The sequence below is a fragment of the Carassius auratus genome, unplaced genomic scaffold (assembly GCF_003368295.1).
Source record: "Carassius auratus strain Wakin unplaced genomic scaffold, ASM336829v1 scaf_tig00214790, whole genome shotgun sequence".
Lineage (NCBI taxonomy): Eukaryota > Metazoa > Chordata > Actinopteri > Cypriniformes > Cyprinidae > Carassius > Carassius auratus.
The window spans coordinates 565063-637151 of record NW_020527805.1 but is presented as its reverse complement, the minus strand read 5'-3'; the positions used below and the strand labels follow the sequence as shown (position 1 = coordinate 637151).

The window sequence follows — 72089 nt, the reverse complement described above, 5'->3', positions numbered from 1 at the left end:
TCAAAAATACATCAAATAACAACATTGCATGCTCGTTGAGCATAAGAGACTTCTTTCAAAAACATTTTTTTAAATCCTACTGAAAAATCTGTGCATATATAAAATAGTATTTAATAGATTATAAATAGATTTTAAATATTAATCTTTCACAATTTTTCTGTTGTTACTGTATTTTGAAATAAGTAAATGTATTGATAAATAAATATGGTGTGCAAAAAAAAAAACAAAAAAAAAAAAAACATGGTAAAGATACATTTTTTGACATTTACATTTTTGACATTTTAGAAAAAACTACATTTGTTTATATGCTTGCCTATGTGTCTCTACCTTTCCCTAACAAGCATTCACATACAGATACATCCCCTGCTGTTATCTCTCTATGGACTGTTACCATCTGCCCACAATCAGGAAACACCAGCTTTGCACAAGTCAATGTGTCTAATTATCCCTGTGCAGCAGGCCAGGCCACAGCTCACAGTAATCCCCACAATGTGTTCAGCTTCCCATACCCACCTGTGCCTGGGACCTGGAGGGGGGCCCCGACTCAGGGGGGCCGCAGGGACACAGGGACCCGCTGAGGGAGCTTCTTCACCGGGTAGGATGGCAGCTGCCTCCCCCCGCTGGGATGTTCACCAGCTGACTGTGAGCAGGCCCCTGACAGGAGCTCTTTAGCGTTGTCAATGGGCCCATAAATAAGGAGCTAAGGGCCTTTGTGCTGCCGTTGGAGTGTCAGGGCCCTCTGCAGGCTGACCAGGCCGGTTAACGCATCGAGAAAAAAAACACAAAAAGAAGGGACTGTGTTACGGCTGCCCCCTGTGCCCTCTCTTTGTGCTCGAAGCGAGTGCTATTGTCTTCCTCCATTTAGTGTGAGAGGGAGAGGGAGGAAAGCAGAGGAGGAGAGGAGACACATCTCTTCATCTCCCCTCTGATCTTTCAGTTGTCGGCCCGGGATTCCTGTGAGGAGAAATGTGTATTTTTCACGCTTGATTTAGCTCTTGAGAAATACAGTCTCAAACTGTGTGCGTGTGTGTATAAAAGGATTTTGCACAAATGAAGATTTCAAGTACAAAACATCGGATTGCAGCATTTTGCATCCTGCGGACTGGCGCTAGTATGACAAAACTGCAGTCTTAATGGCTCTTTATTTCCATTGATGGTTGCTTGAAGAACGTTTAATGGAACATTTCCATTCTACAAAAGCTTTTTATTTATTTTTTTATAGTGTAAAAAAGGATTTCAGATGTTTAAAATGTTCTTCACACTAAGAAAACGTTTTTTTGGGGAACCAAAAGTGGTTCTATGGCATCACTGTGAAAACCAGCTTTATTTTTAAGAGTGTTGTACCTGTACGTGGTGTGTTAAAGCAAAGAAGCCACTCAAGGCTGTGTGATTTTACTATGCAAAGAGCCTATTTACACTCCAACAGTTTATAAGATAAAAAAGTTCATATTTAATAATTATTTCAATGGATATTTCTTTAAAGTGTCATGTGTTCCTGTCAGTAGATCTGTTGATATTTATGATAACTTTATGTATGATTGCAGAATTTATCATAACTGTTTTCTATTTGAATATACTTTAAAATATAATTTATTCCTGTGATGCAAAGCTGAATTTCCTGTATCACCCAGTCTTCAGTGTCACATGATCTTCAGAAATAATTCTAATATGTTAACTTTCAGCGAAAAAATAAATAAAAATAAAAATACTATTATCAGTGTTAAAATCAGTTGTGCTGCTCAATATTTTTAAATGTATATATATATATATATATATATATATATATATATATATATATATATATATATATATATATATATATATATATATATATATATATATATATGTATGTATGTATGTATGTATTTATTTATGTATGTATGTTTATATTTCAGGATTCTTTGATGAATAGAAAGTTAAAAAGAACAGCAATTATCTGAAATAGAAACCTTTGTAACATTGTAAACCGTCACTTTTGATCAATTTAATGCATTTATGTTATTTATTGAATAAAATTATTAGTTTCTTTAAAAACAAAAACAGTGAAATTGAAATAAATATCAAGTGCATTTTGTCATTTTTATTCTGACCCCTGGTTCATTTCTGATGCCTTTGTGCCTAATATTTTATATCTTCGATTTCAACTATTGGGCATTTTAGAAAGTCTAAAGTCAAAAGATCTTTCCAGCTAACAAATGATGGTGTGCGCAGCTGTCAAAGCCTCTCATGAAAACGACTCCCAGTGAGGACGGCTTGAATATGATCACAGCTTTATTGGACAGTGACAAATCTTCCTGCACAAACATGAAAAGAAGTGCTGGCCGTCCCCTGCGTGTGCTGCACAATGCTGACGCGCCAACCTGGCGACAGCTTGCGTCTCTCTCTCTCTGATTGATGGGTGAGAGTAGGCCCCGGGCTCCGAGCGGTCTGGCTGCTTTGCTTTTTCATACATTAACTAGTCTCGGTACAGATGGTTCAGTCCAAAGGCAGCATTTTATAGCGGGCAGAAATGATGCCTGTGTTTGTTAGCATATGCTAAAAACATAAACACAGTGTGGGCAATATCGCAATAATGGTGCTGGATGAAAGCATATGGACTCATTTTATATTCATATATATCATGAAACGAATTGACGGAACACTGACACATGATTTCAGAACAGATGGGTAGCTGCCATTTTTTATTTTTTTATTTTAAGCACCTCATTATTTTATACTTATATTAGCTTTATTTAAATTAATATGGGTTGTAAGATAAGGTTGTAAGATATTTTTAAGTATAAATTTTCCAAAATGGAGATACATCTAAAACTATTTGAAAATCTGGAATCTGAGAGTGCAAAAAAGAAAAAAAAAATATTGAGATAATTGCCTTTAAAGTTGTCCAAATGAATTCTTAGCAATGCATATTACTAATAATTTATTATATATATTTTTATTTATTTACAGTAGTAAATTTAACCTATATATATTCATGAAACATGATCTTTACTTAATATCCTAATGATTTTTGTCATTTTTCTGGCTTTTGCTAAAAATATACCCCAGTGACTTGAGACTGTTTTTGTGCTCCAGGGTCACATTTAATAATTGTTCTTGAATTATTTAATAGATGTCCAACAATTCCTTCAACTAAAAAAAGTTGTTTTCAATTTTACTTTTTTAGAAGAATAAATTAAGAATACATTTCCTGTTTGAAATGACACAATGGCAATGTAATTTTTTTTAAATAAATGTTTTAAAAATGTTTCACTTTGATACAAATTTGATAATAATAATTAAATTATTGCCGTTAATTTACATTACAGAACAATGTATATGAGATTTTGGGAGATGCTTAATCATCTTTTTCTAAATATATAATTTTCTTAAGATTATTAATTTAAACGTTTTGCATTTTATAATCTTCTATGCAATCTTTAAATATTCTTTATATATATTGTAAAATTGATTGCAATAAAAAAAAAATGCTTTATAATGATGAACTTAAGTAAATAGATCAGCAATTATTCCTAATATAAAGTGTGATGCTTGCAACACCAAGGTCATGGGTTTGAGCTTGAAGGCTCTTTTAAGTCTCTTTTGCTAAAAGTTTCTGTCAAATACTTAAACGTGAATTTTTTTCTTTAAATTATTAGGGGCACTTCTGAAAAATTGTTTAATTGATCAAATGAAGACACTGAAAAATAAGGATATTACAATAATAGATGTTTAATTTAAGAAACAAAACTATACATTTTCATTTGTCATTTTGCTACAAAGAAGCACATATGTTTATACAGTGACTATTCAAAAATGCTATAACAGTAAAAAAAAAAAAAAACATTCTTTGATAAAAAAATAGCAGCAGCTTGTTTGAAAAGAAATTCTGTACATGACATTTACAAAGTATACAACACATTTAGCAACACATCCAGATGTTTTCAGTTCTTTTCGAGTCTGTATTTTAAATTCGGCCTTCTCCAGCCTGGAGCCTGACCCTCGCCTGAATCACTTCCCCATGGAGAGGCTGTGCAGGCTGGCTGTGGAAGCAGGGAGAGGCTGGCAGAGGGAGCATGGGCATGGCATGCCGGGAAAATGCCTGTAGCCGCTGGAGAGATGCATAGGGTCTTTCAGAAGGCTGGGAAGAGGTGGAGCAGGGAAACCCAGATACCCAGCCGTGGGTGGAGAATGAGGGGCTTGGCCCACTGTCGGCATGGTGTTGTTGCCCACCAGAGAGTGCAGAGATGGAGCAAGTGAAAGCAGCTGTAACTGGGATGCCGGAGCAGCCGAAGTTGGTTGTAGAACCCGTCTAGCCGAGTGACTCTGACTCCTGGCTCCATAAACGTCACCTACTAGCTTCTTCATCTCCTCCAGAGAGCTGGACAGCATGAGGATGTAGTTTCTGGCTAGAAGCAGGGTGGAGATTTTGGAAAGCTTACGTACGGATGGGCCCTGTGCATAGGGCATCACCTCTCGAAGCCCGTCCATGGCCTGGTTGAGGTCGTGCATGCGTTTGCGCTCGCGGCTGTTCACTTTGAGTCGTAGATCTTGCAGGTCGTCTTTGGAGAGATCGGCCTGTGCGGGGCTCTTTCCACCAGATCCGGTGTTCTGTGATAGCTTTTCAGACCTGGACTGCCCTGTTTCTCTATCTGTGCAGTACGCCTGAAACACTTTGTTGGAGAAAAAGCTGGAGTCCACAGCCAGCTCGGGTGAAGAAGACCGACTGCATGTGGAACTTGCATCAGAATCCATCTTATAACTGTTTACGCGAAGTCTTGGATGAGAACGTGCAGTCTTCTCAAGAACAATCCACTTGCTCGAAGTTTAAAAAGTCAACCTAGAATGCAGCTTCTTTCTCTGAGGATTCAGTTTGTAGGTCTGCAGGAGGAATGAGTGTGTGTGGACACTGGCAGGGCTGTATTTATACTCCTCAGCATCACAAAGACACAATGAGATGCATAATGTGACATTAGGCCCAGGGCCAATGACAGAGAGGCCACACTTTCACCCCCACACACCCCTTCCAGGCCCCAATAGCATTGTATACACCCCGACCCCGCCTCCACAGAAGACACATATGCACACAGACACACAAACTGCAACAGCTAACATGAACATGTATGTGAAAAAAACACTTGGGCCTTGCATTTTCTAATGCTTGCTATGGTTCGCATAATTGAAGTAAAATATGGTTGTGCTTTATTCCTTCTAAAGAATGTGTTAGGAAGGTCTGTTGACAGCTTAAAGGCATCACAATTAATCTAAACATATGTACAAGCCATATTTTACTTCAAAAACCAGTGGGAGGAATTGTTTTTTAAATAAATAAACAAATACATTCATGCCAACAATAATAATATATTAAAAGAAGAAAAATAAAACTACTTATTCATCTAGAGAATGTTTGTTAACACTTTACAATAAGGTCCCATTATCTAACTTTAGTTAATCATTAACTAAAATGAACTACCAATTAAATACTCAATACTCATTAATATTTGTTAAACTTAGTTAATAAAAAACCCAACTGTTCATATTTAGTTCATGTTAGCTCAGGTGAATTAAATTATATTAACAGAGACACATTTTGATTTTAGTAATGTGTCAGTAGATGTTGAAATTAACATTAAGCTTAATAAATGCTGTAGATGTAGTCAACCAATGTTAACCAACTTTATTACCTGTAAAGTGTTTGTTATGTTGTCTTAAAATTATGAATATTTAGAATAAAGCTTTTTTCTATTACTTTAAAACTTTTTATATTTATAATTTTATAGTAAATTGCTTCTTGTATTCCTCATGTGTAAGTCACTTTGGATAAATGCATCTGCTAAATGATTAAATGTATATGTAATATAATGCTGTATTTTTGATAATTAATGAGGATCACCATGGATTAATAAGGATCACAATGAGCAGTTAAAAAACAACAACTCAAAAATATAATGTCCTGATGCATTACAGTAATGATACAATACCAAATAAAACTAAGAATGTAATGCAGGTTTCATTATATTTACACTTGACAATCTCCTTTTCTCTGTGTGGTTTGTAAACTTGAACAGGATGTTTTAAGGACAGTTTAGGTAGTCAAGATAGACTTTAACTTGGCTGTAAAGACACTGGCAGACTCAATTCCATTAGACACAACAGAGTGTGAAGATCCTGCGAAAAGCCCCTGTGGAGGGCTGAGGAGGAGCAGAAAAGAAAGAGAGAGTTATTACTATAACAGCACTGCTTGCTTTTACAGGAATCATTAACATTTCCATTACACTCTTTAAAACACACACACACACCCCGCATCTACACAAAACTACTTCACTCACATTATGATCCATGAGCTGCAAATAAGACCAGTGCAGTGTAGTCAAAGTTATTATAGTTAAAGTAAAAATAAAACTTGAAAAAAGTAATCTTACTTGTAATGCATTACCCCCAACACCGTGTGTGTGTGTGTGTGTGTGTGTGTATAGTTCAAGTCAAAGGAATGTAATTTTTAACTGCAAATAAATAAATAAATAATAGAACTAAACTGAATCTGAAAAACAAATGAAACATAAATAGTAATATTTTTAAAAGAACAAAAAAAAAAAAAAAAAAAAAGACAAAATGAAATGTTAGATACTGTAACTAAATTATAAAATAACCTTCAAATTCAATCTATATACCAATGGATTTAGGTTGAAAATAAAGGAACAAGAAATATATAACTATAACTATAAATATACACTATTAAAATGTATTAATATTTTATCAAAAAAATGTGTGTTCGATGTATGTTTATGCTTATTAGAGTATCATGTTAGCAACATGCCAATACACAAAGCTATTGTATATATGTTCTATTCATCAATGAATGTGTCATGGTTTCCATAAAAATATGAATTGTTTTCTACATTAATAATTAGATTGATTTCTGAAGGATAATGTGACACAGAAGACCGGAGAAATTATGCTGAAAAATCAGCTTTGCTTCACAGGAATATATTACATTTTACAATATATTCAAATAGAAAACAGTTGTTTTAAACTTTAATAATATATCACAATATTACTGTTTTTACTGTATTTTTTTATTAAATAAATGCAGCCTTGAAACTAATTTCAAAAGCAAACTACTATTAAACTTCAGCCCACAAGTCATATACTAGTTTTATGATTCATTTATGGTGTTTTTGTCCTTATTGGAGCTTGACAGAGGTGGTCATTATTTTCTCTAATTTTATGGAACAGATTCTTCTTAAATGTTCCATTGTTTTGTTGCAGCATGCAGATTTGGAAGGGCATTAGATGAGTAAACAATGAGTAAAGACGGAGAGAGAAAGCAGATTTAAACCAAAAAGATGTTAGGAAACCAGAAAATGAGAGCATCTTGCACCGGCGTCACAGCAGGTGCCTCTCTCTGGGCTGAAGCGTGTGTTGTGTTGTCATGAGTACAGAACATATGGGCTTTTGGCATGTTATAGGCTCAGAGCCAGAAGAACCACAGATCTTTGACTGGACTAACAGTGTTCCTCACTAATGAGAGAAGAGCATGAAAAAGACCCTCTCAGATATCAGACAGCAGGTATGCGAGGATTAATTAAGCATAATGCTGTAGTTGAAATATTAAGCATAGAAAAACCATTCACATGTTTGGGGTCAGTAAGATTTTATATAAATAAATACTCATTCAGCAAGGATTAAAAAAATATATCTAAGTTTCCACAAAAATATATATGACAGTTTCAATGATTGATAAGAAATGTTTCTTGAGCAGCAAATCAGCATATTATAATGTATGTATGGTCATGATCATGTGACACTGAATGCTGGAGTAATTATTACATCACAGAAATAAATTACATTTGTATACAGTATATAACAAGAAATTTTGAATTCTAATATTATTTTAAAATTTTACTGTAATTTTCAACCAATAAATGCATGTTTTGATCAAATATAAAGTAAAAATAGCATGCTGCGTGCAGAAATATTATTTCACTTTATTCAAATAAATGCAGCCTTGGTGAGCAGAAGAGACTTCTTTCAAAAACATTAAGAAATCTTGACAACCCCAAACTTTTGAACAGAACTGTATATTTAAACAGCTACAACATTTTCATTGTTTAAAAAAATATAATAAGAAATGTGTTTTTTTTTTCTTTGCTACAGTCAAATGCTACATTCAAAACTTTATCCAAAACAACTTAGTTTAACATAAAAAGTAGGCTACTGTATGTACTCACACTCATGTTGTTAAAACTTGTGGAACACGAAAGGATACATTTTAAACAATATTATTTACACAGCTCTATTCCAATCTATATATAAATAGTAACAACAATAATGTACAGTAATAAAACTAGATATAATAATATAGAGATAATGCCTGTTGAGCTCCAAAAAAAAAAAAAAAAGGATATAAAAAAAGACACCATAAATGTGTCCTGTATGAGTGTACTTCATTATATTATGCAAGCTAACTTTTAAATTGTTCACTGATAATCTTATCATGGTATTTGACATGCAATAGAACAGAAATATGGACTAGTTTTAAGAAGAGCATGGGTCGTATGTTGCCAATCACAGATTTTCAAGAGAATATGCATAAAAAACATCTCTATCATTCATCTCAAGTCATCAATGGATGATATGTTCAAATGTCCATCTGTGTGTTTGTGTGTGTGCTTATGAATACATGAGGGTGTTTAAGAGCTTCATTCTCATTCATGTGTTTACTTAATCCACAGGCCACACAGCAAGAGGATACAAGAGAGAAAGAGGCCGAATGCAAGCTCGTGAATGGATGAAAGAGTATCTCTTCAATCCTTTGCCTCTTTAATGCTTAATCTGTATGCCTTTAACTTGGAATGAAAGTGTTTGACTTTCCTAAGCTGCTGTTAAAGACCCGTGTGTGTGAGAGAGAGACGGTGTGTGTGAATTGTCAGTGTTCAGGTGAGCAGAAAATGAGAGTATTATCACAGCCTTATGTGTGTAGTCTCAACAGATCAGTGAGGATTAGAGCTGAGAGCCAGCTGAGCTCAAACACACACACACACACACACACACGTTTCAGAGATCTTAAGCTGCTGAGACAGGGAAATCCAGCCTCAATAGTGCTTAAAGACATTCACTGAACATTCAATCACATCTGATCACCAATAGAGTTACCAACCCGATCTCACGGCAATTCATACATATTTTAAAAAGGTGGCTTATTCGTACGAATTCGTACGACCACATTCGTACAATTTCATACGATTTTTGCCAAATTGGACGTATTTTACGAGTTGCACAATTCGTATGAATTTGTACGAATGACCTACACCTAACCCCTCCCCTAAACCTAACTGTTAGACAAATCGTATAAAATCATACGAGTGAGGTCGTACAAATTTGTACGAATAAGCCACCTCGTAAAATATGTACGAATTGGTCGTGAGAAAGTGTTAGAGTTACAGTTAAATAAACTGTTCTAACAGTTGCAAAGCAGATGAGCAAACCTTTGATTTGAATTACATTTTTTACATTTCAAAGCAAAAAATTGGAAACAATTTATAAATGTAATGCTGATTTGCAAATAGTTTTTAGACAGTTGTGGGCTTTGGATGAGAAACACCAAAAACATTTGCATTTAAAAAAAATTCTACCAGAGAAGTTTAGAAAAAATACGAAAGTGCAAAAATCTATGAATATTTACACTTTTTAAAGACCAATCTATACCTTACATAATAATGTCAGAATTATTGCTTAATAACATTTGATTATTAATTATAAAAAAGTCATTTAAAAGTTTAATTTGTAAAGTCTCTACAAAAGCTTTTTTATAATAATATAAAAAAGTAAAGTAATTTTAACAATATATATTTTTTTACTTCATAAGTTTTTATTTATTATACGATTGTTTTAATTGATATTTCAATTATTGGATTACAAGAATGAGTGACAGAGAGATAGATATAGAGATAGAGAGTGAGAGTATGTGTGTGTGTGTGTGTGTGTGTGTGTTTGTGCAGCACATTGAGGACTGAGGAGTTAGTGATTTATTAACTTCACCCTCTTGAAACAATGACATTAACTAAACTACATCATGACAAGCACAGTGTGAACGGCCCCGAGCTTTTTATGACCGTTACTAACAAGCGCAATAACTTTCCCTAACAGAGAGAGGGGAGCTAAAGTGTGTCAGCAGGCGTCTGTTATAAAAGCTTCATCTCATTTGTGCTGCTGCAACATCATAAATTACAGCCCAACTAGAACAGAGAAAGAGTGAAAAGAGGAGAAAAGAAGAGAAGAGAAGAGGGAATGATTTGCCAGAGGCAGAAAACAAGAGAGGGGGTGAAAGAAGGAAAAGTAGACCTGCTCTTTGATTGCTGCCTGATATCATGCAGCTTTTATTCTCAAGAAATGCAAAGAATCACTGCTGCAAACCTGGGAGAAAAGAAGAATCACAAATGAGTTGCTCTTCCATATTTCAGTTGTTACTCAGCAATCAGATGAAATGAAGCCTTCTGTCGAAATCTCCTAAAGGTTCTCCAGAGAAAAGGGCCGCAAAAGTCTCACCTATGTTTCAGAAAAGATCTTAACATCTCGAACTGTGCTCGGACTTGGCAAGATACAAAAGTCTGCCATAAAAAGTGAGAGATTAACATTTTAAACTCTTCAGAGACCAAATGATCTGAGCTGCTATTCAAATGATTAAACATCTGTTCTCTTACCATATGTCAGTATTATTTTTTTTTCTCCTATATAGAACCAAAGAGGGTTTTCCTGTCTTAGAACCTTTTATTTTATTTAATTTTTAGTTTGAAAGAAAAAAATTCTTAATTCAGCAAGGATTTCATTCAATTGATCAGAAGTGACAGTAAATACATGCATAATGTAACAAAGGATACAAACTTTCAAACTTTAAATTCGTTAAAAAAAGGATCAATGTTTCCACAAAAATACCAAACAGCACAACTGTTCAACTGCTGATAATTAGAAATGTTTCTTGATCAGCAAATCATCATATCAGAATGATTTCTGAAGGATCATGTGACACTGAAGACTGGAGGAATGATGCTGAAAATACAGCTTTGATCACTGGAATAAATTACATTTTTAAATATATTCAAAAATAAAATCTTTATTTTGAATATTTTGAATTGCAATGATATTTCACAATATTACTGTTTTTACTGTATTTCTGATCAAATAATAACAGTCACAGACTGCAAAAAATTACCAAACCCTAAACTTTTGAAGGATAGAGTATTCTGATGTAATTGTTGACTTTAGCTTTAGAATTGCTATTATATCAACAATCAAGATAATTGCAAAGTATCATTATTATTCTCAAACAAAATGTATAAAGGTACACATTTCTATGATTCGAACACACATGCACATTCTCAGAAGCGGCTTAACAACACATCTGTAACAAATTCTTCTCAGCTGATGTGTGTGTGTGTGTGTGTTAAAACATCACGAAGTGGCTTTGAATCCAAATGAAGAGATCAGTACACACACACAGCAGTGCTGGAAACACACAGATGGTCATACTTACAATGAGTGCAGACTGTGTTAACCTCCAACACACACACACACACTCGACAGAAGGAGACAGAAAGAAAGACGCACATAATCACCTCTCAAAACCACTGAATAAACACTCATGAGAAATAAGGTGGGGGGAGTGGAAAAAAATAAGAAAAAACAAAAGAAAAAAGTAATTCCTTAATTTATTTTTCTGCAATAAATCCAGTTAGTAATAAAAAATATTTTAAATATTACATTTACTTTTAGTCATTTATAAAGGATTATATATAATTTATACTTAGTCAATATAAAGGATCTAATATAAAATAATTTTTAATGTTACAAAAATGTGTGTATATATATATATATATACACACACATTTTTGTAACATTAAATATATATATATATATATATATATATATATATATATATATATATATATATATATATAAAGTTACATTAATTAATAAAGTTAATTATCTATATAAAAATTTAGTTACATAATTGTTTAAATTGTTTATTTATTTAGTTGGTTAAGTGCTCAGTTAGTCAGTTAATATACATATCTAATTCCAAGAATGTAAGCTGAAGAATTTGAGACCACGAGAAACAAATTCATAAAAGTGTCCAAACTTGTGACAGTGTATATCTTGCCATCTTTTTTTATTTATTTATCATTTATAATGTGTTTGAAGGAACCTGATTAACCCTTATACCTGATGAGTTCGCAATAGTTCTGAAACACAACCCTTAACTTTTTTTTTTTTTTTGTTGAGAATTTACAGAGTAAAGTGTATGGAGAGGAAAAGTTAAACTCTTTTGAGTTTTATATTTCAATTCATTCATTGTCTGAACAAGAGCTCAAGTGTCACTTCATTAAAGTCATTTAAGAAAATACGCTCAATTATGTGGCACTAATGAATCTGATTCCCTCAAAAAACAGACACACACTTCTCTCCGTGGTTAATCATCCTCAAATGAGACTTCTGTACAGTGGCCACCAACTCAGGCCTCTTTGTGTGCCGTGACCTCTGGGTCAATGACAAGTGACTGAAAGCAGGACTGTCACTGTCCACGGACAAAGACACTGCACACACGGACCACTGTAGCCCACAGCAACCACAGGAAGGACACATGGCACAAGACCCCTCACAGATGGGACCTGTGTGTGTGAGGAGGGGGCTGGCATGGTGAAGGAGCACAAGCAAAGGTAACCAGTTAAAAGACAACTGCTGACCACAGATGGAACTAAGACAGAATTGGGGTGAGACCTGTCAGGAACAAGCCTGGCTCATATTTCACCCATAACTCAAAAGAACAAAAGCAAGGAATTATATTTTGCGTTCATTTTTTATAGCTGTATATAATTCTATATTTGTGAAATTATTTTTTTTTCTTTTTTGTTTTGCTGTGCATGGGGGAAAGGCATTTTCATCTTTAGAGACACACACATTCAATTAAACCACACAAACACATTCTTTCTTTTTGTATTGCAATCAGACATAAATGTTTCAATTATTCTATTCATGTCTATTTTCATGTCAAAACCTGTTGTTATGTTAAAATAGAAATAGCTCATTTAAATTTAACCAAACCATCTTTTAAAGTATTTTACTTGGAGTAAATTTCATTTGTATTACAGTGATGAAAATCAAATTTAAAAAAGTTACACTTTCAGATACATTATGGTTGAATTGACATTTCTTTCCTATTTTTTTTATGCTGAACTTTCCTTTCTATGTAGAAAATCAAATGACACTTTGATTGATAGACATTTACTTACAAACACATGGACCAATGATGTCTGCATTGCTTATCATTTAAAGTGATTGTAAGACATTGCCCCATTCCTTTTCACTTTAAATATTACGACAGGGTGAAATAAAGTCTTAAATAAAAACCTGATTATGCCGGTTAAAGTGCTAATTATGAACTCATGAATGTCTCCATAGGTCACGCGGTTCACAATACAGCAGCCTCATCTGATCAAAGACATCAAAATGAAGCGTGACTGACGTTCACAGGGGAGAGAAAGTCAAGAGATGCTTCAGAAATACCAGTTTCCTCTCAGTTTCTGTCTGTTTTGCAATAAAACCAAAGAAATAACTGAAAGTGAATAAGGTCAACAACTCACACAAAGCCAGAGGAAATCGAATGCTCTTGCAAATGCTAATTTTATAGGGCACCAATTAAGGAGAGTTGTTTTATGGCACTTTTTCAAGAAAACAAAACCTGCGCCCCAGACCCTCCCTGGCAGACCGCGTGGTGTCCAGCCTCTAATTGGACAGCTCCTCCTGTGTCCGCTCACACACACACACACACACACACACACACACACACACACACACACACACACACAAAGTGGAAACGAGATGCTGTCTGTTTGTAGTCCCTTTCACTAACTTGACACGTTTATCACTGTCACAGGCTCACTGAGGGGGAGTGTGTGTGTGTGTGTGTGATTCAGTACAATCTGTTGTGTTTTTTTTTCTTTACATTGTGCTCTTGCACGTGTTGTCCTGGCTTTTCTACAGTCATAGATTTCAACATCTCATTCAGACCTGACAGCTGTGCGTGTGTGTGTGTGTGTGTGTGTGTGTGTGGGTTTAAGTGAAGTACAATGGTGATGCCAGGCTAAGATGTTAACTAGACAATGATGTGTAGGTTTCAGGACTTTTAATGTTTAACTAACATGTGGTCTGTGTGGAGTGTGTCTCTATAAAGAAATGGCACATTATGCATTAAATCATCTTTGACTGGTCTGGAAATGCTTTTGAAAGCCACACATGCCCTTGACTATAACCACAACACTTAATGTTCACATTTACTTAGTAATAGACACAAAAATGCCAAAACAAAATAAATACAATTATATATATATATATATATATATATATATATATATATATATATATATATATATATATATATATATATATATTTTTTATGTTTTTGAATGTTTTATTTAATTGTAAATACACTAATTATTTGAAATATTATTACAATTTAAAATATTTCCTGTGATGCAAAGCTAAAATAAAGGAATGGTTGCATTCAAAATTAAAATTTTCTGGAAATGTACCCACCCTCAGGCCATCCAAGACTTGATGAGTTTGTTTCTTCAGTGGAACAGATTTGGAGAAATGTAGCATTACATCACTTGCTCAGCAATGGATCCTCTGCAGTGAATGGGTGCCGTCAGAATGAGTCCAAACAGCTGATAAAAACATCACAATAATTTACAAGTAACCCACACCACTCCAGACCATCAGTAAATGTCTTGTGAAGTGAAAATGTGGATGTTAAGAAAGAAATCTATCATTAAGATGATAAAATATGAGTCCTAAAGCCATAATATTGCTTTCTCCATTGAAAAAGGCATCTCATCTGAATCAAGAGAGAAATCTGCACAGATCAAGCACCGTTCACAAGAGAAAACAGTTCAAAACAATTCTAGACAAATATGTCTTTGGATTTTGATGTGAGGACAACAGTAGATGGACTTTTACACAGGAGAAAGCGTTATTATAAATGATATAGTATTTTGTTCTCGTATTTTGGCCAGACCCAATGGTTCAAAGTAAAAAAAGAAAAACTTGATGGATTTGTTTCTTTTTTGGACTTGGACCGTATTTTCTTTGGACTGATTTCTTCAAATCTTCCCATCAAGAAACAAACCCATGTACATCTCAGGTGGCCCGCGGGTGAGTAAACTGTCAGAACATTTTTAGGTGAACCATCCATTTAAACAAACAAAAAGTTAAATCAAATCTGCGATCATCAGCTGAAAGGATTAAAGTACCAGAGCTGATGTGATAGAGAGGTCACAGCGAGAGGACTGAAGTCTTTCATATTCGCATACTTGAGGAAAGTGAGGAACAGGAGCGGGAGAGTGTAGGTGGACCGGCATTGTGATGCGTTCTGTCTCAGCTCCGCCCCCCCCACAGATCTCTTTGATGCTGAAGAGTTCAGGACATTACTGCGTCTCCTCAGAGGTCACCGCACTGTGAACCCCAAAAATCACTCGCTTGGGGGCCCCGCAGGAGCCAGAGGCCACACTTTTGTTCCTAAAGAAAATAAACGTGTTGTCAGGACGAGAACAGGGAAGGACTTGCAGAGATTAAAACAAATAGAACAGGAAAAGAGTGGGCTAAGGTATTAACATGGGGTCAAATCAGCATGTAAATGAGATGAGAAAATATGCATTGCATTACTGAAGTGTGGATGCATTTATAGGCAGAAGAGTTATGTGTAAATACACTGGCCCCAACACTGGTCACTTTAAATATATAAATGTCACTGCATCAAATCAAGCAAAACATTTTGCAATAGCAAGTTTGTTGGGTTTAAAATAATATAAAACAAATATACTTTGCATAATGATGCATAACTACACATCTGTGAATGAATGTATATACATCCATTAAAATCACTAAAACACGACTGGATTGGTTAACACTAAGAAAAATGATTTTGTTAGGGGGTGGGGGGATGGGGGGGGTTGTGCAAACTGTAAGTGCATATGTATTTTTCTTAACTATAAGGAGGAAGAATAATGTGTAAAATTAACTGCTAATCTGCATATCTCTGTGTATATTTAATAAATTTCATCTTATCATACAGAGGTGTTAAAAAGGAGAAGAAAAAGACCAAAAGGTGTCTGTAACTCACAGTTATGAATGCCGAAAGAGACATCTAGACGATTATTTAGAATTTAGAAAACTAAAAACAACAACAACAACAATAATAATAATTAATGCTATTTCTAGGTTATTTATGAGCCATGCTGTTGATGAAATATAAAAAGAAAGTAAATTCCATGAAGGGATGTCACTTTGAACAAGCTAATTATAATACACAAAGTAAAGTCATCTGAGATATCAATTCTGTAATGAATTATAGCCTATATTTTTTTTTCTTATTTAACTTTCTTTAAGATGCATTGATGTCGAAGACGAAAAGTATCCAAAGAAGCAACTCACGTCGTTTAGATACATGCATCATCTTCTGCCCTCTAGTGGTGGTTTGTTGTACTGCGCAACTTTGCGTATGGCGCCACAGAGAAAGAACAAACTTAACATAAACTTATCTTTGAACCAAACCAAATCGACAAAACGCCGTTTTTATATGCAATGCATGGATATGTCATACTCATAAATCATCCGAACAGGGTGGAAATAACGATAAGGATTTTCTCATTGATTGATTGGAGTTAGTTTACAGCATTTCAAGCCTTAAGTTCAGTTCTTGAAATATAATTAAACCGATTTATATGGCTTTATCAGACAGATATATTGTTCAACTGACAAACCAAGAAACGCCATTATGGTTTTCCCTCCAATATGATGTCACTTCCTAGAGCATGATGTCATTGAGGAAGTGGGTTTGTCAGAGCTCAGATTTCTTTACCTGTTTGTGTACATTTTGTAGTGACATGTTTAGTGATATAGAATTGGAGGCTTTCTGGCTTCTTTGACAATTTTTTTGTTATGTCTAATAAAGTTGTAGTCGTCTCTATTTATTTTTATTTTTATTTTTTTATAATTTTCCCAGTAAATGAAAAATTTGCTAAATTTAATAATAGTCTTTCCCAGAGTGCCCCTTTTGTCATCAGTTTGTAAAAACAATTATCTGTTTGTTTCAAACTGTGTTTATTGCAAAGTATTTGGGGTTGAAATTTCAAATTGTATAAAAAAATCCAATAAATAAATAAATAGGCTAAAAAAAATCCTAGGATATATATATATATATATATATATATATTGCTTGTGAACTGAAGGCAAATCTGAATGATGCACTATTTTAACTTTAACCGACAAGTACAGCTGACCATGACATCCTCACCTTATCTTATTCCTGTAAAATTCCTCACTCAATGCTGAATGGAGCTATACTTTTGTGGACTCCAGATATAGCTTGGGTTCCTCTATGACCCAAAAAGTTAAAGCGATGCTTTTCTCAGCAAATAGCTAAGGCAAGCATCACTTAACATCACTAATAAACAGAGAATAACAGTCAGGAAATACTTCAAAGCTCTGGAAAACAAAACATCTGAACCTTCAGCACCTTTCTGTAATGTCTCATTTCTTCCTGAAGGCTGATCAAAGTGAAAACATGAAATATGTCTTAAAAACAAAACTCCAGGATTGTTTGAAGGAGGAAACTCATCAAAAGCTTCTGTGAGGGCAAACTAGACACATCAAAACTGCTGACAGATTCATTCTTTCAAGTTCATTATTTCACACATGCTGGTATGACTGTATGAGCAATGATGAAACCACATAAAACCAGAGGATCAAAGTGGGATTGTCATCAAACAACAGATGGAGTACATGAGATCAGAAAAGAAAAGAAAAGAACTGAAAGTGGAAAAGTTGAGAATTGCTAGAAAGTTTTGACCTTTTCTATAACAGAGCCAACAAATAACCCAACAGCATAACATATGAAATAGAAGTTGTCATATTTATTTTTATTTAGAAAAAAAAAGGAACAAGAAAAAAAAAATCTTAAAAGCAGTTGAGCACTTTTCTGATTTCCAGTGTGTGCATAGCCTATAAATATTAATATCATTCTTTCTATTATGATTTATGGCAAAGAAAGAGAGAGCATTATGCTTACTCCCCATGTTTACTTTATATTTTAATACCTTCTTTAGATAATGTAATCTTCATTATAAAAACTTCTTTTATTTTGTTATTTTATTTTTATAATTTATATGTTTTTAATTCTATCATTTAATATTTTATTTTAAACACTGTTTATTTTAATCATTTTACTTTTATTTTAGTTTTTGACCTTTGTTGGAAATAAAAATGTACAGTTTATTTCATGCCTATAATGCACAGATTATTGAAAACATGCATAAGCCATCATAAAAAAGCTATCAACATTTCCTCCATTATACCACAGGAAAAGAAGATGCAGTCACAGGTAGACTCCTGGGGCAAGTTGTCACAGTGAGAACCTGCTGTTTAACGAAACTGATTTTAGAAGAACACTTTTTAAAAATACTATTTAAAGTACAAAAAGCAATATATTTGTTAAAATGCATTAGAGACCACTGAATAACTTTTACGATATATTTAAGCAGTGAAACAGAACAGTTCAGGAAACACAGAATATAAAAATGGTAACATTGAAAAGTATCAAATGCTTGACTTCATGAAATATTACCCTTGTGACAGCTTACCCCAGTCTCCCCTGCATTGCTGTGCGTAAGTGTTTAATTTTGAATTCAGCTTTGATTATTAAATGTATGTGATAGATTTGAGGGGAAGTAAGGGAGTAAGTCAGCAGTCATTCTGTGCTGAAGTACTGTATGATTTATCACAGTCAGACGGCCCGCAGGGTCTCAGTGGAGATGGTTGCTGGTAATTGTACAAGGTCTTTGCTCTCAAGGGATGCATGGATGTTCAGGAAAACACTGTATCTCATTATGATTCAGCTACTAACAGAAACTAGGACACACTGCAGAACATCACACCTGGAAACAGCACAGGCAATGAGTACACACACCATTACAGACTGGCCTCTCTGATTACATTATTCTTATTATTATTCTTTTAGGTATTTAGCACAATTTTTTATTTTTATTTTATTTTATTTTTTATTTAGCTTGCCAATGCTGCATTTATTTTATATATATATTTTTTAAAATATTAATGAAGTAAAAAAACCTACTTTCTACTTGAATATATTATAAAATGTAATTTATTTCTGTGATGAAAAGTTGAATTTTCAGCATCATTACTCCAGTCTCGAGTGTCACATATCTATCTATCTAACATATCTGTCTATCTGTCTGTCTGTCTGAACTGTGTGTTGACTGATTTTTGAGCTCAGCTAGATTTCACAATGCAAATTCAAATAAATTTAGTGCAAGTAGAGTGTTTGTGGCCCTCCTTAAATAGTTTAAATGATTCCTTGATCATTCGTTTCATCAGAAAAACCTGCATCACTGCGATCATTCCTCACGAATGACCTCAAAAACAGCTTGTTGAAAATCAGGACATTGGGAACACTGTTTCTTATCCTCTTCTTTCAATGAAGAAAACAGTGCTACAAACCTATAAGGAACTTTCAGTACAACATTATCTGAATTATGCATAAAATTTATGTAAATGTAAATATTTGCATTGCATGTTTTAGCAGCACAGCTAATATGTAAAGCAGAGGCAGTTGAGCACCAAAGGCTTCATCAACGAGCTCAAATCTTTGCAGACGCGTCAGCCAAATGCAATATTAATATGGAGTAAAACAGCAGGGTATTCAGAGCATTATACACCAGAAGTCATATTCCAATAATCCCTTTATTTTGATTTTATAAAATTATGTTAGATAATCCGATGACTCTACAACGTTCTTCTGATGTTTAAAGTGCACATTAATTTGTGCTGTTTGTGGAAAGCACCTAAAACTTTTTCTCTCTGTTTCTTTATGCATTTCATTTTCATTGTCCCTTTCATACTTTTTCTATCCATCTCTTACACAGCCTTCCCGGGACTCAGAAAATGCTAATAAGTGTGTCAGATAAACAAACAATGAGAAATGGTCGTCCCATGGCCTCTCTGTCCCTCAGCTTTGATCTCTCTGTGTTGTATTGTTCACTCAGGCCTGTTGTTCTCCTGAAAGCCTCTATGAAGCCGCAGCCACAGGCTTTTGACATCCTAGTCGTATATTAAAAGCATGACATTCGGCTACAGGAACACAGAATGAACAGATCAGATGGATTCAAGATCAGCTTTTGAATACGGGTTGGAATGAGTAAATAGCAAATTGTAATGACAATCATTTTAAATGTATATTAAATTCTTAAAGGTAAAGTGTACAGCTTGAAATGTACATGTTAAAATACTACTATTAGACTTTCTAAAGAGTGTAAACTCTTGCCCACATAATGATGATCGTTCAACACCAGTCAGTTATTTCATATTTGATATAACAATTATTTAATTTATACAATAATAATTAAACTGTCATCCCTGGTCAATTATTTAACAATTCATAGAATAATTAATGGATTTATGCAATAATAATTTAATTGTCATGCTTGGTTGATTATTTCATGTGCCAATGTTATCCCTGGTCAATTATTTAACATTTCATGGAATAATTAAATGATTTATGCAGTAATAAATACATTTTCATCCTTGGTCGATTATTTAATGTACCCATGTTATGCCATTTTTAAGTCTCCTACAATACATTTAAATGCATGCAAGGGAAAAAAAATCCTTTAATTTTCTGAAAATATGCATTTAATATCACCTCATTTTCCAACAATTCTTAAACGATTTGTTCGAAGCAGTCTCTCTCTCGTTTACCACACAAAAAAGCTACAGTGTTTGAGGACGGGTCAAGCTGTTCACTGCCAGTGAGCATAGAACATATGCGCACATTATGTAAATGTGTTATGATGTGACATGTAACCATCACGGAAGAGGGATTCAGAGAGGGATTCAAAAAGATGACACAAAAAAGAATGCAAAATAATTATAATAATTGTTTTGTACAGCTGATGGATTTAAAACAGACCGGAGATGTTTTGTTGAAGATGCTCTGTAAATACAGCTAACACTGTGTGTTTATGATAATTCAGTCATTTTTTTTAAAATGCATTAGCTGTGGATGATTTTGGTAACCATGACATCACAAGGAGAAAAGCATTTTTATGCAAATTTCAAATTTCATTATGCAAATCTTTATCGTTTTGCTAAATTTAAATACCAAATTTCAATTTCAATTTATCGTGAATGCAATGTCCAGAACTGTATAGAGCACCATTGACACACATACACGAACAACCTTCCATCTGTACAGCTTGTGAAGCAACAAAACAACTACATCAGCAGCTTTTGAACCTGACATCTAATGAGATGGTCCAATCCATCTAAACCTGCTTCTCCTTCAAAACATACCAAGTGTAAAGAAGCTGCTTCAGTCGCACTACATGAATTATTTCCAGCCTGAAAGCATCCCGTCTTTGACCATTCATTCTTCAGACGTCTCCTGAATCACCTACACAAGCTTTTAGGCCATCCATAAATAAATGCAGCCTTTCTACACAAGATAAATCTGCAACATTCCCTCCTTCACAAAACTAAAACTAGATCACTAAGCAAAACGTGGAATTAAACAAGTTGACTTTCAGCAAAACTCTCTCGCTGTGTCTTCCTCCCCATTTGGGTCTCAAACACCTTTCAGGTGAGTAGTTCTTTGGTTTTGTTTTGATTTGAAATATATACATTTGTGCAAGTCTTGTTTTGGTGCAAGAGTTCACTATCTACTATGTTTGTAGATTTTTCTTGAATGTTATCTTTGGAATATGGATATTTTATTTGTAAACATCACATTTTCTTTGTAGCTTATTTCAGTTAATTTCATAAAACTAGCGAGCTAAGCCAGTAGTAGTGCTGACAGTGTCGTGTAAACATAGCTGAAGACGCTATGAAGGAACAGGTGAACCTATTCAACCGAGTGTTTCTTTTACACTGGAATCACTCTGATTGATTCAAACTCTTGACTTCTATCATTCAGTTCAAGCGAGTCACAAAAAAAAAAGAAAAGAAAAAAAAGCATGACATTTTACACTCAAATTTTCACAAAAAGCTTATGGATGTAAGTCTCTTTTTCTTGCTTGTGTTGCTGTAAAAAAAGAGAAAAGCAGAAGCGAGGGATGAGTATTCCTCCTCTTCAGTGTAATCCTGTTCTCTTGAATGAATAAGCTGAACGCTTATCATATTTCTCATACTGAAGGTTTACCACAATGAGAGAAAGTTTCTATTTTACAAATACAAAATACTGTCTTTTGAAAGTATTCATAATAGGGTAACAGTGAAATAGCTTCGTCTCATTTCCAAGACAAATTCAAATATTAAAAAAAAAAAAAATCATTTCTTTTGTCATTTACAAAAGTGTTATGCTTAGATTTGAGAGTGTGGGATTACATTTCTACTCTACTCTACTCTGCCAAACAAAGCAAGTGTCGGGTAAAAAAGCTTCTGCATGCGTGTCTGGTGTGTTCAGTAGGACAAAAGCATTGTGAAAGTGAAAAGAGAAGTGAGCATGAAGCATCTCAGAAAAGCAATGACATTTTTATCTTCTCATCATAAAATGTGCAAAATCTCTCCTTAGCTAATGTACAGCTCTATCAAATACTTCAATCTTAAGTAATTAACATTGCATTCAAGGCATAGATTTGATTTGTTCATGCACACCCCCCAAACCCATGGTCTTGGAGTTGCTGATTTTTCATTTATTTTGTTTTAACACTGATGGTGTTTGGGCAGACACTGTCTGCTATACTGTAGTTCATAAGGCACTGGTTGTTGAGCTGAAATACAGCAGTATTTGTGTATTTCACGTGCCTGACTACTGCAGAAATCATTTGCTAGATTAATATCCCACAATGTATACACTGTTAGACCTTACCGGTGTGTTTTTTTTTTTTACAGTAAAATACTGTTCCCAGATGATACAGCAAAACACTGGCTATTTTTTTTTCTACAGTTATTTACCCTAGAAAATACAAAGGTTAACAGTGTAGGCAGAAATTAAAGATCCTATTAAATTCTGAGGTGTTTTGCATCGTCTTCAGCACAGCAGCTGACTCAAAATGTTGCTATTTATATGTGTTCTGTTTTTTTTCTCTTCCTTATTCTTGCTAGTTTCAGTCTGATGAACAAAAGGTTAAATTTGCATAATTGGTTCCTTGGCCCCAAGCTGTAGGTCTGCAAGCATAATGGGGGATTCTCATTTCGTTAATATTTTAAAACCATATTAACAATTTGGAAAGAAAAAAAGTACAGAGTAGGAAAAATAAATAAATAAATAAATAAATAAATAAATAAATAAATAAATAAATAAATATATTGGTGTAGAAACAATTTTCAGTAAGTTTCACAAATGGGTACAGAGAACTAGTAAACACAGAACTAAACTTTGAAGTAGAAAATAGTAAAGCATGCTTCAGCAATTTTGGTTTTATTTAAAACTTTGAATTTTTTATTTTTTTTTTTACAGTATGAAAACAAGAACCTAAAACCTCCACAAAGATCCCTGACAGTGCTGTTGTAGTATCAATGCTATTATATTTTTCTTAATAGTTTTAATTCGATTTTGCATTTATATTGTACATATATGCTTTTATTCTGTTTTCATTAAAGACAAATGTTTTGTTGCATTAAGGGACACATTAAGAAAGGAGGGAAGTTTGGGATCGTGAGATGCAAGAGTGATTCATGATCCAAATATAGAAACAGTGACTGTATCCACCTGAAATTGTAACGTTAAATGATTAATGTGCTGATCAATAAGGTCAGTTCTGCATCACAGGTAGTGTTGAGAAGAAACTTCTCTTATGTTCAGGGCTCTTTGGTTCACAAAGGCACTTTCAAAGTTTCCTCCCTCTGCGTGAGTATAGCAGAAGTTTATGTAATTGTTTCTGTGAGATTTGAGAGCGGATTGGGAACCCCCGCGGGCTGAACATTCCCCATCCAGCTTCACTAGATCTTTGCAACTTTTTCATCTCTTTTTAATAGCAGCAGGAGACCTGAGATGAACAGTCACAGGAGACATGGGTCTGGAGTGTTTGCATTGAAGGAAAAGAAGCTGAGAATTTGAAAATGAGTTAGAACAGAGCCATGGCATGAGACATAAACTATTATTAACAACAAACTTTGTTATGAAACTAAATATATTTAAAAAATTGGAGAAAATGACTAAGGAACTATACAGTTAACACCTTTTCCAATGCAATTAACTACAGAATGCATCCCATAAAACTTGAAAGTATTGTGAATTACATAAATAAAAAAAAGAACTGTACAAAACAAACCTACTGACTGAAAATGTATTATATCTATAAAATACAATACAGTTTATTGCAAAATATAAATATTAATATATATTTACCATTAACATGTATTTGGTTCATTATAAACCTACTGACTTCCAGACATGTACTATATGTATAATTACAAGAATTTATTGCAAAATATATATAAAAATGTATATATAATATATCATAAGTGCAGTAATGATGACAAAATATGGTTAATTTTCCACATAAAATAGACAAAATATTTCTTAAAAATGTTTTATATGTTTTCACACACACACACACACACACACACACACACACACACACACACACACACACACACACACACACACACACACACACACACACACACACACACACACACATATATATATATATATATATGAGAGAGAGAGAGAGAGAGAGAGAGAGAGAGAGAGAGAGAATCTTGTCCTCTTTTTATTAGCCATTTTTTCATCAATATTTTTAGACTATTTTTCCATAAGAGAAAATATTCAGATTTTGTCCACTTAAAATTAATTTGCATAAAGATGACATTACCATTAACCAACATGGAACTCAAGAAAAATTGAGGTTTTGGAAAATGTTTATATTTTTATATCTTATGTCTTATTACCTGATGGCTTGTGATTGTGACATAATGGCCACTAAAATGCCTACTGGAATGAAGAAGCTTACCAAAAAAAAAAAGCTATAATGGAAAAACACGACATGAATGTACCATAATGATAAACAATTACAGATTACACAGACAGATTACAGATTTTAGGAACCTCCAGGATCCTTTAAAAGTGTATCAGTGTGCAAATGGACCATCACAGACCCAGTGTAGCAGATCAGTTGCAAAGTGGTGAGAAACAGATCAAAATATGTACTTTAGTTTCTGTATTACTTGCTTCAGTTTTAAATGGCAAGAACTTTGTGGTGATTTATTACAAAAACAGGGCTTTTTTTTCATTGCGACATTTGCTTTTTTCATTCTGTTCATCACTCCGTTCATTAACAGTGTGCCATAATAAATATTATGTGCCATGAGAACTGCTGAGCGACAGTGACCTTCTTAAAGAACATTCTGGAATGCTCCAGTGATTACATTAAACTCTTTTTTTAATGGGACCTGTCTACATATAATCCCTGATTCATTTACAGAAGCAGACCAGATGTTGAATGCTTGAAATGAGGATAGGAACTCTGAATAAGACTTAAGTGCAAACACTTGAGCAGTTATAAAGTATTTTCTTGGTTTGTCAGCAAATTCTTTTCCCTGAACATGATTAGGCTGCACAATACAATGCCTTGTTTTGGCAGCATTGCATGCATCCTTCACAAAAAATAAATGAATGCACTGTAACAAGCTGTTTTTTTTTTTTTTTTTTTGCAAATTTGCAAATGAAGCAAAAAAAAAAAAGTTTGTATTTTTATATAATAATAAATTACAGCAATTAATAAAATATTAAATACAATTTAAAAAGTTATATAATAAATTAACATTTAAATAGTAAAAATATTAAGATAAAAAATACAAATAAATCAAATAATCACATATCACCAGATCAAACTGAAAAAGTACTGATTAATAAAAACACCCAAATCGACATTGAGACAGATCCATCTTATAATCAGATAATGATTAAGTGTGCATATAAGTATAGGCTGAAGTATGGAGGGGGTATGAAGTATGAATATTTGAAAAACATTATATGAAAATATGATTAAAAACCACGCTGTATATTGTAAATAGCAATGTTTTCTACATCAAATAACTCTGCAATTAGTAAAACATCACAAATGCAAACGGGTCAAATCACAAATTATGCTTTGGTCCAAATGCTTTCCTCTTTTACATCGCAGTGTTGCCAAGCCCACGGTTTTCCCGCAGAATTGGGCTACTTTAACACTGGTTGAAGCGCCCCTTACGTGATATTCAGTTCCTGGAATGCGATTTTTACAGCTGTAACCCTGCCAAAAAACTTGTATTTTACCCCCCGGAAACGCAAGTTTTACAGGGGAAATTTGATTCGGCTAGTTTAAGGGCTAGTTTTGAGTTGCAATTGGTCTGCACACACATCACTTGCACAAACATGTGCGTCGAGTGAAAAAAAGTCAATAGTTGTGGAACTCGGCTGTCTTATTCATTTAAACATCGGATGAAGTGATCATCGTCCCTGCGCATGAGAGGGAGAGGGAGAGAGAGAGAGAGAGAGAGAGAGAGAGAGAGAGGGGGGGGGGGGGAGAAATGCCACAGGCTTACCACACGCTCCTTCGGGATTTTATTTTATTTTTTAGCCTCTTCAGTCTTGCAGGTACATGACAGCTGTATGAAAAACCGCAAAGACGAAAGAAGATTCATCTGAATGTCTCCATCTCAACATCCGCTATGCTGAACGATGTAACTCGTCGCGAGGGTTTGATGACGGGCTGAAGCGGGGATGATGTGGAGCTGTCCGCGGTGCTGAACTGCCGCTGACCGCGGTGCTGAAATCGAGCTCATCAGACCCACAGCGACATTCATCGACGTGAATGCAAGACCAGCGGAGGACATTCACATCTAGCCATCGTGGAAAGGATGAGGAGGGATTTCATGCCCACTCTGCTGCTCATATTGAGCTGTTTTGGAGCGTCGTGGGTCTTGGCTGGTAAGTTTGCAAGATTTCATTCCATCAATACTAATGGAGCATTTATGGGGACTATTGTACAACTCATTAATAATGACATTCGATGAGACACTGCGAGATAGTTGTGGTCACATGTGGCATGTGTAATGATGTCTGAACCCTTGTGGGGAGCATGGGAAAATATATGGCATGAATTTGGTCATATCCAAAAGCAGATGCCATACGCTTGATGTAAAGCACTGAACTGAAATATTGTGGCAATAATAGACACCTGTTCAACCATAGCACACACACGAACGCACCCGCATTCACTTGAAAGCAGCGCATCATATATTTCGCATATACTGGGTGAATTTAAATACATTATCGACTGCAAAACAACAGACAATGTGCATTGTGTGTACGCTAACTGAAATTATAAATATTGTTTAGCAATATTAAATATTAATCTATGCTATAATATTTTTCATTAATTTCTGATAGTTTAGTTGAGTTGATTTGGCATACAATCAATTAATAAAATAAAATAAAATGATTAAATTTAAATAGTTTAAATTAACTAAAGTTAATTAAAAAGTAATGAAATAAAATAAAATGTATCAAATTTAGCGAAAATGCAATAACAGAAAGACAGAAAATAATTCTGTCCTGCATAAAATTGTCACCTAATTTAAGCACAATAATATAGAGAAGCTTTCTACTGTAGATGTTTCCTGCAAAATAATAAATCCAACAATAATAAATCCTACAGCTGACACATTAACTTATGGAGCTATAAATTTTACATCTTAATGCACTATATTCTAGCTGCAGTAAAGAAGAAAAAGCAGTGAATCAGAATGTTAACAGGCTTCTGGCAGCTGTAACCATTGGATCCTTGATGCTTTTAGAGGCTTGAATGACAGAAGCCACTAAAAGGTTGAGCTTCTAGTAGAAAATGTGCGGAAGTTTACTTTAAAGAAGAGCATTAAACACTTAAATTAAACTGTGGCAGAGAGGTTGAGTAGATGAAAAGTAAGTCGGAGAAAGAAATATGCAAAAATAAAGCCCAAAGCACATGGATGATTGAATCAGTTCAGCATAGTAAAAATAACATGATGTGATGGATGACTTAAAGGAACAGTGCACCCAAAAATGCACTTTATGTTATTATTTACTCATTCCTTTATTTTTCTGTGGAACACAAAAGGAGAATTTGCGGTGAATATTTTCTGTACAATAAATAGTCCATGGCTTTCAAGCTCCATAAATGGGAACAAAAACCACTAAAGGTAGTCCATATGGCTTGTGCTATTTATTCTGAGGTTGCATGATAGCTTTATGTGACATATAGACTGAAACTGAGTCATTATTATATACTTTGTTATCTTTATATGTTGTGTTTTGTTTATTCAGTTTAAATCTGGCATGAATTTGGAACAGGACACTTCAAACACATTCCCACTCACTTCCTCTATGTTTCCATAGCAACCAAGTACAAACCTACAGTATGGAGCCTTTCATTTGACTATTTTCTTATGGAGCAAATACCATATCTCACTTTTCCACTCACAAACACTCATACTATACCTGGGTTATTACTGTTGATTAAAAAAAAAAAAAAAAAAAAAAAAAAAAAACGATTTCTCATATGTTTGTTAGATTTTTTTTGCCTTGGTGACTACCTGAAATAAATTTAAGTTGAAGCACTAAATTACAAACTGGAACTAAATATTAAAACTAAAATGAAAATCAATCAATCAATAAAAATAAAACTAAATAGTATTATTATGTACAGATCTTGCTTCCATTGAAACCCAAGATCAGTGTTATTGTTAAGTATTAAAAATAGATAACTAATAAAAAAACTCTAAAATTGCTTTCAGTAATTGAAATGAAACTAAAATAAAATGTAAAATGAAAAACTTCAACTAACTGAATAACTTTATATGTTTACTACAACTGAAAGTGAAATAAAATAAACTGTTAATTAAAAAAGGAGAGAAAATTACTAAAATGAAAATAAGAACTAAAAATATAAAAACTGAAAGCTAAAACAAAATATTAATAAACACTATAATGTTACATATATAATACTAAAATAACACAGAAACTGAAACCCTGTCTTTTCTTATGAAGAGCACATGATTCTTGGTTCCCATTAAATTTTTCCATTTCCTGGCAACTATAAATAGCCGACAGTTAATGAACTGTATTGTTTTGAGTCATGAACATCCCTTACTGGTGATACATTCACTGTAACGGCTTCATGGTGAGATTATAGTACAATCCCCAGAGGAATATTCAATCAAAAGCCTTCCTTTATTTTGGTTTGTCTTTAGTAAAATCATCTTGACCTGTTTTCCTAGATTGCGTCATCCTTTATTTTCAGTCTTAATTGATTTTGTCTGAGATTAAATAAACACACTAGAGTCAATCTGAGCAAAAATATATACAGTATAACATCAGCGTATTGTATAGCTGATCATTCATTATATTTTATACTTTATCAAAAAAAAAAAAAAAATAAATAAATAAATAACTGATTTGAAGTATTGCATTGCTGAAAATTTTTTTTGTTTTGTGATTAATTTAATACAGATGTCCACAGATAAATCTAATGATTTCTGAATCAATGCCTGAACAACAGTGTGAATGGAGTTAAGCATTTATGCATCTCTGCCTGTCTTCTACATCCGTGTGGGATGCTCCATTTCAAATTTGTTATTTCTCCCAAAATGCCTTTCTACAGCCTATAGAGAAGTCTATTTACTGCAAGCATCAATCAGGAGATACTGTATACTGTGTGTCTAAGACAGCTATTATGCCTGAAACACACCCTACAGATGCTGTAGCCTGACTTCATGCATCATCTACAGGTTTCAGAGCACAATTCAGAAGACAAATGCATGCAGGCATTCTGCAATTGTTTATAGTTTGAAGAAAATCATGGTAAAAGAGAAAGTGGCACAACTGTTTAGGGAATTCTCTCCAAATGTGTCTCTTTCATTAATCTAAGCCTTATGAGCCTTAAATACACACAATACCGTAAGTACCACTTCTAAATACTAAAAATAACAGTTTGCTGTTGATTTGTGAGTCTTTTGTTCATAAGATTTAGACTGCACAGATCGTGTTGTATAATGTTATTGCATTCAGTAATGAGGACTAAATATGGATGATTTCTCACATCTAAACATGAAAATAAATTATTGTAAAACATTTCATCTACAACTGTTCTCAATTTTATTTCATAAAAGGGTTTTTAAAATTGCTTTTTTTATGTGCTTACTACTGAAAACTCCTCAATATTAATAAATGTGTGAATGTCCATCACTTCATTTTGGGGTTTTATGTATAAAATATTATTGCAATACATTTCTTTACATAGAGTACTCTCACTGTAGCAGTACACCACAACCAGTTTTGTTCATCACACAACATGTAGGCAAGGCACCATAAGTTGTACTGGATTCACTGCTGGTGGATGAGTTTTTCACACGTCATCCCCCCAAATGGCTTCATAACCATATCCTTTTACATCTAGAAATAGAGTTTACATATAATATGTGTGAGATAGTGATTTCTAAACATTAACAAAGAGAAACAACAGCACTCTCTGAAGCACACGGTACTCATTCAGCAAACCTGAGAAACACTTGAACATTAACACTCACACAAACGCCTACACATTATAAATACTGGTCAACACGGAACAGTTTTATTTATAGAAGAGAAATAGGGCCCATAAGAGAATCTAAACAGTTACTGTATAAAATATCTAAAGATTAAATCTATGATATTTCATAATCTTATTCAATATATATCTATTATATTTCATAATTTTTCTTATATATTACACATTATTGTGTGTGTGTGTGTGTGTGTGTGTGTGTATAACGTACACCATGAGTCAAATGTTTAGAATAATTCAAATGCTTTGATAAATTTTAAATAACTCTCTTCTGCTCACCAAGGCTGCATTTACATGATCAAAATAAAAACAATAAAAAACACAATAAAAACAAAATATTATTATGCTTTAAAATAACTATAATAATTATTATGCTCTAAACTATCATGAAACTCTTCATTTAGTTACATATGGATATTATAACACTTGAAATTGAAAATAATGAAAATAATTTACTTACCCTAATGTCCTTCCAAACCTGCATGATGTTATTGTTTCTATGGGAATTTCATCTTTTTTCAGAAAGTTTGGCTGCTCCAGTAAACGTGTCCATCAGAGATCTAAAGGGCAGCTCTGCTGTGGTGACATGGGACATCCCAGATGGGGAGCCAGTCATCGGCTTCGCCATCACACAACAGGTACTCAAAATGAGAGAGAGAGGAGAGAGAGAGAGAAAGAGAGAGAGAGAGAGAGGAAAAGTCACATACTCAGCACTCATATACTGTATCTCTATGTTCATTAAGCATCTGCTTAAACAGAGAGAAAGAGGAAAGTCAAGACAAAGCATTTGGTTGAAAATTGTTTTATCTATCCACAACAGAAAAAAGATGTTCGCATGCTGCGCTTTATCCAAGAAGTAAACACTACCACACAGAGTTGTGCATTGTGGGATCTGGAGGCAGATACGGACTATATAATACATGTCCAGTCTATCAGTACAAGCGGGACGAGTCCCCTCAGTGAACCGCTGCATTTCAAAACCCCCAAAGATGCTGAAACACAGGCCTCCAAGAGCAAAGGTACTACTATAATATAAAAACTGTAGATTCTAATCTGTTTTTTTTTTCAGTAAGAATTAAATAATTTATAACCAATGTGTGACGCACCACTAATAGCGTCAGTGTATTATTCACAGATGAAGTGACCATGGAAGAAGTGGGTCAGAACGCTCAGCTCCGGGCAGTAGAGCTCGTCATCATTGTTGTGGTTCTGATCATGTGGGCAGGTGAGTGAGGAGCACTGGATCAGTCAAATCCTGCTGCAACGTTCAGATTTACTGGTTAATTGAACATCTGCAGCGTTTGTCATTTGTGTCTCTTTCAGGTGTGATCGCGCTCTTCTGCCGTCAGTACGACATCATCAAAGACAACGAGCCCAACAATAACAAGGATAAAGCCAAGAACTCGTCTGAATGCAGCACCCCTGAGCATTCATCAGGTGGCCTGCTGCGCAGTAAAGTATAACCGCTGCCCTGTGAGAGTTCAGACCACGCAGGCAGGTACAATCATCCTGAACTGTAACTCAAACCAAACTCCGCTAACATGTCAGTTCACGTCTCAGAAGACAATATAAATATAATTATTTTCTTATTGATCATTAATAATCAATAAATTAAGTCTTAATTTCCTTGGAGTATAAATATGCATCCCCCAAATACATTTCACATTTGATTTAAATAGTGCTATTGAGATATTATAATAGTATAATGTTTTTAAAATATATATATATATTTTTTTATTTTACTTTCCTGTGTAAAGTTTTAGTGATTATTTTATTGTGTGTGTTTTGTATGTGTAGTTTTTTGTTTAAACACATTGACTTAAAATAGATACAAATTATGAATGTTATTTATTTTGTTTTATTTCATTTTATATATTGTATTATAATTAGCTAAAAAAATCTTTTTTATTTCTTCTTTTTTTGTACATTGAGTTAAATGGAATATAAATTATAAATGTTGCTTTGGCAACTAACACATTTTTATAGAATTTATTTTATTTCTGTTAAAGTTTACATTATTTCAACTAATATGTTCAAGTGTTTTATGCATTTAATTTGTTAATGATACCTTGATATTTTAGTGAGCATAAAAGTGCACACAAATATTGTGTAAATAATTTAATTTAATTTAATTTAATTTAATTTAATTTAATTTAATTTAATTTAATTTAATTTAATTTAATTTAATTTAATTTAATTTAATTTAATTTAATTGACCTGCTTTACATTTTATATCCATGTTTTTACTGTTTATTTGTTAACACTTATATATTGAATGAATTATGTTTTTATAATGCACAATTGTCTTACTTCACAATGCATTATGGGATTATATTCTCTGATAATGATAAATGTAATGGTGCTCAAAACATCCTTCATTTTTCATTACTCCACTCATTGCACCATGCTCTCTGCTGATTGCTCCAGGCTGCCCTCCAATCCTCTCACTAACATTACACATCTGCTTCCACTCTCCACAGTTCTCCAAGAACAACAACAATAACCGAACGCAACCTGTGAACAAGATCAAAGGGTGACAGGAATGGTTTCTGCTTCAATGGATTCTGCTTTTACCACATGGCTACAGAGGCCATATGTGCGCATCCTCAAAACAGGAAGTAGGAATATTGGAAGTTTCCTGAAATTGGCTGGAATAATCCGGCCAGCACAGTGAGCATCTGAAAGAGAGGCCAGAAAAGTGAACTTTCACACAGGCCCGCTATTTCTGCAGCAGTTTGGAGATAAGACCAAATCTGTGGCTTTTCGAGACAAGAGAAAACCCTCTGAAAGAAACTTTTAAACTGCTGAGCTTTGCTCCTTTATCTGGTTTTCTCTTTTGCCCAGTTCAAATGGCTTGATCCATATTCATCTCAATTGTTAAGAAGGCTTTTATAACAAGGTAACTAGTAAGCCTCTAAATACAGAAAATATATTTCCAGCTGACAAAAAAAAAAAAAAAAGTTCTAGGAACATTTTGCTAACATTCCTGTTACGAAAATGTTACATCTGTTCTCTAAAGTTTTGTGGGGTTACAAGAACACTAAGGGAACATTCCATTTTAGAATTTTGCAAACATTGTTACTTTTGAATGTTCTCTGAACACATAAGGCTTAAGAATCTTGGAATATTCAAATGGCTTCGCTTCTCAAAAGGGAGAGAAGCGTTCATCCAGAGAATATAGGTGACTTATTTTGGACTGGTTGAAATGATTTGACAGAGAGATGAAAGAATGTTGTGGAATAATTTAACTGACAGTTCTCATTCCAGCATAATGAGAAGACTTTTACTTCTGTTTCTGATTGTGTTGTTGTTGTTTACACCTGCAGAGAAACTTGACAAACCAAACTGGTATAATAAACCAGCAGTACTGGGGGAGATATTTTAAAACTGTAAGCCACTCCTAATTTAAAATAGATGGAGTTTAGAAAAAGATACTCTTAAAAAAATGTAGTTAGTTACACTTTAATTTTTTTTTAATCAGATCTATATTTGTTCAGGCACAAAAACAAAGAGGAGTTGTAACGACTAAATGAATGCTCCCAATTAGAGCAACTATAAACAGACAAATTTACATTAAATATGACCAGAATTTACTAATTTATATAGCCAAGCTGAAAAAATTAACAGCAACATTTAACAAAATATTTCACTATTTAAAAGATACATAAATGCTATGCATTTTAATCTGAATGAAATCAGACACTGCAATGTTAGGAGAGCATGTTTGATTATTACAGTATTTCAGTGGGTGATAATGTTCAGGTTTACTGCCTTGCTACTACTAAAGAGGACCTTGTTTTTGGATAAGCTATTAAAACCAGCTGAACAACACTCCAAAAAATATTGATGTTAAAATTTAAGATTTTTTAATTACATATAAAATGTCTGTCCATTTGGATTACACAATTTTAACATCAACAAACGAATAAAGCTGCATATCTGTCACTCGTAGATAAAGGAAACAGGTCAGATTTCTGTAATAGTACTAATAAACTGATACAAAATACTAGATTCAGTGTATCTTCAATAAATCCAATTTAATCTCATACATTTTGCAACTAACTGCCTGTTCCACATCTAGACGTATTTAAATGATGTTCATAACTAAATACATTTTCCCAATGAACAAATGTATGCTGATTTTAAGCAATTGAAAATATGGGTATTTGAACAAAAAAGTTAGATGCAAATTGTTAATTATTATTTGTTTTTTTTTTTTTACCTGTCGTACCCGTTTCATTTATCTTTGACTGACAAATATGCAACACAAATTAAGGTTTTTAGTTTATGTTAAAACTATGAAATCCAAGTGGATGATTATTGTATTTAAATCAAATACAAAAATCTTAAATTCCGGCCCAACATGTTTTTTTTGTTGTTGTTGTTTTTATCATGGTACTGCAAAAGATTTATTGAAAAAAAAGCATTAACTCCCCAACACTGTTGCAACACTGAATGCTATTACCATCCTTTAGAATGGTTGTGTATATTTCCTCATAGTATATAGCGTTTATTCTTTAACAAAAGGGATCTTTGTAATTTAAACATTCTAACAGTGCTTCTGTTAGTTCTACATGTTCTCATTATCATATCAAGCCTGGTTTCCATTATTTTAAATGGTGTGAGATATATTCTATAAGACAAGATGAATGATATTGGACATTTTCAGTATTTTCTGGACTGCCGATCAGCAAACTTTTCTTCAGTGCTAATATGATGTTTGTCTGAAGGACATTCCCCTGTGCTTTCTCAATATTGTCTCTGAGGGAGACTATCCTCCTCTCTAAACAAGGGCTGAACATGCTTCACGTCAGCAATAATAACCACGGGGGATTCTTACCGGCCTCCAGGATTGCACTTAAACTGGCGGGACTGTCAATGGACAGACACTGTACTACATGCTCAATTTAATGTGTGCTTTTACTACACTATATTAAAAGAATTAATTGTCATTAAATCTGATAAATGGAATTGAAAAAAATATTTTGTGCTGTTATTGTCACCTCATAAAGCTGAATATGGAATAGCAAAACTAATGACAGTTTACCAAACAAACCATTATTCCCATCCTAAATTCACACCAATGGGTTAATCAACCTTTCAATTGTTTACTTGTCTCTGCATATTAAAGGAATAATTCACTCAAAACTGAAAATGAGATGAAAATGTACTCCTCAGGCCATCATAATCTACAAGTAATCCACACAACTCCAGGCCATCAATTAGCATATTATGGATCGTAAAGCTGCATGCAAGTGATTTTTAATGTCAAACTACATATTTCGCTCCTGATTCAGAGACGACTTTGTCACTGGAGAAAGCATTATTACGCATAGAGGACTGTTCGAAATGAAAAATGTCTAGATGTATTTGTTGATTTATCAGCTGTTTGGACTCACGTTTTCTTTATTAAGTAAACTATTCCTTTAAACTGGGAAGGACAGAATGCATTTTAGCTTTGAACATGAGACAGCGCCCTCTTCAGGCATGAATCTTAACCAATATATGCAACAGCAGATCAGACTATATACAGTCTTGTTCAAAATAATAGCAGTACAATGTGACTAACCAGAATAATCAAGGTTTTAGTATATTTTTTATTGCTACGTGGCAAACAAGTTACCAGTAGGTTCAGTAGATTGTCAGAAAACAAACAAGACCCAGCATTCATGATATGCACGCTCTTAAGGCTGTGCAATTGGGCAATTAGTTGAAAGGGGTGTGTTCAAAAAAATAGCAGTGTCTACCTTTGACTGTACAAACTCAAAACTATTTTGTACAAACATTTTTTTTTCTGGGATTTAGCAATCCTGTGAATCACTAAACTAATATTTAGTTGTATGACCACAGTTTTTTAAAACTGCTTGACATCTGTGTGGCATGGAGTCAACCAACTTGTGGCACCTCTCAGCTGTTATTCCACTCCATGATTCTTTAACAACATTCCACAATTCATTCACATTTCTTGGTTTTGCTTCAGAAACAGCATTTTTGATATCACCCCACAAGTTCTCAATTGGATTAAGGTCTGGAGATTGGGCTGGCCACTCCATAACATTAATTTTGTTGGTTTGGAACCAAGACTTTGCCCGTTTACTAGTGTGTTTTGGGTCATTGTCTTGTTGAAACAACCATTTCAAGGGCATGTCCTCTTCAGCATAGGGCAACATGACCTCTTCAAGTATTTTAACATATGCAAACTGATCCATGATCCCTGGTATGCGATAAATAGGCCCAACACCATAGTAGGAGAAACATGCCCATATCATGATGCTTGCACCTCCATGCTTCACTGTCTTCACTGTGTACTGTGGCTTGAATTCAGAGTTTGGGGTTCGTCTCACAAACTGCCTGTGGCCCTTGGACCCAAAAAGAAAAATTTTACTCTCATCAGTCCACAAAATGTTCCTCCATTTCTCTTTAGGCCAGTTGATGTGTTCTTTGGCAAATTGTAACCTCTTCTGCACATGCCTTTTTTTTAACAGAGGGACTTTGCGGGGGATTCTTGAAAATAGATTAGCTTCACACAGACATCTTCTAACTGTCACAGTACTTACAGGTAACTCCAGACTGTCTTTGATCATCCTGGAGGTGATCATTGGCTGAGCCTTTGCCATTCTGGTTATTCTTCTATCCATTTTGATGGTTGTCTTCCGTTTTCTTCCACGTCTCTCTGGTTTTGCTCTCCATTTTAAGGCATTGGAGATCATTTTAGCTGAACAGCCTATCATTTTTTGCACCTCTTTATAGGTTTTCCCCTCTCTAATCAACTTTTTAATCAAAGTACGCTGTTCTTCTGAACAATGTCTTGAACGACCCATTTTCCTCAGCTTTCAAATGCATGTTCAACAAGTGTTGGCTTCATCCTTAAATAGGGGCCACCTGATTCACACCTGTTTCTTCACAAAATTGATGACCTCAGTGATTGAATGCCACACTGCTATTTTTTTGAACACACCCCTTTCAACTAATTCAACTAATTGCCCAATTGAACAGCCTTAAGAGCGTGCATATCATGAATGCTGGGTCTCATTTGTTTACTGAGAATCTACTGAACCTACTGGTAACTTGTTTGCCACGTAGCAATAAAAAAATATACGAAAAACCTTGATTATTCTGGTTAGTCACATTGTACTGCTATTATTTTGAACAATACTGTAAATGTGTAATAATTTGTACTGCTGCTCTTTTCAAATTTCTAACATACAGTATAAAGATTTGTTGTTTTTTTTCTCACTAAATGTTCAGTCATTTTTCTAAAAGCCGACATCCCATAAAAATATTAATGGTTTAGACAGTTCTTTGTTTTTATATCCAGGGGCTATAGAGAAACGTTTATTAAATAAAAAAAAACACACAAACACACACACGCACAAAAAAAATAAAAAAATAAAATAATATAAAAACAAGACAGTGAGGCTCCTTAAACAGACGTGTGTACAATGCACTCCTATCTTCATAGTGTTTTTATTCCTCTTAACAATTACAAAAATTACATCACCAATTCAGTCAAGGAATTTTGTGAAATTGAGATTTTATAAAGGTTTATTTATTTATTTATTTATTTATTTTTTTTTTTGTCTTTTCTCTGCACTGCTAATGGCACCAAACAGAATTGCAATCTGAACATTTAAGCTGTCTAACAACATTGTCTCAACCTGTGGCTTGAGTCTAACTGAACGATTACTGAAATGATTGAGAATGAATCATTATTTTTTGCATTATTTCTTTCTGGTGCAAATAATGCCACATCATTAGAAACTTCACCTTTAAACAAATTCTGCTTTTGTAATCAAATCATTCCTACACTCAAATTTAGCTAAATATACATTTAGCTAAATATGTAAATACATATAGCTAAAACTGCTTCAATGGCTGCCATTTGACAATCGTGATGAGAATATGATCATGATCACGAAAGAATGAAGCTGCTAAAATTCATTAGACATCACAGTTTAGACGTTTGGAGATATGTTTTTGTCCCTGAGACAGCGAATCTCACAATCCTCCTGAGTGTTGAACCTGTTGCTGTTCCCGTCACAGCCTCCATACCAGAACTGGACACATTCACCACTGCTGACGTTGAAGTACCATTTCACTGAAAAGTTTGAGCAAGTTCCTGCATCAAGTATGAGCTGGCAAATGTCTGTGAGCAGAAAGAGTTACACACAATAATGAGCACACTGATGGCTTTGAAGCAATAAAAAAACACCACACCTTTAATACTTGCATATTTCACCATGCATATTGAGTTCAACAATAATTTTATGCTTGATTTGCATTGTAGTTTTTGTGAATCAGGGATGCTCCTCATATGTATCTCCATTCGTTAAAAATAGTAAAATAATAATAATAAATCACAATGTGATTTTTTTTTTTTTCATTCTAGAAATGCTAAATATTTTATGGTTTGCGTTAAGCTATAAAATGTCTATGGCAAGTACAATAAATGTGTCTTTACCCTTGATACTGGAATCATCCTTGGGAAGATTTTCAGATTCTGTGGAGGAAGTTTGAACAGTCTCAAAACTCCAACATGAAAGCATTCAATATATCCATTAAAAATTTAATATTATATTATTATAAATTAAAATTATTATAAATAGCTAAACTACTGTTTTTAAAAGAGGAATTGATACACTATGCATTAAAACGTTCATATATGAATTAATGCATTAAATATTAATATATTTAAAATATACTGAACATATAATAATAAGGAATCAACCTCATTGCTGTTTTCCAAGTATTTTGACCCAGAGAGAATTTTAATTTCATGAAAAAAAGTTTTGACTTAAAAAAGTGCAATGTTCTAATATTGCATGACCAGCCTAAAAAAATTGCTTATGAATCTCTCATTATGCAATATTATTACTAAATACTGGATTTAATCTTTTGAGTACCAATGGTTAAACATAAAAAATAAATAATTATAATTTACATCAATAACAATATGGATCATATCAGTAAGCAAGTTTGGTCAGTTTACCTGTAGACACACATTCCTTAAAGCACTCATCCTCAGTCAAGAATCGGTTTTCATTTCCGCCACAACCACCATACCAGAAGTGCATGCATTTCTTAGTTTGCTGGCTGTAATACCATCTGGACATATACGATCCACACACACGGCCTGAATCTTTCTCAAGGAAGCAGCGTGCTGTTGGAAACAAACGGTACACTCCACTAATTCCTAATGATCTAATGAATACAGAACTCTGTCAGAGAAACAGCTTAAAAGCTTGTGCATTTTAATGTGAGTGAGGATACAGTACTATGCCAAAGATACAGTACATGCAACTCCAAAAAAACTAAATCAAGGGTTAAATTGGCCAGTAAGATCTGGATTCACCACCTTTAGTCTTGGAGGGCTCCTTTTTGTCCTTTCTGTGCTCTTTTCTATATTGATCAGTGTCATCATATTGACTGGCTTCAATGAATGATTCTTTGTTTTGCTCATCTCCATAATAGTTATAAGGTTCTTCTGTTGTGATGGGCTCTTCGGTGGGCTCTTCGGTGGGCTCTTCATAAGGCTCTTCGGTGGGCTCTTCAGTGGGCTCTTCATAAGGCTCTTCAGTGGGCTCTTCGGTGGGCGCTTCAGTGGGCTCTTCATAAGGCTCTTCAGTGGGCTCTTCAGTTGGCAGAATAGCACTGAAAAACAGTTAGACACATTAATATCATTAAAAAGCACAGAATGTGTCCTGTACAGGCTAATTATTGTTCAATATTGCAGCATCGATTTGTATTTCAATGTGCAAATAAAAACAAAATATGGCTCGTGAATCCCAGGTTTCCCATTTCTGGCACAGTGCTCAAAGACTCTAAACAGTAAAAAGATTTTACTCTAAAACCTTTGGATTAATAAGCCAAATGGCTTTGAGAATACACAATCCATGCACTAACTTTTGTGATTTTATGTCTAAAGATTGTGGTTAGTAAATAACATTACCTCTCTGTGGTTTGTTGTCCAGTTCCAACAGGCCTCACCACAAACCCACGACAATCAGGAGTAGGTATTAATGACTGGGGTAAGATTCCTTCTGCAAAACAACAGCAGATACACACCAGGGTTATTATTGTTAACTGAAATGAAAAATAAGCCACCCCCCCCCCAAAAAAAAATTTAATAAAAATAAATAAATTGAATAAAACATTAAAGAAACATACTTTCTACTTTGCTCCTTACATTTCTTATTTTTGAAGTACTAAAATAACAAACTAAAACAGGAAAAATTAAATTATTAAAATTTTAACTAAAATTTACTAAAAAGAATGTGTATAACCCAGCATGTAAGAAGAAGTGACAAATAATAACTATATCAAAACAACTAAAAATTAAATAGAAAACAAAAACAAAAAATTATAATTAAAAGTATATTAATTTAATGAATAATATTGTAGGTTAAACACTACTTGCAAATGATGAAAGAGGATGTTAGCAACTGTTCATTTTAAGAAGAAAGCAGATAATGTAGAGAGTTTTGGGGCTATTGTTTGCAGAAAACCTCTTAAAATGTGAAAAACTTTCAGATTAAATGAAAATGAAAAATCTAAAAATTATAATAAAATAATAAAAAAGACTGTTTGTAAAGTAATGTTTTACAAAGGCAAAAAAACTACTGCATATTTTTTGTTTTTTTTTATTTAGATGAAAGAGGATGTGAGCATCTGTTGATTTTCAGAGGAAAAAGTCTGCAAGTTTCACCAACAGATCAGGATCTTTCACAGCGGCATTGTGAAAACACAACCATGAATATTTCTTACTGTGGAGCATATGCAGGAAGGCGTAAGCGAAGCGTGTGCCATAACCTCTGTCATCCAGGAACACCAGGTGCTGGTCCAGAGGAGAACTGGTGAGCTCCACCATCTGTGTCCGGTCGAATCTCTGTCCCGCCATGAGAATAAACATCACAACATTCTGACACTTACACAGTCTAGACAAATAATCAAGCTGAGCTTTGTTGTACTTAAAATCTTCACCAAAAACAGCCATGACCATTCGTTTGCTTCGTGGTCTTTCTACTTTAAGGATAACGTTAGTAATCAGCCACTCCAAAGCAAAGTCAGGGTGGGATGTCCCGCCCACTTGCTTCACTGTATCTTTAATATGCCTCTTCATGATATTGCGATCTTTATATTTAGTGAAGCTGAACTCCTCGTTGATGTAAGATGAGCCATAAACGGAGCTCTGCTGGTAGACGGACAGCCTGGTTTTTCTGTCGGCTCTGCTCGGTTCACTGCTCACATCGATCCGGTCCAACAGAGACACCAGAAGCTCCTTCATGTTTAAATAGTGTTGAGTGTTCACGTTATCAGACCCATCCATCAGCACAGACAGATCCATATCCATCTGCAGAGGTGGAGGCCGCAGAATTACACCACACACTGGGTCTGGGTTACAACGATCTGGCAAGAGAGAATAAAAAACCTTGGCATGTAATTAAAGACATCCATGATCCAAAACCTACCTACATAAGCCACAACCTAACAGAAATAGAACCTCATTAATGACTGATTTGGAACACTTTAGATCTCATTGGGAAGTTGGCTTGTTGACATTGCTAAGATAATGACATAATACTCTAATAAGCATAAAATTAATAATGCATACTAATATTGGTCAAAATATGCACTTTTTGGATTTACAATAAACATTTATTTAACTTTGTCCACCACTAAGGATTTTTACTGAGCTTGTTGCAGTGCCTTATACTTGCTGTCTTAGGGGCCATTAACACAGAATGTGTTTACGCATTTTCATGCACTACATAAACATGGGCTAGACAAACATGTTTGACTGTGACAATCATTTCTTGTGTCTTTTCCATGTTGCATGCATGGCACCACATTCTTAAACACAGCATTCAAGTTAAAATAAGTTCAACTTGTCAAAAACGCATCTCTAGACCTTATTGAATCCCAAGAATCATTTTCCAACACTGTGCTGTGTTTTGCATTTTTAAACATGAAAAATCCATTGTGTTAATGTTTGGATTCTCAAAGAGTTGAACAGAATCAAACGTGGATGTCTGCACTGGAGCTTACCAAAACAAATGATGCACTGCTTAATGCGACTTACTCCTCTGCCATCAACGATAATGTAGCTTCCCGTGTCATCAACCTGAGACAGACATTTGAGGTAGAAATTACTCTTATTCAAAGCTAAGAGTGCTAGTGAATTATATATATATATATATATATATATATATTACAAATTGCAAAAATCCATTACTGTTACTTTTCTGTTTATTACTGTGGAGTAATATGAATAAATGAATGAATTAAGTTTACTTGCATTTTTTTGCATTTGCAAATCTGATGTTTTCTTATGTACCTGCAATGCTCGGGTCACATCATCAGCAGGACTAAAGGCGATCACTCCGAGGCCAATGTCTGCAGCCTTGAACTCCAGCATGGCTGTTGCAAGGCTCGAGTCATCCCTCGACGGACCATTTGTAAAGAACACAGCCACTTTCCTCATTAACCTGCCACTTCGGACACGTTTGAAGATGTTCCGAGAAACAAAGCTCATGGCTTGTCCGATGTTTCTGGTTTTTGTGGTTCTCTCTAGAGGTAATGTTCTTACAGCTTCCAGAAGGGTCTTCTTCTTCAGGTGGTCTGTGAAACGGATCAGGATCCTGGACTCGCTGTTGTAGGCGATCACAGACACCCGTGCTCCTTGTGGACAATTTGTTTCAGCAATGGAAATGTCTTCCAACAAGGAAAGAGCCGCAGAACGCATCCGCTGGAAAACTTGAGGAGTTACACCCACAGACATGTCCAAAGCTATCGCCAGGTCTGTGGGGTAAACTGGACACTGGGTACCATTACCTGAAAGCATTTTGGAAAGGGACTTTTTATTTTTTATTTACAATTTAGCAAAAAGTTACTAATAAATAAGGCACTGAAATGTTAAAGTGTAAGGCAAAGCATACCGGAGCAGCAAGCTGTGGAGACAAAATAAAAGATAAAATGTAGATCAAATGATTTCAAGGTTTAATATACAGAAAGCTAAATGCCACATATAAGAGATCACGAAGAGAGAAATAAAATAACTGAATGAGATCATGCTAATGACTAAAATCACTAGCAGTCATTCTGCTTGGTATTCTTTGGATATTAGGTTCTCTGAACTTACGACAGTTTTTGCGTATGTGTTCGACCAGGTCACATTCCTTGACGTTCAGAAGCAGAAAAAGACAGAAGGAAAACAATCAAACTTTTAGAATAGATGAGTAATTTAACACTATTTAAAGATATTGTCTCTTAATATGAACCTACAGGCATTGGATTGATTCCAGGAGGACCTTTTTCACCCTAGAAATAAAATTAAATTAAATAAACAATTAGAAAAGTGCATGAACAAACAAATAAACATAAAGTATCTCAGAACAAAAAAATTAATATGAAGACAAATATCTCAGACCACCTTAATTACATTTGCTTAACCCTCCTTCATTTTTGGGTCACACTTGCTACTTACAAACATGACAGAATCCTTGAAATTTAACTTTATTTTTTTATTTTTTATTTTTTTACGAAAAAAATATGTAAAATATTTTTGTCAAGTAATATTTTTAATCATTATTTAGAATTTTTGTGAGGATTTTATTATGGAATATTTATAATATGTTTTGCTTTTTTTAATGCAATTTTTTTCCCATGGTAGTGTTACTTTTTTTTATTTTTTGACACTTTAAAATATTCAAATCATGTCCATGACTTTTGTTTTCACATAGCTAATTTGATAAAAGTCACCAAGAGTCTTCTCATTCCAATGATGCAAAAAAAATATTTTTCATTTAAAAACATTTTTGTTTTCAATCAATTCCGACCGAAGATGACCTAAACTGAAAATGTTTTGTGATGTATTAGAAGTATTTGTTTAATCTGTAAAAAAGTGATGACAAATGACTGACCCTGTGTCCATCCATCCCATTGTCTCCTGGAGGACCTTCAGTACCCGGACGTCCCGTGTTTCCCTGATCACATCAATACATCATACAACATAACTGCATAACCTCCAAAAAGTATGCTGCGAACATGCAGAACCTTCTCTATGATGTTAAATAAAATAATATATGATTTAAAAGTGTACCGGTTTTCCTCGATAACCTTTATGTCCTTTACTTCCACTGGATCCTTTGGTACCATGCTCACCCTATAATTATAATCACTGAGATGAATAATGTTACATCATGGACTATTAATTTGTAATTATTATTATTACCATTTATACAATAACATAAAATGGCTAGTGATGAGCTGCAACAGATGATTAACTAGCTTTAACAGACCTGCAAACCAGGGAGGCCAAAGTATCCATTGTTTCCCTGAAAGCAATTTTATTCTGTTAGTTGAATATCAATAAACATACACAAAAAGAGAGAAAACAAGTTACCATATTTTGCAGAAAATAATGTTTTGCACTTTCCTCATATGCAAAGCTTTGCTCTTGATGTTAATTTTAAAATAAGTTTTAGCATGTTTCAGATATGGCACCGGTACCTTGTGTCCTTTGAGCCCCGCAGGTCCATACCCGTCTCTTCCATCTTGTCCCTTTTTACATAAAGTCATACTTTAGACTGGAGAGTCTCATATTTAAATGGGCATTTTATCATTTTCAAGTCAACAATGCACAAATGCATTAACTGACCAGAGGCCCTTTGAATCCCTCTGGTCCCTGTGATCCCTTGAGTCCCGGGTCACCCGGTGGACCCTAAACACAAGCAAGGAAAGTGTGAAAAGAGGAGAATTTCTCTACAACATTTTATGGCTGCAGCACTACCACATAATATACTGGAGACCAAGCAGGTTTTAAAGGAATAATTCACCCAAAAATGAAGATTTGCTGAAAATGTACTGAATCTCAGGTCATCTAAGATGTAGATGAGTTTGTTTCTTCATCAGAACAGATATGAAGAAACTTATCATTACATCATTTGCTCACCAATGGATGCTCTGCAGTGAATGGGTGCCGTTAGAATGAAAATCCAAATAGCTGATAAAATCATCACAATAATCCACAAGTAATCCACACCACTCCAGTCAATCAGTTAACATCTTGTGAAGTGAAGAGCTGCCTGTTTGGCAGACAATCATTAAGATTTTTTTCTTTTGAGTTCAAACTGTTGTTACCGTTGTTAAAATACAAGTAATCTACCCATAATATACTGCTTTTAATAATTATTGTCTTCTCTAAATCAGGAGAGAAATATAAGCATACCAAGAACCGTTTACAAGCAGAAATAGTCCTAAATAGTCCTAAAAAAATAAGACTTGTGGATTATTGTGTTGATTTTATTTGTAGCTGTTTAGACTCTTATTTTGACGGCACCCAATCACTGCAGAGGAATTATTGGTGAGCAGAGTGATACATTTCTCCAAATCTGTTTTACTGAAGAAAAAAAAACTCATGCATTTTTAACAGAATCAGGAAAAGAGAAAGATGGAAGTACAGTAAGAAGAAAACTTCAGTACAACAGTCTTCCATACCCTTGGCCCTCTGGGTCCTCGACCTCCTTTTGAACCTTCAGGTCCAGTTGGGCCAAAGGGACCCTATGAAAACACACATGGTTCTGTCAGCATTCATTGTATTGTATTGTTTTGTACATTAAGAGTAAAAACATGAACATGCGACTAGTTTAATCAACTGAATACACACATGAATTCCAGGTACACCTGGAGGACCACCAACTCCTTGAAACCCCTTTGGGCCTGGTGGTCCCTAAACAGACAAAAAACAAAAGGGAAAAAAAGAAAAAAAAAGATCAGGGAGGTATAACACATCATAAAATCAAACCCTACCATCGGACATCTCTTATCTGTTGGTTTCTTTTTAAATAAAGGTGAAATGTCCTAGTTCTCACCACTTGTCCAGGATAACCAGGAAGACCTGGCTGTCCAGCTTCTCCTTTTGCATTTGAAGATGCACCCTAAACAGATACACACGTTTCCACACATTACAATTACAGAATAGACCAGAACAGATTATATTAGACAAGAACACATTTGAACAGATTATAAAATGGAATGGAATTTATAACAGAAAAAAACAGTTCAGAGATTTATGGAATAAATGAGAGAAGAACAGAATAGAATAGAACAGGATATAATGACAACAACAGGATACAATAATATAATGAACAACAGAATACGTTAGAATTAGAAATATATAAATATATAACATATAAGGTTAGAAAAGAATGGTATACTGTAGAACAGAACATTTAAAATAGAACAGAACATGCTACATTACCGGCGCTCCTGGTCGGCCTTTTCTCCCTGGAGCACCCTACCAAAATACACTGAGAAGTTATTTGAAGGATAAAACTTCATGAAGGATGAAAAAAAGGACTTTCAGGCAATTAATGTTAAATATCCCACATCGCATGTCAGATGTCATGAAAATCGTAACACAAAACATGATCCTTCAGAAATCATTCTAATATGCAGATTTGGCAAAGAAACCTTTTTATTATTATCACAGATGAAAATAGTTACGCTGCTTAATGAAAGTGTGAAAACTAAGAACCAAGTGTCTTTTTTTCATGATTCTTGGATGAACCGAAAGTTTGAAAAGCAAAATTTATTAAAAACAGAAATCTTTTGCAACATTTTAAATGTTTTTCTTGTCATTTTTAAAAAAATTCATGTGTTCCCTGTTGGAGAAGAGCATTAACTTCTTAAAACAAAAAAAAGGTGATCCAATCTTTTGAACCACAGTCTATATCTATTTGTTACACATGCAAAAAAAAATAATAAGAATAATAATTAAAAAAATAAAAAATTAAATTGCAATACGATAGGGACACTAAGTAATACATAACACCTACACATTTTCAGAAAGAAAGTCCAAAACAGGGATTGTAGGATTAGAGAATCATTCCAGTGACAGCTTTGTCCCTTTTTTCTGAGAGTGTAGTTACAGTTAGAAGCCACTAAGGTATTAATACAGGTAATACTCACAGGATCACCGTTATCCCCAGGTCTGCCTGAGGGTCCAGTAGTGCCCTGGTCACCCTGACAAGAGAACACAGTCATAACACACTTTTACTAAAAAAAAAAAAAAAAAAAAAAAGTGGTTCTAAATCAGAGATGTTTCTGATATCTGGTCACTTGATTCTCTTTTATTAAAGTTCTTAATTTGGAATTTTCCATCAATGAAAGTCAAAGTAAGAGCCAAGAAAGAAAGATCAATTAAGAAGCAGTAACACTTGTGGCCGTGTCGACATGCAGAAATATGTAAGTGGTGTTAATATTAACATTTTAAGTAATCACAAGTGTAAATGTGCTAACTTTGACAGCCGGCAAAACCCATTGTCTCATGGGAGGATTTTAAAGAAGTGTGTATACACAATAACAGAAGAAGAATGTGTTTTCGGCACACCGCTACTGAAACAGAAACATTCTCTCACTCTTACACAAACAAATGGACTTAACATTATCCAGATGGAGTGTGAAAAAAGACCCTCACCGGGATTCCAGTATCTCCCCTCTCGCCTTTCGGACCTGAAATTGTGCTGTCTCTTCCTGGTGCACCCTATTAACACAAACAGAGAATCAAGCACAGACAAATCAAGTCAGGTTGTTTAGACGGTAAAAAACAGCTACTTTAAACACAGAGAAATCCTTACAGGATCTCCTCTCACTCCGCCGTGTCCCTTAGGTCCAAGACTGCCTCTGAAACCCTTCTCACCCTAAAAGACAGAAATAACAGTGAAGAAGCCACTGGGATGTTTTAAGAAGACAGCTGTGATGAAACACATGCGTGATGTAGTTACAGCACTGCCCGGGTCTCCTTTAGGTCCTGGAAGCCCATTTAAGCCAGCATCACCCTGCACGCAACAGAAACAGAGTACAGTGAATCAATCAAATGACTCATTAACTAATTTGATTACAATGTGCTGCGAAGCAGTTTCATTGCCCATTATGGGTTTAAATTACTGCAGTGTTTACAAGGCAGCACTTTATTCCTCAAACACAATTAATTATGTCATTACATGATCATACTTCTGATTATGGATTTACAAAAGATATGACTGTTATAAGTGGTCAAACGTACAAATTTTTCTTGGCGGTTCACATAACAGACAAACAAAAACTATAGACTTGCACTAAAACAGTGAATGTTATACTTAATTTAATAGAGATATATATATATATATATATAACATTTTACAACAGAACATGTGAATGTAAGTGTAGAAAAGGTGCAGAGAAAATAAATGTGACCTGTTCTCCATTCACTCCATCCAGCCCATCGTCCCCATCTTCTCCCTGTCAGACAGAGGTCAAAGGGTCACACACTTACAGTCTGTTTTGAGAAGTAATCAACAACACTACACAAATAAAATGTCCAATTGTACTTGTTTAAGACCCTTAAACGACATCTGCAGCTTGGAAAAGAAATAGACCCAACTGCTTTAAGAAAACTGTTAACATCATCATTTTTAATGAGAAACTGAACTTGTTTTCCAGTTAAAATGTGCAAGAACCCTTTAAGCTATTTTTTTTTTTACTTGCTAATGTATAAAACCATCTGTTATTGCAAAAAGATTCTATGAAAATATTCTATGCAGTTTTGCTTTGCATTTAAGTTTGTTAGACAAGACAACTATACAGTACTCAAAAACCTTTACATTTTTTTTTTAGGTGTAAACTGTGGCTGTTGAAGAAAACACTTTAGGATATCTTTTACAGTTTACATTTTTGTCCAGAAAATAACTGTAACAGTGGGTGCAACTATAGAGCGAACAGCCAGTAAATAGCATAATAACTCTTTTACTCACTTTATTTCCATTGTAGCCTCTCTGGCCCTGTTGAAATGAGATTTAAAAACATTTTCTTGATTCAGCACAGCTGTAAAACTCATCTGGTTTACCTGTCCTCATATACAGACAATAACATATCCTAGCCATGCATTTAGTAATAGTCATGCAGGTAGCATGTATCCATCCCTATTCACACTTGATGTATAAATGTGTTTGCACCAAATAACAAAATATGAAACCATTTTACTTGATATAATAACAATCTGATTAATTGTTTAACCTTACAGTATTTTAATTATTATTTCTTGAAAATAAAAACGGAAGAATGTATAGTTTAAAGTTCTATTTGAGTGGTGTATTAAGAAATCTTGCATACTAAGATAAATCCAGAAATTCCAAGAAGAAAATTTCCACTGATAAAAATGGCATCAAGAGATGCATCTTCATTGATAATCGAATGTTACATTACCTTTATTCCTCTGTTTCCAGGACAACCGTTGTGTCCCTGAGTTCCATTCAGCCCTGGTGGTCCTCGCTCTCCCTGCCAGAAACAAGATGGGAGAAAGACTGTTTATCCATAGCATATACAATGTAAATCCTCTCTAAAACATGTATATTCTGTCCTATATACAGTATCATCAGTAACACATTGCTACCGATGAGGTCAGATGCTATCAGCTATGCATTTTCTTGTGAATTACTAATGCTGAAATTTCTGAATTGGACTATTAAGGCAAAACAAAACAACGGTTTTCAATCATTCACAAAGTATGCATGCACACAAATTTGTGCATGAAATGTGCGTACGAATGAATTTAAGAACAAATCACCAATTCACCAAAAAATTTGTTACAAATTTATTCTAAAATGTATTCTAAATTTATGACAAAATATAGGAACAACTGAAACCAGAAATCAGATTATTAGATCATCGAAATTTCATCTAATCCTAAATACATTCTATTCGATCATATACAGTGAAGAGTGAGAAAAGCTGTGTTAGCTTCAGCTGTGAAGTTTCTCTGAATAATATGCATATGTGAATCTGGCCAAACAGAGGTCTGTAATCTGGGTCTCTGCTTGTTGTGAGAATGACACATTTGGCACTGCTCAAAGATCGAAGAAAAAAAAAAAAAAAAAAAATTAGGTACAACTTTTTATCTCCCATTTGAGATGTAAACTTGCAACTATGAGATAAAAAGTCAAAATTTTTGTAAAAAAGAAAATAAAAAATTTATTCTGTGTAAACAAGCTTCTGTAGGCAAAACCATTTCTGCAATCAGCAGCAAGTTTGACAAGAGTGATGAAAGGCTTTAAGGAAAGAGTGTACAGAAAGCCCTTAAATGGAGATGGTTTGGACATGAAAATGACTAACCTTGTGCAAGTGGCCGCTCATTTAGATTACTCCAAATTCACTATCATCAGAACAAGGTTTCAAACTTATATATGTACGCACAAACGTGTTGTGAATTAAGTGGAGATTTTTCGTGAGAACTTCTCCTGTCCATACAAACACGGAATAATCCATGCAATTATTAGTGAATGAGACACATAAAAAATTTGGCCAATTTGACTTTTCATAATTAGCTTCAGATTACCAGAAAGATAACAAAATGAATGTGACAAGTGGGGCAGGGCAAAGAGCTCTGGGAACAGATTCTTAAGTCCGTCTCTAGTTCGATGGAGGAGCCACGGAAGGAAAAAAGAATGAGAAAGGACCAGGAATAGATTGACAGCATTTTCTGATTCATGGAGTGACAAATATATATATATATATATATATATATATATATATATATATATATATATATATACAGAATCCCTTTCTTTCCAAATTTTGACTCTAATATGTCAGCAAAAGAAACAAGAATTTTGAACCTGTCTTTATCCAATATTCAGATTTCTGTTCCGGAAATGTTTGCAAATTAGTGCCTGTTTAATTAGATAATGCCTATTTTGCTTATTTAAGCATAATATTTCATAAAAAAATGTAATACAAAAAAAGTTTGGAAATATCAATAAAGTATGGTGATATTTATTAGTAAATTTTTTTTTTCCTTTTCACTTGGGCTGTTTTGCCTTAAGTGCATGTAATGTGAAGGTCGTATGACATCAGAAATCAGGCTGACGGTTTCACTTACCATACTACCTTCATCTCCCGGAAATCCAGGATGACCCTTCTGACCAGTGTATCCCTAAATAATAAAAGAAAACAGGTATACTGACACATTGAAGATGGTCTCTTGAACACAGCAGAGCCACGTTCCTGATGCCAAGGATGATCAAAAATCTAGCAGCCTTCTAACTAAGATACTGTACCTTATTTTAGTCAAATTGTATTTGTCACATTTAGTCACAATGCAATTATCATTCTTCTAATGACATAATGCATCAAGCTAAGTAAGAAAAATCCATCCAAGGCAAATAATACAAGAGAAAATATGTAAACCCCAATTTTATTTCTACATTATCAGAATTGAGGGACTTCAACCTTTTGACCCGGTTTTCCAGGGGGTCCTCGTGGTCCAGGTACACCAGTGCATGAACAAGGCACATCGCAGCATTCCCTCAGTGCTACTGTTTCCTGAGGGGAGAGAAAATCATACAATGAGTGAAACTGTTTGTATTTTGTTGTTGAAGTCACAAGCCATGCATCCAGTCAAATTTTAGGGTACTTTACTAACAAATCTATCCGTCACTTGGTAGTAGCTTAAAAGAATAGACAGATGGCATAACTTAATACTATAAACGTATTATAAACGTATATAAGTTGCCAAAGTTTAAATATTTATCCAGTTGCAATGATTTGATTTATATATATATATATTTATTGATTTATATAATAATAATAATTATTATTATTATTTTTACTCAACAAGTTAAAGGGGAGTAGCTAAACAAATAAATAAATTAACATTTAGCAGACACTTTTATCCAAAGCAACTTACAGTGCATTCAGGCGATACATTTTTTACCAGTATATATGTTCCCTGGGAATTGAACACATGATCTTTTGCACTGCAAATGCAATACTCTACCACTGAGCTACAGGAACACCCAAGCTATGAAAAGCTATGAAAAGCCTTCATTTAAAATACACAAAATACAATTTTAGTTTCATTACAAGATTTCTTTCAGAACAGCTGCTGTTGAGCAATTGATGAAACTTGTGCAGATGGCATAAAATATAAGCCTGGCAAGAACTGCAAAATGTTACTTTATTTTGAGTGAACAGCACGTTTTTGGATACTTACAATTTGTTTCATAAGAGCGTTGCCTAAATTTAGCATGTTGATGGTCAGTGGCTGCAGGTAGCTGAAACCTCTGCCAAATTCCAGCTGTTGATAATCTACTGTTCCCTCCAAAGACACAATCAGCAGTGCACTGACCCCTAGTTTACACATCAGAAATGAGCACACATGGGTTTAGTACAGAGTGACTGCAGAGGTAATGGTACAGGATGTATTAAAGTTCTGCACATAACTGAGATATTGATGGATCAGTATTGAAATAATTTGCAATGGCTCAGTTTTTATGGTTAAGATATAAAGTGTGGACTCTGAAAGGTATAATTGGAAAACAATGATGCATGTTTAGTGATGTCATATGGCACCCACAGATATCTATGGTTGTACCATCAATGTTGTGCCTTCTATTCACATAATTTTGTTTAAATGCTACTTTGTACACTCCTAATATTACACTACAAATATGACAGAACATGTACTCCTTGTTTAGCAGCAAAACAGGACAATTTTGCATCTGAATATATGGAAAAGCAATTTCGAGTGTGACCTGGATGCACCAACAAGTGGTGGGATATTTTGCTAATAAAATTACATTTAATGTTTAGCATCTTGAGAGCTTACATTTTACCCCATGCAGTAATGCGATTTAAGTGCTTTCAGACATGTCAATGTGAGCAAACATTTGTAAACTAGTTCAAAGTGTAGAGTATGCAAAAGGAAGACACAGTTTTAAAATAAATTCAGATTAATGTGGATGTAGCCAAAGACATCACTTACCACTTTGCTTAAGTCTCTCTGAACTCGCCATTAAATGCTGAATGTTATCATCCAGCCCGTCTGTAAAGATTATCAAAACCTAAACACAAACATACGATTAAATGTCAGGAGATTTTTCTGTGTGAATACCATTTTCTGGTTACCCTCAACTGAATGAGCAATAAATATCTAATGTGATCTAGGTGCCTGATATGAATCTAAGTGACCAAAAAAAGGACCCCAGTTTCTCATCGGATTTTTCAACCATGTTTGGCTGGCCTCTTCCATCTATTGTCATTTACATACATATTATTTTTTTCCCAATAGTGCTCTTACAGATGCAATTTTTTTTATTTTAAAATGCATAGTGTTTCTTTGTTGTGTAAATGACTTCTAATGAGAGTCTGTCAGTAAAACAGAAAATCATTTGAAAATATCATCAGCAGAGATGTTCTTGCTCAATTAAGGGAACATTAAGGAAGGGATAAGGTACACCCAGACGGTTGTTATCTCACAATAAACCACAACAGGGTGATCAGGACCCCGACACAAAGCTTATTACACGGCTACTTGCCACATAAGTAAATAATTAAACACAAAATATTGATTTGAGTTGAAATATTTGAATGCAAAGCTTCTGAGAAGAAAGTAAGTGCGATGATCATGTGGCAAATTCAAACTGGACAGATATTTCAATGAGAAAAAAATACAATTAAACCATTTATTACACAACATTTCACCTAAAAAAAATAAAAATAATTAAGGCTATAAAAGTTGCTGTTACACAGAGGAGCCTGTGTTATTAGCTTTAACAGGTTGTTATCAAGGGATAACATACCTCGCAATGTCGCGACTGACCAATCGTAATCATGTATTCCACAGAGCCGTGTAATAACAAAGAATAAAATATAGAATTGACAGCCATTTTGATGGTCAGTTTTATGTCAAAAACAGTCCCACCTTTGCCTTGGCTTTGGAAGAGGCTAACTTTTCTCTGAAGGAATCTAACAGAAGCTTGTTAAAGTCCAGGGGTGCAGTAGGTCGCCATGACATCACTTTCTCCACCACATCCTCACTGTACTTCTCAAAGCCAAAATCTTCCAGAACACTCCCATCTGTCCCAGACACAAGCCTATAGCCAAATCTAGTTGTAATCTTGTCCTTTACGATGCAGCACAGATCACCAATCATGGAGATACGATGGATGGCTGCAGAAACCAACTGTTCCACCTGAGGTCTGAACAGAGTTTGTGTGCTTGTTCGTCTGGACACGTCAAACCCAAAGGCAATGTCAATATCACAATCTGTTCGAACAAAACAAAACAATGGTTCACAATCTTCAAGAAAGGGTATAGACAAAATATTATACATCATTATCATTAATAAATATGCAATCATGCTATATATGTCACTATATTACCATGTTAGAGAGAGTTTTAACAACAGATTCCTAAAATCCCAGAGCAGTTTCCTAATTATCTACACTCAACTATATTGCTATCAGTTAATTTACATGTTTTAAGCATTTACTGTACCTTTTGTTTTATAGTTTTAGAAAAACTACTCCTCTCTCAAGAGACACAACATAAGATGAATTTGAAACAATACAGTGTATTTATTTATTTAATTTATTTATTTAAACAGTGTGCGATTTTAACTAATTATCTGTTCCAAAACCTATTGAGCTTCCTTATCAGACAGCAGGTCACAAGATAATGTATATAAGAGGCATTTGAAGGCAAGAGGAATTAGGTTTAGGAACAGAGCTCATTTGAAGAGTGTGTGGTATATAATAATTATGAATTATGAATACTATAATAAACTATAGTTACTTACCATGTGGGGGTTGTGGTAGTGGTCTTGTGTCTGTACAGAGTAAATGTAACACTTTCCTTATGGTTGTCTTCAGTTCAAGGCCTTCAAAAGTCTCAATAAGGACCCGATCAGCTGATCCAGCTATTTCACGCAGCTCAGATTTCTTTATTTCATCACCGATCCCAATGGCAGTTATTGATATCTTCTTGTTTCTGAGATACTCTAATGCATTCATGTCTTTGTCATCATTAGCTTTTCCATCTGTGATCAGCAGGAGATTCTGAGCTACTCCTTCATCTATTCTGGATCCATTCTCTTTTGTAAAGTAGTATCGAACATTTCTCAGGGCGTCCCAAGTACTTGTGCCCTGCATTCGTTGTCTAATTTTGTTTATAGCTTCCTCCACTTCTGCAAAACTAGTGTATGTGTTCAGGTAAAATTGATGCAGGAGTATATCGCTGAACTGGGCAACACCCACTCGCCATTTGTCTTGAGCAATATCCAGCTCTTTCACAATGTCAATCATGGTTTTTTTGAGAGTATTCCAACTATGTTCGTGAATAGACTCTGATCCATCAATTAAAAAAACAAGGTCTGATTCCTCCATCTCACAAACTGGAAAAAACAACAACAACAACAACAACAAAACATTAGGACAAACTAAATTAATGGACAACTGTAGATTGGCAGTTTCAGATCTCGCATTTTTACCAATAATTAGAGATAGTTCAGTAGGTGGTCTTAGACATGAGCAATCCACATAAGCCACCCACACATGGACAAGCATTCATGGACGAAGCAACCATGGGACACAAACACTAAGCCTCATATGGAGACGAAGATTTTTGTAGTGAATTATATTGCCATATATCATGTAGCATTGAATGGATTTATAACATTATTTATTTTAAGTATAATTCAACATCAATCTGATCAATCAAGATGCGTGAAAAAACGAAATAGAAACAGTCCCTTAAAGTCAACTTGCTCTATTGAAAATAGAACGATGAGTTCATTTACAGAAAAATGTATGGCACAAAGTGTTTAGTGATAAGAATCAGATTTACTTGGTTTGGTAAGATTGCAGAGCTCTCGGGTGATCCGTTTTTGTAGACCATGCAGATCCTTGTATGTTTTTGCATAGTGCACTCTTCCTTTCCTTCCCACAATCTCCTTTAGCTGTTCAGCATCTGCTTCTTCAGTACCAATAGCAAAAAAGTTGACCTCTGAATTTGCCAGGGATTCAGGCCATGTTGCCAGACCACTTACGTCATTAATCTTGCCGTCTGTTATCAGGAATAGCACTTGGCCAACATTCCTTGCTCGTCGTCCGCCATGTGTTTCCTCAAAGTAGTTGAGTGTATACTTCAGGGCTCGGGCTGTGTTTCTGCGTCCTCCTGAAGCTTTGAGGTTTGAGATAACCCTCAGAATATCAGTTTGACTATAGTACTGTTTTAGTGTGAACTCTAAATGAGGGTTGTCAGAGTAGGTGATGGCGCCAAATCGTACCCGCTTTTCTCCAACCACAGATTTGCTCACCGTATATTTGATTAAGTTTGTCATTTCCCGGAAACCATCTTTATTTGGACTTCCAGAGGAATCAACAAGGAAGATTATATCAATCAGTTCTGGTGTCTTGCATTCTGGAAAGATATATGATGTTAATGTTAGAAGTCATTTGGAAAATCCACTTTTGATAATAATTGAAGTGGTTTTTACTATAACACACATTAATGACAAGCATTTAACAGATGTACACTTTAAAAATGTGCAGTCCTTCTCTTTTGGCAAAACAACCATCAGACATTAATGTCTACATGCTATGGGTGGTCAGGTTAAGATGATCAGGTGGTAAATATGTGCACTGCTACACTTGCATGTAGATTCCCCCAACAATAATAGACATTGTCTAAAAGCCGCAGAACTTTTTTTTTTTTTCTCAAAGGATTTAACATCAACTGACAGAAGTTACTGACATGATGTGATCTCTCCTAAAAATCTCAGATTTGGTTTACTTACCTGTGTTGCAGATCTTGAGAAGGACGTCATTGCTTAATTCTTTTAGGGATGCAACTGAGTCTTCAAAGAACAATCGATCATGGGATCCAGCAATGGCAAGAATCTGTGATCTGTTTGCATGTTTCATACCAATGGCAATAATGTTGGTGAAACTGTCTCTCAAGACTTTAGCAGGCTCGGCTACATCATCCCTACTCTCTCCATCTGAAAGAACTATTAAGAACTTTAAAGCACTGGTGCGTCCTCCTTTAGAAATGTCGAAAGATTGTAATGTTTCTGTAAGTGCTTTTCCAGTGTACGTTTTTCCATACATCTGTTTGATATTACTAATTTTCTGTAATAATACATCTTTATCATCAAATGTATTTAATGAAAACTCCTCCTTTGTGTTTGTGCCGTACTGAACAACCGCAACACGCTCCTTGTCCAGTCCAATTGCAAACTTATCTATCACAAGCTTCATTATCTCCTTCATTTTTTCAAAGTCCTCAGCATGAACGCTTTCTGATCCATCAAGCAGAAAGACAACATCTGCAAAAAGACCTTCACAACCTGAAAATAAGAAATTCATAAAGTGAATCTTGAAACAAATTCTATTTAGGCCAATTTTATTATTTTCTCACACATTCAATTAAAAAAAAAGTGCTAATGACATAACAGTGCAAACATACATTGCAAACTTTGCCATTGATCGTATTTCTCACCTTCAAAGGAGCATATTTCTGTAATGATGTCTTTCTTGATTTCATCAAGGAAATCATAGTTTTTGACAAAAAATGTTCTTTGTGGGCTGCCAGATATTAATTCCAGCTCTGGCAAAGATGCATCTTTCACACCAATTGCATAAATGGTGACATTCTGTTCTGTTCTCAAAATTTTAGCAGGAACTTCTACCGACTCTTCTGTCGCTCTTGACTCGCCATCTGTGATGACAATCAGGAGCTTACGAACCTTTTCCCCACGTGTCTGTACAGCTTCTTCGAATAGTGGGATCATTTTTCTCAACCCCAGATCAGTCCTGGTGCCCCCTCCCTCCATAATCAGGGCATTCACTGCCTTTTCAATATCAGCTTTTGTGTTATAGTCATGCAATCGGAAAACTATTGTTGCACGGCTTGCAAATTTCACCAATCCAAAGCGCACATTGTTATTTCCCACCTCAAATGCTTCAAGCCATTGCTTTGTAAAGTTCTTCATATCTTCAAACTCATCATAGGTTATACTTCCTGATTCATCCAGAAGAAAGTATATGTCTGCTTTGGTTGTATCCTTGCAACCTGCAGTGGAGTTACATTTTTAGAATTCACATATGAAATATAAATTGTGAAATCTGAACTTGAACGTGTTTTTAGGGCAAGTAATTCATAAGAAAATTTGTACAAACTTTTTACCAACCTTGCAATGCAAAGCTCTGTGAGCTTGTAGGTACGATGGAATCTGTGATTTCATTGCAAAGTGTTCTGGTTAAAATATTTGAAAGTGAATTTAGTTTATCAAAGTCTTTCACATTGAAAACAAACTTTTTATATGGATATGATGCAATCTCTCTCAAGTCCTCCTCCTCTGTGTCTTTGATACCAAGCGCAAATACAGTGACGCCAGATCGCCGCAATGCTGCCGCAGCACTGGCGGCGTCATCTGTTGACTTTCCATCAGTGATCACAACAGCAACCTGCTGAACATTCTGATCTCTTCTGCTGCCTCTTGCTTTGGTGAACACTTTGTCTTTGGCAAACGTGAGAGCAGCTCCAGTGTTTGTTTTACCACGACCATATGGCATGCTGCTGATATAGCGCAGGATGTCAGTCTTATCATCGAAGGTGTTGAAGTACACATCTGTTCGAGGGACGTCACTATAGAGGACCACAGCTATTTTTATTTTTCCCTCACCCACATCAAGACTTCCGATTGTGTTCTCGAGAAAGTCACGTACAAGTTGGAAGTTATTGGATCTGATACTGCTGGACTGATCCACAATAAAAGTGATATCTGCCACCACGTCAAACAGGCACTCTGTCAAAAAAATATGAGAACTTAAAAAAAGTGTCTTTAGGGTTATGTAATACATAATAGTTTTTCAAGTTAAAACTCTAAACAAAGTAGAAAATGAAAAAAGTTTATGGGTTTTTTGGAAAGAATATTAGATAATGCATGCACTCACCCCTTGCAACAGACACAACTTCCCACGTCTCGATGGCAAACTTAATTTTCTGTTGCACTTCTAGGATGTTACCTACTAACTTGTAGTTGTGTTGTTGACTAGAGATGTGCTTCATTTCATGTTCATCAGCTTTGTTCAAGCCAACAGCAAAAACTGTCACTGCATCTTCTTTGATTGTGCGGGATGCTTGGATTACACCATCGGCGGATTCTCCAGCTGAAATTACTAACAGAAACTGCTTAAAGCCTTCAGAGACTCGGCTTCCAGTGGCAGTACTGAAGAAATTTTTGTGAGCATATTCAATTGCATTGCCAATTCTACGCTCCCCTGTAGGCCTCAGTGTCAGGCTGCGAACAGATGCCAAAATCTCATTCCTGGTCTTATCAGTATTTAGCAAGAACTCCTCCTTGACATTTTCACTGAACTGAGCCAGGCCGACACGATTAGTATTCTTTCCCACATTGAGCTGCAGGATCAGTCTTTGAAGAAAATTCCTTATTATTTGCTGCTCTTGTCTAGATGCTGAACTATCAACCAATATGAAGAGATCAGCAAATTTTGACACAAAAGCTAAAGAGAATGGAAGCAAAGGAATAGAATTACTTGCATCAATAAACAGTCCCATACTAGAGCACAGAAAACAGTAGATTGTAGTTCACTGTTATGGGAATCAAAGCTAGTAGATGTTTTTGTAGTAATTTTAAGGTTGTCATATTCAACAATTCCACAGTAAAGACACAAATAGGAAAGCATAGCAAATAAAATCTGTTACCTTGTGACTGTAGAGTCACAGTTGAGCACACCTTGTTGCGTATACTTTCTTTTAGACCTTGCAGTTCTTGATAACTGTCGATACTGAATAAGAACTCTTCATGTGGGATATTAGCAATGGTACGCAGTTTTTCCATTTTGCCCTTTCCCACCCTGATGACAAAGATGGAAACCCCTTGGTTTCGTAGTCTTTGGGAAGGTTCCTCCACATCATCATTTGATTCCCCATCTGTGATGACTATGGCAATGCCAGGAACTTTCTCTCTGGCCTGTGTAAAGTAATTCTCACGGATGAAAGTCAGAGCCTGACCAGTGTTAGTGCGTCCTTTACGGTAGATGAGATCATTCAACTTTTGGTGCAGGTCTCCCTTATCTGAATATTCACCGAGCAGGAACTCTTGGTACGGTCTGTCACTGAACTGAGCAAGTCCCACTCTCACCTTGTCGGGTCTAAGGTTAAATCTATCCACAAAAGCATGGAGGAACTTCCTCACTTCTTGGAAATCACTCTCTCCAATGCTACCAGATGAGTCAACAAGGAGGACAATGTCTGCCTGAGCAGTCTGGTTGCAGCCTAGGCAAATGGAAGAATTTTAGATAGAACTTTGACCACTTGATTCTGCTCTTAATTATTTTGTTTCCACAAATAAAATAATAGAAAGGTTATTTTAATGGTGTAATCATTTTTTTTCTGTAAATGTGACACAGTCATTATGTTGCCTTAACTACAATATTAAAAAACACAATATTTTAATTAAAACCAAAAAAAATACTATTTCCTACAGAAGAATATTTTACACTTTCGTGAAAAACCTTTTCATGAGTTTTCAATTAATGTGCATCAAAATTGGTATTCTTTATTTCTTGTAAATTATTAGACTTGGACATGTGTTACCTCTTGACATCAGGATGACCTCTTTTTGTGTTTCCTCTACAGTGGTGCATACTTTCTGGATTACACTCTGAGAGATTCCTTGCAGAGCTACAAAGTCTGATACGCTGTAGACATGCTGATCATACGGCTCACTCGCGATCAGCCTCAGTAATGCCACGTTTGCATCTTTGATCCCTATGGCGAATATTTTGATTCCCCTTTGCCTCAGCTCCTTAGCCTGTGACTCGACCTCATCTTGAGAGTCACCATCTGTGATAACAATGGCAATCTGAGGAACATTCTGCTGTGCTCGACTTCCGGCCTTTTCAACAAAGTGTTGTTTCAGCATAAACTCCAAACCCTTGCCCGTAAATGTCCTGCCGGTTTTATAACGCAGATTTTGGATGTAGCTGAGAATTTCCTCTTTGTTCTGGTAAGTGTTGAGTGTGAATTCAGTATATGGTGTGTCAGTGTACTGGACCAAACCAATCCTGATTCTGTCAGGAGCAACTTCAAAGTTCTCTACGACTGAGGAGAGGAATTCACGGATTTGCTGGAAGTTCTCTGGCCCAATACTGGTAGAGCCATCCACCAGGAATACAATGTCAGCCACTGTGTTCTGTGTACAGACTGAGAGAAGGAAACCAGAGACTTTTAATTTAATCAACGACTAGACCAAATGGAATATACAAAAATTGTGCTGAATAATCTCATCAAGTAAAATCTGTCCCTACCAATGTTTTGACCATTGCTGACAAGAAAACATGATGACAGAACAAGGAAACGAAGTAATCCCCATTCCTTCTCCATGCTTGATCCCTGAAATAAAGCAACCAATGATATTAAAAGTTTCTGCACAACCAAACAGAATTTAAAATATAATATGAATGTAAAATAAAAAAAGATAAAAGTTGAAAGAGAATGAGATCTTTGCATTTTCCAACTGATCTTTCTTGTTTTATATGCAATTAACAAACAGAATATTTGTAAAGACTGATATACTGTGATATGGGAGCTACCCTCTTTGTGAGTTACTGGCTTACTTCCACTTCCACTTCTTAGCACACAAGTGCAGCTTGTACCAAATTGCACACTTCGTGTTTATTTGAGTAAACAATGGCCATTAGGTCAGCAAAACCACAAACACAAACTATTTTAAACACATCAAACGTTATCAAATGCACACCAGTACAGCATGCTTGCAACACCATTTGCCAAAATTACATTTTGGTCTTGCAGATTTGTTACACTGCACAAAAATGGAGCAACTCCAAATCTTTACATATATTTAAAGCATCTTCAGAAAATATGCAATGTATGCATGTCATGTTTCTCAGATAAACATATCACGGGTGACATAAAACAAATCCACTATTGTCTGATTGTTTATGTAGGACAGCACTGAGAGGGTCCTCCTCTTAAGGGCTAATGTTTGTGTTTCATCTCTGAATTACTCTTAAATCCTCAGAACATCTGCCAACAGTTTAACAAAATATTTATTTGAGCTGAACATCCAGACCAGCAGATGAAGAACAGGCAGACATCTCAAGCATCTCAAGGACAGATGGTTTAGAAAATCATTCACTTTCAGGTTCTTCATTGTTTCACGTTCACAATTAGTTAACATGAATAGCAATAAATGATAAACTACTATAAAACGATAAACTATTATGATTCATTTTATGTCTTCAATATTATTTAATCACGTTTTAACAAAATATGGGGTCCCACTTTATATTAGGTGACCTTAACTACTATGTACTTACATAAAAAAAAAAATAAGTACAATGTACTTATTGTGTTCATATTGTATTGTAAAACACTTTTGCTGCTATTGAGGTGGGACAGGGGTAAGGTTAGGGAAAGGGTTGGAGGTATGGGTAAGTTTAAGGGTGGGTTAAGGTGTAAAGAATGGGTCAACAGTGTAATTATAAATGTAATTACAGAAATTAAATACAGATGTGATTACATGTCGTTTTTTTAATATAAGTACAATGTAAAAACATGTATGTACACAATATATAAATATATATAATATAAGTACATAGTAGTTAAGGCCACTTAATATAAAGTCGGTCCAAATATGGTAATCCTTTATAATTACTGCCTGTTATTTACAGTGTAAGTAATCTTATTTTACAGCATGCCTGTAATTATATTGCACATATACAGTAGCCTGTCTGCAATATTTAGGGGATAAAGAGGTATAAACCTGAAAAATACAAATTATTTATACTATTTATACTATATTTATATGGTACCACTTTATTTTATAGTCCTGTTCCCCATGTACATACTATGTACTTATTATAGTAATTACAATAACTATGTAATAACTAGGTACTAACCCTGAAACTACCCCTAAACCTAATCCTACCCCATGTAGTTACCTTGTATTACCAGAACTTTCTTAGATAAATACACTGTAAGTACATTATATGTAAGTACACGTACTGTAAAATAAAGTGCAACCATTTATATTTATAGACTACGTCTCTCAGCCCTTATACTGTTATTGTTTCAAGCTCACATAAATTAGTTGTTATTTTTTAAAGTCTAATAAATGTTCAAATTGATAGCACTCAATTATACTGTAATGTTGAATGGCTAGTCAATGGTTAAATATCAGGGGGAAACAACAATAGCGACATTGATTGGCAGCACTAATATATATATATATATATATATATATATATATATAGAGAGAGAGAGAGAGAGAGAGAGAGAGAGAGAGAGAGTATGTATACATATACCTATAGAATAACAACTGATCAAAAACAATTTGAATATACTGAATATATACATCTGAATAAAGACTAAAATGTTCTAAATGTTTTGCTCAACATCTCAAAGTGGAGCCTTAACATCTATCAGCTAAATAGCATGACAATCATATTTAAATAAGAAATTACAATCAATTATAGGAATTATTTAATTCAATGTTACATTTTATAAGTGTCAATTTAGCATTAAGCCAACATAAACCTTGGTATCATAAAGTCTTGGTATCATTTTGTCTTAAATGTGATCAAACGCTCATATTTTCAAATGCTTTTCAAAAAGAAAATTTCACACTAAGACTTTTCTAATATTTCTAATTCATATTCATCCCGAGCCAGTAACAATAACGGAAGCCGAGCTCCTAGAGATGTGAAATGCAGCTTCAAATGTGTCCCCAGATTTAGCAAAGGATTGTCAGCCAGCTCTATGCTACTTTCCTAATGTGTTTAAAATCAGGCCCGAGTCTATGAAAAATACTGGTGAACTAGTGAACATGACACTCGTGATAGAATCCAGAAAAGGGGACTTGAATTAAACACATAAATAAACTCAATGCTTAAGATTGCTTTAATAGTTTTTAAAACAAACCAGAAAACCCCAGTCTTCTTTTCTGTGAAGTATTTTTTATAAACATAGACATTCTCACAAACTAATGATTTAAAAAAAAAAAAAATCATATGATCACAAACCGCTCTAAATATAATCTAAATATAATAAAGGAAGAGAGTAAAGAGGTGAACTTACACAGAGCCCAGGCACGGATGGGATGAGTCCAATCCGAAGACTCTGAATGAGAAACTAAAAATTAGAAACTGTTCATACAAACTTATAAAACCACTCCTCAACCCCACAATTTCCATTTTAGGAGAAGATGACTTATAAACATGTATATACAGACCCACAAGTGGATGATAGATTTATTATCTGTTTATCTTCAGCATTGAAAAGCTTGAGTGCAGTGTGTTCACATTACCCTTTTGGATTATTGCAGATGTTTACAGCTTTGTGTTTGTTGCTTCAATTAGTTAGTTTAATCTAATTTAGTTAGTCATAATTTCTCACCCTCATGTCATTCCACACCTTTATATTATCTATTGAATAAACTTTAAAATGTGCAACAGAAGCATTATACTGATTATGTGCTAAATTTCCAAATCTTCTAAACTTATTTTATATCATTAACAATCAAACTAGCACTCTGTAATGGATTAAGGCATTTGTAAGAACCAGTGGCATTTGATCTCAAATACTTCTAATCTGGTGTTTATAATCATAAAAAAAATAAAGAAAAATAAAATAAAATAAAAATAACCTTATTAATAATTGAGCACCAACAATAATTGAGTAGCAAATCAGCATATTGAAATTATTCCTGAAGGGTCGTGTGACACTGAAGACACAAGTAATGTCTGACAAAAATTCAGCTTTGCATCAAACAAATAAATAAAAAAACAGTTATTTTAAATTGCAATAATATTTCACAATATTCCTGTTATTACTGTATTTGTGATCAAATAAATGCAGCCTTGGTAAGCATTAAAAATTATTTCAAACTTTTGGTCACCAGGGTTGCATAGAGCAGCTGGGAATGGGATCATGTTCACATGAAATTGCATGACCAGTTGAATCCTACTCTCCATAACCAATCTGTTATTAGACACTCCACTTCTTGGAAGTCCACAAGAAAATGTTCTGGCTTCAGATACTAGCTGCTCTTCCAAACAACATATGTCTTGTCTTATGCAGTCTGTTTACAGAAAAACACAACATAGACACATTACTACACCACATATAAGGCATGACATGCTGAAACATGGATAAACATAACTAACATTTTAGCTTTGTTTATGTCAGGCAAGAAAAGCATTGGTCATTTACATTAAACCTATCATTCATAACTTGATTCACATAACTCAGGTTCAAATGTGTTTGGATGTGTAGAGTGTTGTGGTGGTTATATCTCCTTTGTAAAAAATAACTGAGATCCTCATGAAGGCAAAAGTCACTTGGCTAATTCCTTCATTTGTGCATTTTAAACACAGTATTATTAATATAATTCGTTATTCTACATTCGCATATTCTACAGTAGGTCACTTGACAAACAGTCTGCATATTTGTTATTTGTTATCAACTGTTATTTGTTAATAACTGTAATTTTTTCTGGGAGCGATCCTAGGCTGTTTCACGCTGATGGATTACACCCCAGCAGAATTGGAGCGGAGCTGCTTTCTGACAACATCTCCAGGACACTTCGCTCCATGTGACTAGTAAGTCAATTCTCAGATAACTATTATGATGACTTTTGTTCCACCCGCTTAAATGATAAAAGTACTTGCACTTTACAATCTGTTAAGACTGTGTCTGTTCCGAATAGTGAGGTCAAAATATAAATTTAATGTAGGATCTAGAAAAAATCTTATCGTGAAACCAGAAACGTAAAGTAAATGAACAAAAACAATCTTTAAAGTTTGGGCTCATAAATATTAGATCACTCACACACAAAGCAGTTATTGTAAATGAAATGATCACAGATAATAGTTTTGATGTACTCTGCTTGACTGAAACCTGGCTAAAACCAAATAATTATTTTGGTCTAAATGAGTCTACTCCACCAAACTACTGTTATAAGCATGAGCCCCGTCAGACTGGTCGTGGCGGAGGTGTTGCAACAATATATAGTGATATTCTCAATGTTACCCAGAAAACGGGATACAGGTTTAACTCATTGAAATACTTCTGCTTAATGTTACATTGTCAGACATGCAAAAGAAATCTAATGTATCTCTTGCTCTGGCTACTGTGTATAGACCACCAGGGCCGTATACAGAATTCCTAAAATAATTCCTCTCAGACCTTCTAGTTACAGTTGATGAGGAGCTAATTATGGGAGATTTTAATATTCACATTGATAATACAAATTAGGACTTGCATTTACTGACCTAATAAACTCTTTTGGAGTCAAGCAAAATGTCACCGGGCCCACTCATCATTTTAATCACACACTAGATTTAATTATATCGCATGGAATCGATCTTACTGCTATAGATATCGTACCTCAATGTGATGATATTACAGACCATTTCCTTGTATCGTGCATGCTGCGTATCACTGATATTAACTATATGTCTCAGCGTTACCGTCTGGCTTCAGGCCACACCATAGCACAGAAACTGCACTTGTTAAAATTACACATGACCTGCTTCTTGCGTCAGATCAAGGCTGCATCTCATTTCTAGTTTTACTTGATCTTAGTGCAGTGTTCGACACCATAGATCATGACATACTCATAGATCGATTACAAAACTATACAGGTATTCAAGGGAAGGCTCTAAGATGGTTTAGATCCTACCTGTCCGATCGCTACCATTTTGTTTACTTAAATGGGGAGTCATCTCATTTATCATCAGTAAAATATGGAGTGACACAAGGATCCGTCCTAGGTCCCCTTCTATTTTCAATATACATGTTGCCTCTTGTTAATATTATTAGAAAACACAGAATTAGCTTCCACTGTTATGCTGATGATACTCAGCTATATATCTCAACGAGACCAGATGAAACCTCTAAATTATCTAAGCTAACAGAGTGTGTTAAAAATGTAAATTCAATTCGGATAAGACAGAGATATTAATTATTGGACCAAAAAACACTTCACAGAATCTTGTAGATTACAATCTGCAACTAGACGGATGTACTGTTACTTCTTCTACAGTCAAAAATCTGGGTGTTATATTAGACAGCAACTTGTCTTTTGAAAATCATATTTCCAGTGTTACCAAAACTGCATTCTTCCATCTTAGAAACATTGCCAAGCTACGAAACATGTTGTCTGTTTCTGATGCGGAAAAGCTAGTTCATGCATTTATGACCTCTAGACTGGACTATTGTAATGCACTTCTAGGTGGTTGTCCTGCTTCGTCAATAAACAAGCTACAGGTAGTCCAAAATGCAGCAGCTAGAGTCCTTACAAGGTCAAGAAAATATGATCATATTACTCCAATTTTACAGTCTCTGCACTGGCTACTTATTAAGTTCTGTATCAGTTACAAATTATCATTACTTACCTATAAGGCCCTAAATGGTTTAGTTCCTGCGTACCTACTGTAACTAGCCTTCTACCATGCTACAATCCATCACGCTCCCTAAGGTCACAAAATGCTGGACTTTTGGTAGTTCATAGGATAGCAAAGTCCACTAAAGGAGGTAGAGCTTTCTCTCATTTGGCTCCCAAACTCTGGAACAGCCTTCCTGATAATGTTCGGGGATTCAGACACACTCTCTCTTTAAATCTATATTAAAAACACATCTCTTTCGTCAAGCATTTGAATAATGTATCTTACATTGTGAATATAGTTGTCTCTGATCAAATGTGCATTCTTATTCTTTAGCTTGGGTTACAATAATTAATTTTTCTTTGTTGGATCAGTAGCTATGCTAATGATGTCTCTATTTGTTTCTATGTTTTGCCACAGGATCTACATCCTGTGTTAACTAGGATTTACACAAGCTCCAGTCTGGATCCAGAACACCTGAGAAGAGATGATGCTGACCCTCAGAGGACCCCAGATGATGCTAACCCTGAATCAACAACAGAACTAACAAATATTGCTACAAGTGTGACTTTATCATATGATAATTAATGTTCATCATCTGGCTGACTACGACTTGTATACATTTGTCTACAAATCCTGACTGACAGTCACCACTTATAAGCTATTATTAAATATTGTAGAAACATAATTTTCTGTAAAGTTGATTTGTAACGATTTGTATTGTAAAAAGCGCTATACAAATAAACTTGAATCGAATTGAATTGATTTGCATGTATTGTCATCTGAGTAAATTTACATTTTGATATTGTGAAATAGATATTATTGCATTGCAAACAACTGTGTGTATAAAAACTGATTCCCTTGTTTCAGTTTCTGATGAAGATTATGGACCACTAGGGCTTGGCACAGAGGGGCCTCATATCTCCAGGCAGGCCAGAGGAAGGTAATGCTGGGTATCACAGCTACAGTATGCTGATGATACTCAGATTTACCTAGCCTTATATCCAAATGACTACAGCCCCATTGACTCCCTCTGCCAATGTATTGATGAAATTAATAGTTGGATGTGCCAGAACTTTCTTCAGTTAAACAAGGAGTCATTGCATTTGGAAACAAAGATGAAGTTTTCAAGGTGGGAGACTCTAGGGGTCAAACAACTAAAATTCAAGTCAGGAATCTTGGTGTGATTCTGAAAACAGACCTTAGTTTCAGTAGTCATGTCAAACAGTAACTATATCAGCATACTATCATCTAAAAACATTCCAAGAATTAGATTTTTTTTTTCAGTCAAGATCAAGACTTGTTGAAACTTGTTCATGCCTTCATCACCAGCAGGGTGGACTAATGTAATGGGCTCCTCACCGGCCTTCGTAAAAAGACCAGACCATCCAGAACGCTGCTGCCCGGATTCTGACTAGAACCAGAAAATCTGAGCATATCACACCAGTCCTCAGGTTCTTACACTTGCTTCCAGTTACATTTAGGATTGATTTTAAAGTACTTTTACTAGGACCGAAATAAATTGCAGATATGCTCACTGAATATAAACCTAACAGACCACTCAGATCATTAGGATCGAGTCAGTTAGAAATAGCAAGGGTTCACACAAAACAAGGGGAGTCCGCCTTTAGTTACTATGCTGCCCGCAGTTGGAATCAGCTTCCAGAAGAGATCAGATGTGCTAAAACATTAGTCATATTTAAATCTAGACTCAAAACCCATCTGTTTAGCTGTGCATTTATTGAATGAGCACTGTGCAATGTCCGAACTGATTGCACTATATTTTCACTGTTTTTTTTTTTAAATGTAAAATCAACTGTTTTTAAATTAATTTTAAGTAAAAATTTTATAATTTTAAAAGTTTTAAAATTGCTTATTTTATTATTGTTATTGTTTTTCTTCATGATTATTTTCTGATAATTACTGATTTTGGCCATTTTGAGAGATAATTAATTGTATTTAATTGTGAAAACAAACAAACCTGGAAAGAGACATGAGGATTAAAGAAGAAACACGAGAGATTGTTTGTGCATTCCAGTGAATAATTAATGGGATCTATTGTAAAATAAATCGGGAGAATAGACCACAAATGTGGGTGTTAATGTCAATCCCTTACTGTATACTAAAAAAACATCAGAATTTCAGTTATAAATAAAAAGGAATATTTCTTTCTATCTTTTTTAGTGAGTTGGATGGGCCTGCATCATGTTTTGCACCCCTAACAGCTGATAGAGGTCAGTGTTTTTACATTTACGATGGCAATCCAGACAACCATGAGAAAAAAAAAAAAAAATCCTTCTGATGTGAATATAGAAAAAGCGTATATAAGATAAAAAAAATAAAAATAATAATATACTATCCTTAAGTTACTGGTATTTTATTCATTATTTATACCGCCACTTCCACCTCAGAGTAAAAAATATCTATATATATGTACATATATTTGAAAAGAAATCTCTCTTGCCATTGGTCAGTTATTCGTGGGTAGGTTCACTGTAAATGGATTTACAATAGGGAAAATTTACAGTAATATACACCTTTTACAGTATCTTACTGTAAATATTACAGAAATTGTTTACAGTGTAACAACGCCCCTCAGATGTGACTTAAGCATGGCCTCGCATACCTTGCTTACATGTAGAGTCTATTACTTTTTTTATTAACAGTTTGCAAATAATACTTGACATTGTAAAACTGTCGAAGTATATTAACAACAGAATTTAAAGTGGTCATATGATTTCAAGGTTTCCTTTCTCTTTGGAGTGTTACAAGCTCTCGGTGCATAAGGAAGATCTGTAAAGCTGCAAAAACTAAAGTCTCAAACCCAAAGAGATATTCTTTATAAAAGTTAAGAGTCGTCCATGCCCTCCTAAAATGCCTCATTAAACACGTCCCCACATGTCTATGTCATGATGTGGGAAGATTTGCATAATGCGGCCCAAATGTTCAAGCAAAGAAAGTATGCATAACCTTTGATTCTCGATGTTACTGCTGGCACCATGTCATGTAGCACTGTTTAGTTGCAATAGAAAATGCTTTGTTTGGCCTTCCAAAAGAGGACACAGCTAGAAATCGGTGCTAAAGTTGTTTTTACAACACTGTTCCAGAACAGTTAAACCCAGATATTTAGATACTGTTTCCTGATCATGAGAAAGAACACTAACAATGCCGGCTGTTCTGACTCACAGTCTGTAAGTATGTTTACATATGTAAAGGACTTGCCACTGATGATTCAAACGCGAGTTTTGAGCAGTGTAGAGCAACGGTTCTCATTCCAGTCCTCTTGCACCCAGCTCTGCACATTTTGTATGTTTCTTTTATGGCTTCAGACATGAATGAATGTTCCGAAGAGAAGTAAACTTTAACAGATTTCCCCTGCTCAGGCAGTAGGGAGCAATGAACACTGTATAGGGACCATGTCAATGGGAACACAGTTCATGCATGGAGCTCACTTCTAATGATCTGATTATCTGAATCAGGTTATCAAAGGGAGGCATGCAAAATATGCAGAGCTGGGGGACATGAAGACTGGTATTGAGAACCTCTGGTGTAAAGTAATGCTTGTTGTTTGTACGTTAATTCATTAGAATTTGTAATTATGTCCCCACTGGATGCAACAAATGACACATTTTTTCATGGGTTTTAGTGATTGTGTCTTGTTTGCGCCGGTGTTGTGACCGGGACATGCATCACAGTATGACAAGGGGCATAACATTTCGGTCACATGCTTGAGGTATTCAGCCAATCACAACGCAATTGATAGCTGGCCAATCAGAGCACACCTTGCTTTTCAGACCAATGAGCTTTCAGAAAGGCAGGGCATAGATGAGAAACAATAATTTACATAATGTGGAAAAGTATGTTTTTTTTTTTTTACCTTAAACTGCATAAACACATTTCATTACACCAAATACATAAAATAATGTTATTTTAATTTACACAGGAAATCAGCTAAACTTTTTAATGCAGAGTAAAATACAATAAAATCTGTTTAGAAGCTGTAGCTTTAGACGTGTGAATATATTACATCCACATACTGTATATATTACCAGAGAGAAACAGATTGAGTGAGTGCCTGCATAGTTTTCTTCTTTTGTTTATTGGCTGTTGGCAGAATATCTTATTAGTGCATTATCACCACCAACTGAGTAGTGTGTAGCCACCAAACTCTGCTGTAAATACAGATAAAATATCTGGGGGTCCTTTTTAAACACTAATTCATGTT

General features: G+C 34.7%; 3 protein-coding genes across 3 annotated transcripts; 1 reads left to right on the top strand and 2 right to left on the bottom strand.

The window, feature by feature from the left end:
* Positions 1-3691: 3691 nt before the first annotated feature.
* LOC113092952 (oligodendrocyte transcription factor 3-like) lies at positions 3692-4873 on the bottom strand. The gene has a single exon (XM_026258750.1). It carries the CDS (start codon positions 4732-4734, stop codon positions 3991-3993), a length of 744 nt encoding a protein of 247 aa, XP_026114535.1. The 5' UTR covers positions 4735-4873; the 3' UTR covers positions 3692-3990.
* Positions 4874-26563: 21690 nt separating this feature from the next.
* LOC113092955 (fibronectin type III domain-containing protein 5-like) lies at positions 26564-34774 on the top strand. The gene is made up of 6 exons (XM_026258752.1): positions 26564-26962; positions 31137-31252; positions 31435-31633; positions 31750-31839; positions 31938-32112; positions 33095-34774. Exons 1-5 carry the CDS (start codon positions 26893-26895, stop codon positions 32075-32077), a joined length of 615 nt encoding a protein of 204 aa, XP_026114537.1. The 5' UTR covers positions 26564-26892; the 3' UTR covers positions 32078-32112; positions 33095-34774.
* A 3417-nt stretch (positions 34775-38191) lies between these two features.
* On the bottom strand, positions 38192-61841 carry LOC113092960 (collagen alpha-6(VI) chain-like). Its single transcript, XM_026258765.1, has 40 exons — positions 61766-61841; positions 61053-61661; positions 60159-60731; positions 59387-59956; positions 58621-59238; positions 57930-58502; positions 57226-57777; positions 56274-56849; positions 55228-55821; positions 54352-54695; positions 53413-53491; positions 52642-52778; positions 51879-51971; positions 51529-51582; positions 49857-49928; positions 49406-49432; positions 48849-48893; positions 48398-48451; positions 48251-48313; positions 48091-48156; positions 47583-47636; positions 46873-46908; positions 46484-46549; positions 46279-46341; positions 46110-46172; positions 45271-45333; positions 45123-45173; positions 44713-44775; positions 44534-44596; positions 43896-43931; positions 43753-43789; positions 43550-43561; positions 42949-43445; positions 42660-42735; positions 41379-42020; positions 40564-40654; positions 39970-40265; positions 39604-39774; positions 39076-39114; positions 38192-38760 (listed from the first exon to the last, which is right to left on the bottom strand). The coding sequence occupies exons 1-40, from the start codon at positions 61839-61841 to the stop codon at positions 38570-38572; spliced, it is 8385 nt and encodes a 2794-aa protein (XP_026114550.1). The 3' UTR covers positions 38192-38569.
* Between the last annotated feature and the right edge of the window lie 10248 nt (positions 61842-72089).

What these genes read in the sequence shown, in the direction of transcription:
- LOC113092952 (XM_026258750.1), bottom strand. Translation starts at nt 4,734, where the DNA reads ATGGATTCTGATGCAAGTTCCACATGCAGTCGGTCTTCTTCACCCGAG.
- LOC113092955 (XM_026258752.1), top strand. Translation starts at nt 26,893, where the DNA reads ATGAGGAGGGATTTCATGCCCACTCTGCTGCTCATATTGAGCTGTTTT. An exon ending in GCTTCGCCATCACACAACAG is followed by an intron (nt 31,253 to 31,434) that starts GTACTCAAAATG and finishes TATCCACAACAG; the next exon opens with AAAAAAGATGTTCGCATGCT. An exon ending in GGTTCTGATCATGTGGGCAG is followed by an intron (nt 31,840 to 31,937) that starts GTGAGTGAGGAG and finishes TGTCTCTTTCAG; the next exon opens with GTGTGATCGCGCTCTTCTGC.
- LOC113092960 (XM_026258765.1), bottom strand. Translation starts at nt 61,841, where the DNA reads ATGGAGAAGGAATGGGGATTACTTCGTTTCCTTGTTCTGTCATCATGT. An exon ending in CTTCCAAAGCCAAGGCAAAG is followed by an intron (nt 53,492 to 54,351) that starts GTGGGACTGTTT and finishes GTTTGTGTTTAG; the next exon opens with GTTTTGATAATCTTTACAGA. An exon ending in GGATGATTCCAGTATCAAGG is followed by an intron (nt 38,761 to 39,075) that starts GTAAAGACACAT and finishes TTCTGCTCACAG; the next exon opens with ACATTTGCCAGCTCATACTT.